Source organism: Ostrea edulis, chromosome 2 (assembly GCF_947568905.1).
Source record: "Ostrea edulis chromosome 2, xbOstEdul1.1, whole genome shotgun sequence".
NCBI lineage: Eukaryota > Metazoa > Mollusca > Bivalvia > Ostreida > Ostreidae > Ostrea > Ostrea edulis.
Window position 1 is genome coordinate 86,189,254 of NC_079165.1, and position 72,089 is coordinate 86,261,342.

The window sequence follows — 72,089 nt, forward strand, 5'->3', positions numbered from 1 at the left end:
TTGATCAGGTAAACGGAGTTATCCGTTGTCAAAATTAGTGTGCCAAGAACGGCCAAACAATCGGCATGAAACACGTCAGACAGCATTTGACCAAATGATAGATTGTATTGGCAATTGCAAACTAAATCGTTAAAACGACCATAGAATTTGCGAAATGTTGATTTTAAACGAGACTGTTGGAACCCCTGCATCATCAACTTGTTTGTCAGTAGCCTACTTCGATTTAAAAACTGACCATACGCAGAACAAGCTCTTTCGTATCGAAACAGTTGAGATATGTAAACACCATATGCAGGTGATACTGGAATATTGCTACATAAATAAGGGAAAATAACACGATATGACAGTGTGTCACGTGCCATTTTTGATAATCTATGACGTTGACCTTTTATGTAAAGGTGAAATAATAGAATCTTGGGCTAGACTTTTGATATTTGGTGTACCATGATAAGCTTGAGAGTTTCGTGTGCCATTTTTATGACATCTGGCCTTGACCTTTTATGCAAAGGTCAAATAAAAGAATTTTTTGGACATTTTTGTTGTCCAGATCTTTACGTTTTTGCCTTTTGACATAAGGGAATGCCTTTGATGTTTGGTATGTGGGTACACCATGATAAGAAAGTGTGTCATGTGCTATTTTTTAAAATTACCTTTGACCTTGATCTTTTATGTAAAGGTCAAAAATAGAATTTCTGAAGAATGTTTTTGTCCGGACCATAATTGTTTTTGCACTTTTGACATAGGCCTTTGATATTTGGTATGTTGGCAAGTTCAATATACTATCATATGTTCACAACACCGTTCCTTTTTTAAAGCTCATATTTATATAGGCGAATGTTATGTACCGCAAGTCCTAATTTTTCACTTTAAAGATGATCCCTAAAAATGTTTTTAAAAACCATGGAAAATGGAAGGGGAGACGTCAATTATAGTGTGCTTAAACAGTTCTTTCTAGTTTTGACTAATTCTCTCTAGACTAAGTTCATGTTTTACCTTTAGCGCTTGCTATAATTTTTTTAGGCCTGGATTCCCAAACTTGTTTTTGCTATTTAAAGTAGTAATGAAGGTAATATTCGCTCAGTTTTAAAATTGCCCATATATAGGATTAAAGTGAAAATAGACGAAAATACAACTGGTGCTCAATATACTCTATAAACGTCCCTCAGAATCACAAGGGTAGGCTTATGCATACCTTGCACGCTGTCCGGTACTATATTAAAGTAAGTATATTTCGAAAGTTGTATTTCCCCCCAAATTAGTCAAGTATATTTTAGGTATTAGATAATATCCATCTTCAATGTTAATGAACTCTATCAATCAGTACACAATATTTGCATGTTTCAGTAAAAGGTATTTTGTTGTTGCCAATGCAATTTATGGTGAAAAAAATATTAGCAGTGGCATGTAAAGTTGGTAAATATGTATTAAAACGAGCCGATAAAAAGTTTCCTTTGAAATTTTCAATATCTTTTTTTTTTATATCGAATGACCTAATTTGTGACTTAATGAAGGTGATGACGTGATATTTAGGGTCCTTTGATAAAATCGAAGTCTGTAGAAATCTAATTATCACCACTAACGAAGTTCATCAGTGATAATTACTTTATAAATCAATTAAAGCTCGGCTTCATTTATTCTCTTCTCAATATCAGATACCATTAATATCCATTGTATGGAACATTTGATGTGAGAATAAGAAATAGCCCGGGTCAATAACACATTGTCAAGCGTGAGAATAAGAAATAGCCCGGGTCAATAACACATTGTCAAGCTATCTTTCCCTTTGAATATAATTTCTGAAGTATTTGCCAATGTTTAGGACAAATATTGAACCCAAGAAACAAAGATTTTAAAGACAAAGAATAATAATCATTGTGTTACACTCAGAATTGGTCAACTACATTGATGTTATCAAAGGAAAGTAGAAGAACGCTAATTAGCTCAATACGTCATGATGAGAAGCTTCTTTGCTGGGACAATTGGTAATGAACATGGTACAGAAAATCAAGTTTTGCAATTTCTAACATTCTTAGGAAAATCTTAAATCACCTATGTACAATGAAACCAAAAAAAAAAAATTGATTCTTTCTACGTGACAAAAATTATGACAATTGTTTAATCTTTTTGACATGCAAAATAAAGAACAGACAAACACAAGAGCGGTTTAAAAGTAATCCCTTTCTCTTCCTTTAAGAGGATAAGTACCTAAAGTATACATTCATTTTTAAATCACACAGAAAGCGAACACAAGGCACCTACCCTCTGTGGAAGATTTCAAAATCCCATTTAGTCTGAGTTCGAGGATGAATAGTCTGGTAGTTTTTCTTCTGTGCTGTGTGCCTGTAGCTTTGTGTTACAGCATAGCTCAGGAAACCCAGCTTCACACGGATTTATTTACGGGCTATCAGAAGGCGATACGCCCAGGGGCAGACCGAACGAAAGCGTTGTCAATCACAGTGGACTTTTTGTTAATTAGCTTAAAGGAATTTAGTGAAGAAGATAGCAAACTTGCCGTTATTGGAGCTTTTAAGTTCTCATGGGAAGATAATCGCTTGATATGGGATAAAACATTGTATGGCGGTGATCTGCAAGATACATCGGTTCTACAGGAGACTCTTTGGGTTCCGAACATCATCAATCTGAACTGTTTTGACAACATGAGGCCATTGGGCTCTAACTCAATGAGTGTCAGAGTTTATGACAGTGGTTTTGTCTCGTGGCTTCCTCCTGTTCTCGTTGAGAGTACCTGTGACGCCGACGTGACGTATTATCCGTTTGATTCTCAAACCTGCGTCATCCGGTACTATATTCCAGGGTACTACCCACCGGATCTGAATCTCTCCCCCGGGTCCTCTGAGGTTGACCTCATGCAATATGAGCAGAATAATCTTTGGGACATTACAAGCACCAGCCTTTCCACTATGGTTAACTCCTATGGTTTTCAAGAACTCCATATACAGCTCCAAATGAAAAGACGTTCCAGTTACTACATCGCCGGCCTTATTTTGCCGATTTGTCTGATGAGTTTTCTGCAGGTCATGGTCTACATCCTCCCTGAAGAATCTGGAGAACGAATCGGTTTCTCTGTCACCGTGCTGTTGGCAGTAGCGGTTTTCCTTACTATTATCCAGGAAAATCTCCCGGAAGCTTCTGAACCAAGCGTCTCTCTTTTAGCATATAAACTTTTAGGTGACGTCCTTACAGGAGCTTTAATTACAACATCAGCTATTTTTGGTTCCGCTGTCTATCATAAAGATGATTCAGAACCGGTACCAACAATCGTGAAACGACTTTTCTGCACTAGACGGAAATCCTGCTGCAAGAAATCCCCGAAAGTAACCACCATAAACGTAACCGAAAAATCACCACCAGAGGACGCTGTGAATGACTCCGATGATGACGTCATTTCCTGGAGTGATGTAGGAAAGTGTTATGATAAATGCTGTCTTTTCTTCTTTACGTTATGTCTTGCTATGAATAACATTGTCCTCATGATAATAATCAGTATACGTTAAAACAATTGGACACGTGAGAAATTATATCTAAACGATTTGATTGAAAATTTAAACACATGAGAAAAGGCGATAAACGAAAAATTATAAGGCTCATTCAATTCATTTTTGCTTACAATGTTAATAATTTCCGAAACGTTTTCTTACGTATTAAATCAAATAACACAAGTTTTACCTTGGAAACTGCGATCTACTAGAGGCAGATATTCGTTTTACAAGAACTAATTTATATTTTTGCTATATAAATCTGTGCCACCACAAATCAGTATATGCAATTGATACATAAAAGTATATTCGTAATCAGAATCAAACGCAATATTTGATATCATAACCCTATCAAGTATGATAATTTCAGACAAATCTGAGATGTATACTGGACAGCATCCAGTTTTCTATCTGATGACAAGAAAATAACCTTTGTGCAAATCTCCAATCGGTGGCGGATTTAAAGAGGTGACTGTACATGTAACCCTAACCCTCATAGATTGAATTTGTAAAAACAGAAATGGTCTTGTTTGTCATTTTGGGTCATTCATCCCCCATTTTTGAGCGGAAAAGGCACATAGTTGGATCCGGAACCACTAGGTATTCCTTCTAGAGAATTCCTGATTTTTAATTTGTTGGTAATGATGGATAACACTGAGGATTTTAATTAGTATCTCAGATTTATATTTCATTACATGCAAGGTGAAGATAACGAACAGTGATCAATCTCATAACTCCTACAAGCAATACAAAATAGATAGTTGGGCAAACACGGACCCCTGGACACACCAGAGGTTTTCCGCAGAGTTAATTGGGGAAAAAAAAGTGAAGCATGGTTTTCTAATGATTTGTTCGCTTAATGATATGTAAGGGAGTCTTTTAATATCCTTCCTTATAATAATATTAATACTTTGAATCATGTTTACGCTAGTCATTACATTTTATGATTATCAGTATGTTTTATGTTAAACAGATAATTTTTATGTTAATTATCATGTTTTATGTCTATCACGGTTTTATATTTATCATGTTTCATTAATTAATTCTCAATTTTTTAATTAATTATAAAAATCATGATGTTTTTGTAATTGTGATGAGTTAGTACTCACATTAGTAAGCAATTGATACATGTATGATACCTCAAAATATGACTTTTACAAGCAGCATCATTGAGTTAAAGTTGATGAATTGTTCAAAATACGACAGCAAGGGAGTTGTCTCTTCAATAAAAATGCTTACATTTTTGTAATCAAAGAGGAGGCTGAATTTTGTTTTTGTTGAATGAACAATTGCATGAAGGAATTCGTGTTGAACATTGTCGATAGAGGGGAATCTGGGAGTAATGCAAATGAATTGAACCCAAGGCGAAAAGTTTATCATAACAGCAGTCAATATACATGTAATTTGTCTGGATCAGTAAGCATTTCTTTATTACAAATGTTTACATTGCATACTATTCAGAAATTAAAGAAACCCAACAGTTTATGATTTCTCAGGTCAACGATAACTGTTTCCTTTGTGAAAGAGGTTTTTAACTAGAGTTTGTCTATTCAATTAAGGACATGGATTCGTGACTACCTCCTGTTGCTTTTGGAGTTTCATTCTTTGTAATAATTTGTGAGTGTCTTTTATATTCGTTTTTTATTTGTACTTCACTTATAGTCGGTTACTTAGAGTTCTTATAAGGGTAAAGTTAATATTTGAACTTTGGTTAAATGTTCGGCATTGTTAGCCAAGTAAAGTTAAAGTTAGGATTAATATCATCAATACAACAAGTGGCTGTATTGTCATTTTCGTTGAGTTTGTATTCAAATTTTTATTCGGCGTTTGGTGTAAACAATGTTGTGCATGACAGATATCGTACAATTATTGTATTTTGTTCACAAGTTTAGTAAACTGATATTAATCATTTTTATACTTCCATGGTGACATACTCGAATCTCATCTGCTGAGAAACGTTTGAAATGATAATGATTTGTTTTCCTGCGGTGGTAAAATCCACATCTTTTGGGGAGATAGTACATGTATCTTGCAATGGGAAACTTAACTTGTCGATGGGTGATACATGTATAACTCGCGAACGCGAAGAGCTCGCCTTAATGGTTACACATGGGAGGCTCGTGATTTGATCTTCATAAGCTGGAAAAAAAAATGATGAGGATTGCCCACAGTGCTCTGGAAAAATGTCGCCGTCACTGCAGACCTATCGTGTTTTCCTCACCTAATTTTCTTAGCACGCCATGACAATTTACTTGTTAATTTAACTCATTTTAATAATGATTCGATAAGTTCACATGTATTTGGAAATGATTTGACAAAAACTTGATGTATCATAACGTGAAATATTTCGAAGCGTATACATGTATAATAGGTAGTGGTCAGAGCTCAAGTGATACTGCAATACGTCGGGTTTTTTTTCCAAAGTAGGAGAAACTTGCATAATTTATGGAGTGTCCTAAAACGAATTTTAGGTGAAGGAAACACTATAGTTCGACAGTGATGGCGACATTTTTCCAGAGCACGTGCACTTTGGGTAATCTTCATCATTTTTCAGCTGACGAAGTGTAAATCATATGACTCACATGTGTAATCATTTGAACGAGCTCTTCGTTCGCCATGAATGTATGACATTTAGCATAATCAAACAAATAGTTGAGGGTAACATTGAAAATTTTCACCCCGAGAAAAACATTCTCAACGTTGAATGCAACTTGATTGAAGTAAAGGTTTTCAATTTTACCCTCAATATGCACTGTATTTACTAGCCTCCCCATGCAGCATGCAAGCAAATGGTGAGAAAGAAACTTTACAGCATTAAATAGCATGAAATTCACCGATAAGAATTAGTATTTTCAGGAACATAAATTGGAATTCCCTGTGCAAATACTTATAAATACGTATTACAGATTTAAAATCGTCAGGGTCAATAAATTCTTTTACAGGGTTATGAACAACACCAAAATATAATCGGTCATTAAATGCAGTGTCAAACTGAAATTGAAATTCATCGTTAACAAAACAGGAGGCTTTTAAAATTTTCAATACACTGTCCATGGGTTACTCTTTCTGATATTAGATATCTGCGTAGAGGCATGTTTTCAAGTCCCGCGTCAATACATCGTCGCAAACCACCCCTATTGTCTTCGCTCACACTACGTCATTAAACAAACAACGCCTATTGTCTCCGTTTACACTACGTCATTAAACAAACCACACCTACTGTCTTCTTTCACACTACGTCATTAAACAAACCACACTTATTGTCTTCGTTCACACTACGTCATTAAACAAACAACGCCTATTGTTTCCGTTTACACTACGTCATTAAACAAACCACGCCTATTGTCTCCGTTTACACTACGTCATTAAACAAACCACGCCTATAGCTGTTTAATGTAGGTGTAGGTACTCCTACACTCAGTAAGTGTGGCTAGCGACGATGGTGTCCATACATCCAACGACGCAATGAAAAACAGAATACAGTAAGTATTGGAGATATGCCGAATACAGTGCTGCTTGGCTGATGCCGAATACAGTGCTGCTTGGCTGATATTTTGCTTTTATACAGAAATGTATGGTGCATATCGTACTTAAAACATCATCTTTAAATTTTCATTTGTTAATGTACCTGAGATAGTCTGGTTTTGAATGATATCAGTACTGATACAGTCTGCTATTGCAATTAATATCAGACTGCTCACTAATATCGGACGGTCAAAGACATATTTTTAAACTGAATGAACAAAGAAGTGACGTCACAGCGATGAATTAATTACAATAGCAATGCACCTAGTATACGAGTAGATGTAAGAATTTCGAATGGATACAAAATAAACTTTTCATTCTGTTTTAGGTCACCTGACTCACTCAGGTGACCTATAACAATTGCATCCAACGTCCGTCGCGCCTTAACAACTGAACATTTTTAACTTATTCTTGATAACTGCTATTCAAATTTTGTATAACGCATCAGAGTGACAACGGGGATTGTATATATTGTAGATTTCAGGACTCTTGCACCCCTGTGGCCTTAGAGGTTAGACAAAAACTGCCAAAAGCTGACTATTTTTTTTAAATTCTTCTTCTATACAACCCCATATCTGTAAGAAAATTCTTAAAGTTATTACCTGTAGTTGTGATCTCTCACATTTATCAATTGAAATTCTGAGTAATCTTGTAATTACAGAAATTGAGTTTTTCAGAGTTAGATTGTGTATTTAGATAATAGAATAAGATGATTAAATAATATACGTGTTTCATTGTTCTTTGATAAGTCATTTTTACAAGGAAGTTATTCAACGGAAGTTCAGGGGGCTCCGTGGTCGAGTGGTTAGAGCATCCCGCTCAAAATCACACTGGCTCTCACCTTTGTAGGCGCTGGTTCGAATCCCGCTCGCGCCAGTAAGTGAAAAAGTTTCCCAGTTTACTTTCGGAAGGTCGGTGGTTTCTTCACAGGTATCTGGGGTTCTTTCTTCCACCAATAAAAACTGGGTGCCACCAGATAACTGAAAAATTGTTGAGTGTGGCGGAAAACATCAATCAATCAATTAATTGAAGCTCATGACGATAACAAGTTATTTTGCTTTCGAGAAAAATAGTAAATAAGTACCGAGATATATTAATTAGTAAATAAGTATCAGTTTTGCTGACGAGTAAAAGGAAAGATCTGCTATTGTACACTATTTTGGGGTGCAAGTTATTTGACTTCCCTTACAGTTAGCTCTGACACTGCTTGCCTGCATACCAGGGGTTGGAGTTGGGGTGGTGATTGATTGAATAGCATTTCCACACACAATAAATAATCACTGAATATGGGCCTTGTGACTGTATGTCATGCAGCGATAAGAATTTTACAAAAGATCCTAATTTAGAGAAGGGGAAACTAATGGTTAGAGGTATCGATATATCTTTTTGTGAAAAGAGAGAGAAAAAAGAAGAAGAAATTCTACTCCTGTCCATTCAAGGTTAAACTCGTTTACTTTCTGACGCATTCAAAAACATAAGAAACAACTATTGTTGATTTAAACTGACGATAACGAGTTATTTTGCTTTCAATGTACTGCTGGTACAAACAAATGTAGCTCTCCTGAACACAAAAGTTCTGTCTATGCTTTATGAATACAAGGTGACGAAATGCAGCAATATACCAATCGTCCAAGACCAGAACAATTACAGGGTCGCCTCCTGTTTCTGATTCAGTGTTTTGTCTGGTGATTTAAAAAAGCGAAACTATTGCATTGTAATCTGGTACATACAAAGGGTGAATTATAACGATTTCAACTTTCACACGATACGTAAATTTCAATTTCAAATCAGTAAGTCTCAGGGGATTCAATTTTTGTTGATAGAGAATTGTGCATTACCGACCGACCGACGGAGCCTTAATTTTTTTTTTACTCAAAACGTTTATTCAAACTGCTTGAATAATTGAATTTTTTTTTACTATTTTGATTTTTTTTTTTCAATATTAGTGAACATTTATCTAAGGATACCCTTGAAAATATAAATCGATTACATGTAAACTCTTAGCTCTCAGCTCATGTTTATTGTTTACCTGTATATAGTTCCGACTTTAAATAAAAATTACTTACTTACTTATGTAATACAAAAATCATGTCTGAATGTAAGAATAGGAACCATTCTAGACCAAAGTTTTCAACGTGTTTGTTTGAACTGAGAAAATATAGAGCAAATCATAAGAACTTAATGCAACAAATGTTTGGATAGATCAGTTAACAACCCTGAACACCTCTTTAACTCCTTTGCCTCAATCAGATTAATATCTTAAGTACACCACACCAAAGAGAATGAACTTGCGATATTTTCACAGTTCTTGATAATCCGACACATTTTAGTGCAATCCTTATCTTTAGAACATCACTGAATTTTTCTAAGCGTTTGTTAAAAGTTTCACATTTCTGGTAATAACACCTGGGGCCAGTGACCTGTTTTACAGAAAAATTAAAGACCAAGTTCAAAATTTAGAAATATTATAATTATTTTGAAATTCGTCTCTTCCAGATTTTGTATAAACACCAAACGCATATTCATGGTAATATATTTACATTTGCCAATGCACTTTCTTATATGACAGTACTAAAGAAATTGAGATTCAATTTCGTGTAACATGAAGTTGGTCATGTGGTGGTTAGTTCTTTCTTGCGTATGAATACAATCACCGCTTCAAAAGTCTGTTCCTGTACTTTCACCTGGCTTCTTCCTTATGTAATGCAGTGGGGATTTAGACCCCCCTTTCGCCACAAATTTAAATAATAGAAATAGTGTGAGTAAAATTCCAGACTGGCACCCAAAATGGCTGAGTATTTTGGTTAATACTTGACTTTCACACACACCCTTTCGTAAACCCTAGATCCGTCACTGCAATGACATCATAACAGAAACAAACGCAGCAGGATATTTATACAGAGTTTATTTTGTAAACAAACACGAATTTCATCAATTTATTAAGGAGAAACATTAAAAATACCGTTCTTTTGTTTCATTTTAAACACTTTTAAATACCGTCTGCAACTATGCCTAAATTGCATCTTCTGCATGACAAATTTATAAAATAAATTTCTGTGATATAGGAAGCGAACAAATGTAGGCAGAATTATAAGCCTATTTACTTTATGATGATAAGTTAACTTGCTGTTTCCTGGCAACTGCCATTACGGCTATGACTCGGCATGATCATAAGCGAGGCTGGTTTCGAGGCTCGAAAAATTATGTTCATGTCAGGGTACCGGTGCGAGTCTTCATTAAAATCCTACAACAGAAATCTCTCAAGTAAACAAAAACTCTGTCAGTTCGTTTTTATTTTCTCTTACACACACGGAAGGTAAATAAAAGAAGCAACCTACCTGCACTTTGTCTAAATATGTCCTACTGTCTCGAATCGTCTCCTACATGGCTACAACAGCGAGTCCTAACGATGTACATGCCGTTGTTTCTTTCCAAAAACCTGACTAAGAGCTTAGTATTAACTTGACCGATCATATCCTCCATCAATTCTCTCAGATCCTTTGAATTTCTGTCGAAATCTGTGTTCAACAATTGCATTTTCAACTTAGTAGGCTAGACCAACGCCAGTTTCTCCATCGCTGATCGCGACCTGTAAATTACATTAAAAAAATCTAGATAGTCATAAAACTATGAAATATTCAGAATTTAAAGAATGAAAGTTCCTAACCATTTCAAGTACAGGAGGATTAATGAACTTTCACTACATTTGATTTTCATCCAAGTTGAACAAGTTAGAACAAAATCTGATTATTATACCTCAGTATGAGAATTCTATGCAACGTGTAATCTGATTGGTTTAGACGGTCACATGCCAGGGATAACAAAACTTCATATCTCCCTCTCAAACATCATATTTACCCCTTGGGCAGCCTCGTGCATTTTCCATAATTTTAACGTTAAAGACGACGAAATGTATTGTCACGTCACAATAAGTCCGAGTCATTCTACTTCCATAATTCGTAAGGCACAAAATATGCGGGTCTCTGATACACAGTTAAATCGCCTGGTTTTGGTTAATACAAAAACAAACAAGTAAATCAGCATTGAAGGAGAATGGTAAAACAAAAACTGGTTATCATATCACTGTATTTCGCTGTTTGTACCTTCTGATTCGTTGAGGCGCGGTGTTACCGTTAGGGCAATCTCAGGTACATACATGTACAATGTATAGATGAGCGGACTCCAATCTCAAATGCAATTTTGTGGTCTTGCTTTGTTTCGGTATAATGAACAATTTATTGCATGAATGTTCGGGAGATATGAAGATTTATTCACCCAAGAAAAATCATATTCCCCTCGGGCGTTGCCCTCGGGGAATATGATTTTTCTTGGGTGAATAAATCTTCATATCTCCCTCACTATCATGCAATAAATGTATATTATTTTACGAAATTTTGAAATCAAAATTAGGTCGTGTTGTGTTGATAAAATATCTTGATATTTCTCATTATACTTGCTCATTATGATGAAAAGTCCAGAGAATATTCTCTAATATACATGTACATGTGTGCATGCACTTATCTCCATTTATATTACCTTTAATCACGCACAGGGTCCCAACTCCGTAAAAACTAATACCACTCCATACCTTAACCAATAACCCGTCGTTAATGATCGGGGAGAAGAGGGAATACAATGAAGCAGATGTTATACAAGCATAACAAGGTGGTTTCCCGTAAAACAGTGGTTTTCCCGTAACACGGTGATTTTCTCTAACAAGGTGATTTCCCGTAAAGCGGTGGTTCTACCGTACCATGGTAGTTTTCTCTAACAAGGTGGTTTCCCGTAAAACGGTGGTTTTCCCGTAACACGGTGATTTTCTCTAACAAGGTGATTTCCCGTAAAGCGGTGGTTCTACCGTACCATGGTGGTTTTCTCTAACAAGGTGGTTTCCCGTAAAACGGTGGTTTTCCCGTAACACGGTGATTTTCTCTAACAAAGTGATTTCCCGTAAAGCGGTGGTTCTACCATACCATGGTGGTTTTCTCTAACAAGGTGATTTCCCGTAAAATGGTGGTTTTCCCGTAACACGGTGATTTTCTCTAACAAGGTGATTTCCCGTAAAACGGTGATTATACCGTACCAATGTGGTTTGCTCTAACAAGGTGTTTTCCCGTAACACGGTGGGTTCCCCTAACTTTGTAGTTTTCCCGTAAAACGATAGTTTTTCCCTAACACAGTGGTTTTCCTGTAACACGGTGGTTTCCCCTAACAAGGTGGTTTTCCCGTAAAACGATAGTTTTTCCCTAACACAGTGGTTTTCCTGTAACACGGTGATTTCCCCTAACAAGGTGGTTTTCCCGTAAAACGATAGGTTTTCCCTAACACAGTGGTTTTCCTGTAACACGGTGGTTTCCCCTAACAAGGTGGTTTTCCCGTAAAACAGTGGTTTCCCCTAACAAAGTGGTTTTCCCATAAAACGATAGTTTTTCCTTAACACAGGTCTTTTCCCGTAACACGGTGGGTTCCCCTAACATGGCGGTTTTCCCGTAAAACAGTGGATTGTCCCTAACAAAGTGGTTTTCCCTAACACGGTAGTTTTCCCGTAACACAGTGGTTTCCTCTAACAAGGTGCTTTTCCCGTTAAATGGTGGTTTTTCCCTCACATGGTGGTTTCCCCTAACACGGTGGTTATTCTCTAACACATTGGTTTTCACGATGAATGATTCAAACCATACCAATATACCAGAGATTGTTGACTGTTAATCAACCTTCTTTTCTGTAGACACCACGAAACACGTCTCTCCCAATGACTTCTGAAACAGCCATCTTCTTTTCTGAAGACACCACGCAACACGTCTCCCCCAATGACTTCTGAAACAGTCATCTTCTTTTCTGTAGACACCACACAACACGTCTCTCCTAAGGACTTCTGAAACAGTCATCTTCTTTTCTGTAGACACCACGCAACACGTCTCTCCTACTGGCTTCTGAAACAACCATCTTCTTTTTGCAGGTGGTTTGGACGATCATATCTTCCAACATTATCCATTTCCCCACTCGACAGACATCTAGTCCAAAGATATCTTATGAGCAAGTCAGATTTTCTTCTACGTTTGACGCCAATTTGCCAGCTGATTTTAAGCCGAAATACAAGATGCTCACACCATACAATAATACTTTTAATTTGCGTTCCATGCTACAGTGTATTTGTCTATGTTTTGACGACTGAAATTTATGCATGCGAGAATAAAATTTGCACTACGAGTTATCGCCCTTTTCTCAAGCTGAAGTGTATTAAGGAAGTATTCATGACATTTATACAAAAGCCCGGAATTCGAATGTCTAATGAGCCTTCTGGGCTTTCGTACATTCTTATAAATTCCGCATCTGTCAATACTTTCCAAAGTAGATGTCGAGGACAGGATTTATAAAATTCTACTATGATGAAACTTGATATATGAAACGCTTGATTGACTTATAATTGACCAATGATTAATATATAATTGACTCATGATTAATCTATAATTGACTTATGTTTGACCTTTAATTTTCTTATCACTAACCTGTGGTGTATACTTGACCTACCGTTGAGTTACAATTACATCATGGTCATGACCTACAATTGATTTATGAATATCCTTTGATTAATCAATGACGTGCCTATGGGTAACATATGATTGACCTATGATTGACGTATGTTGACCTATCATTGACCTTTGATTGACGTATAATTAAACTACTTTAATATCAACCTATTGGTTATTCTACATATACATGTATATACATATGGATCAAATATACAGTTTCATGTGATCTAAAAATACATTTTACAATGATAGAATCGGGTACAATCAGAATAGCCCCATGCATGATATTAAGAGCTTTAAATATTTATTTCTTATATTTACATCCTACTTTCATTTCTCTCGCAATTCCCAGTCGTTGAAATAGGCGTACTATATTTATCAAGTAGATTTGTATGTTTACAACTGCACAGCGCGTTCATGAGGAAATAATGCCTAGCATTGCAATTTGTAGAGATAAGCTATATGAACAATGGAAATTCAGATATTTAGAATAAAACTTTTCTCACTCATTAGAAGCTATAGGCTCTGTCTCCCTACGATGTCTAGACATTTCTAGATAAAACACCTGCATAGACGGAGCGCTTTAGATACTTTGATCAGATGGTGATATAATTCACCTAGCATGATTTAAATTTCTTGGACCAATTCCAGTTGTAAGTAACTGTAGATAAATCCAAGAATGGGTAGACTCACACTAGCTTTGCGTGTGGTGATCGCTTTTAATCAACAGGATTTCTGATATAAATATTTACATCCCAACACTACACAGCGGGCATTACTAGCATCTGAAAACATTCAGTGTACATATAATGCAAATAAGTATTATCATGTTCAAACGTCTCATGTATGAACATTGCTCATACTAATAGTGCAGATTTTACTCTTGTTTTGTTTTTCTTTTTATCGTCATTGCACATTGAAATGTTAACAATCATGTATGCTGTATGCCCTAATTTGGAAATAAATCATATTCTATTCTATTCAGTGTAGACAAGTATGTTCAAGACAAAAACAATATATTATTGAGAAACGTCCCCTATGTCCTTTGAAATCGTTTGTAGAATATCAGAAAGTTCAGCAAAAACCCGACAAGTGAATGTGCTACTTTCTACGTAAACTTAATACAACTTGGATCTGGCCATTAATCTTGAACACTTCTCTTCAAAAAAAATCCGAAACAGCTTTGGGAAGAATTGAAATTTCTTGGTCCTAAGAGAATAAAAAAAATACAGTGTTACACAATTCAGAGAAATATCTAGTGAATCTATTTATGTGCAAAATGTTTGGACTTTTCTAACCTATACAATTATCTCACAGTAGACGACAATTTCGACGAAACCTTTCTTCAACACACTAAAGAATCGTGGAACACAAGATACTGGACCCCCTAAAAGAACACAACCCTTACCTCAACAGACCCGGAACTTCGTGAAGTTAAAGAGTTAGTTATGAAAGTTAGAAATAGAAAATCTACTGGTGTTGGTGAAATTCCGTATGAAGTGCTGAAATACGCTTGTGTTATAAAAGTTATATTCATCGTTTATTCATGTTAAGTTTTGAGTCTAACATTATTCCTTCTGACTGGCATCAAGCCATAATATGTCCTATCTTGAAGATTCTGATAGAGATCCAACAATACTATTGAATCCAGATTAGAATAGGTCCTCAGTACCCCTTGCTTGTCGTAAGAGGCGACTAAATGGGGCGTTCCTTCGGATGAGACCACAAAAAAAACGAGACCCCGTGTCACAGCGGGTGTGACACGATAAAGATACCTACCTGCTCAAGGGCCGTAAGCGCCGAGCAAAGGCCTAAATTTTGCAGTCCTTCACCGGCAATGGTGACGTCTCCATATGAGTGAAAAATTCTCGAGCAGATTCTCGATTCTTAAGAAATATACAACCAACCATTGAATTATCGAGGAAGCACTAAAGGCAAACTAACAACTCAACTGTATGACAAACGGGATGATTTCAGCTTCTCCATCGTCAACTTCCCATATTTACGTAGCAACAGTCCATTCTCAACTGCACATATGGTGTTTATATCTCGCAACTAATTCGATACGCAAGAGATTGTTTTGCTTATGGTCAGTTTTTAAATCGAAGCAGGCTACTGACAAACAAGTTGATGGTGCAGGGGTTCCAACAGTCTCGTTTAGAGTCAGCATTTCGCAAATTCTATGGTCGTTATAATGATCTCGTTTGCCAATACAGCCCATCATTGGGTCAAATGCTCTCTGGTGTGTTTCATACCGATTGTTAGGCCGTTCTTGGCACACTGATTTTGACTACGGATAATTTCGTTTACCTGATCAAGATATAGGGCTTACAGCGGGTGTGAACGGTCGACAGGGGATGCTTACTCCTCCTAGAAACCCGATACCACCTCTGGTATATCCAGGGATCCGTGTTTGCCCAACTCTTTATTTTGTATTGCTTATAGGAGTTATGAGATTGATCACTGTTCGTTGTCTTCACATTTCACTTTTCATCAACTAAATATAAATTGTATAGTTCAGATTTTTGTTGTTACAAGAGGCCAGTAGGTTTCCTAGAAGATAACAACCTGTTAGTTGATGAACAAGACAGATATCGCCGCGAACACTCTTATGTAGACTATATATTTACTCTCAATTGTATCACGCAGAATAGAAGAGAAACATTTGTACACTCACTTATTTACAAACAAAAACAAGAACAAACTTTTGACACCGTTAAACGTGATCTTTGAAAGCTATCATCCTTGCATAACGAAATTGACTGAGATTTCTACAACACAAATAAAGTCTATTGAAACACTGCCATTTGTAACATTGGTTTTTAAGTACAGGGAGACACCTTATCACCAATCCTAATTTTGCTCTTTTCACTAATGACCTGGCCACAAGGGCTAAGCCCGTTTGGGCCCGAACTCTGTGCTACCATAAATGTAGCCCCTGTGGACCTGCAAAAGAAGTTTAAGCTATTGATAAAGGGCATGCATATAGGAGACATGCATATATACATTCTATTGTACGCTGGTGATACATTTTCGATACTGAATCCCAATGATGTACGAAATGACATTTATCTATTAATATGGAAAAGTCAGTAGAGGTATATTTTCGTAACAAGTAAACCGTAGTGATGTTCAAATTAGACTCAACGAGAAGACTCTTCAGTACAGTCAGGGATAGAGATGCCTTGGTGCAATATATCATGAAAAACTTCATTTCCAATACAATGTTGATACTTTATCGAAAGTTTGTTGACGTGCATTGGGGGGGGGGGGGGGGGGGGGGGGTGATCTCGAAAATCCGTTCTTACAAAGACATACATATAGGAATCTCAACTCTTAAAAAAAAACTTTATCAAATTGTGTAGCTCCAGTTTTGGACTATTGTACAACAGTATGGGGTCTCAATAACTACCACAGCATTGAGATGGTTTGAATGGTGTACTTCATTATTATCTAGGTGTCCATAGATTTGTTACATGGTGAATTCGGGTGGAAGCTTCCTTCCCACAGACACTATTTAAATGTTATACGATTTTGGAAGCGTCTACGCTCAATGAAAACGACAGAATGACTAAACATGATTGCATGGGACATAAATCAGTTTCATAAGTCTAACTGGATGTCACAAATTATGCCATTATTTGAATCATTATATATAATAGGTTACTATTGTGTGACACTGGTTCATTCATTCATTTTTTATTTCCTCCATGTGGAAATATTGCAATATAAGTTAATATACAATTACATATGCATGAATATTACATTTTGAACAGACATATATATATACAAACAAAAAGAATATAGAAGAATGAACATATATACACTACCCTTAAAGTATGTGTTGGATAGGGGGCTGGGCCCTTATTCACAAAAGATCTACGACTAAGATGAAAAAAATAACTCTGTCTGATAATCAAATACGATCACAATGTCATAAGTGTGTATTAAAGTTTTATAAACCATGAATGTACTTTACATATTAAGAAAGTCTACAAGAGATGAAAAATAAGGAAATTACAGTGTTTGTAAATTTTGATCTTAGTCGTAAGATAGTTTGTGAATAGGTGCCCAGATTACGGCATGGTGTCTGACAGCTAGGGAGGCGATACCTGTAACTGAGCCAGAGCTCTCTGGTAATGCGCAGCTGCGCTTGGAACAAAATTGAAGTTCAGTAAGCGGAAGGTTTGATTATTGGTTTCGTGTATTGTATACCGCCCCAGAAGAACAAGAAACATTTCATTTTCTGTCAATCCGCATAACTCTGCACATAGGCGTATGTCGGCACAGTTTGTGATCACGTTCCACCAATTGTTCCTAATAATTGCAGTTGCAGGACATGCGGAAGAGGAATGTTGAAACACATTAGAGAAAGTTGTTTCAATATTATGAGAATGAGTGGTTAGTAAAAGTAAATCAGCTTCCTAGATTACGTTTATATCAAGATATTAAAACTTTCAGAACTGAAAATTATCTTTTTATGAGCATTCCAAAACATCGAAGATCGCTACTAGCACAATAAATCCTACCAATTAGAATAGATTGGGGCGATATTAGATGACAGAATATATACTACCGGTAGGTGTTCTCTAGATTGCGTAGAAGATGGGAGTCACTTTTAACTATACCCGGCATATTGTACTGTATACTTAAATCTCAGGAGAGAAATACTAGCATTGGTTGTGTTAACTACATTGTGCTGCACACTTAAATCTCATAATGTCTATACATTCCGCCGATATAAAAGTCTTTGATGTACAGTAATCACAACAACAAATAAGTACAATGGGCCGGTTATTTTGAATTCGCATTTAATTATACATTGTACTAAATATTGTATGCATGGAAACGCCTGTCACTGTAGTTAATCATTTACTTAAACCTAAGACCTGTAGCGGTAACTCAGTGGTCGGTAGTTAGAAGTGAGAGTCATGGGTCTTTCGGATATGACCTTAAAAACGGAGGTCGCGACAGGCGTTGGCACGATAAAGAACCCTCGCTGCTACGGCTCTGAGCACTAAGTATAATTTTAGATTTATAGTACTTTATCTACAGTTCTCAATGCTAAATATGATTGAAAACTTCTCGACGGGACGTAAAACAAACAAACAACTAAAATGAAGAGGAGTTTAAATTCACATGTATTAGGAGAATGATCACTGTTCGTTATCTTCACATTTCCGTGGAAATGACAGACACTCGAGCAGTTATAGAAAAACAAAAGTAATTTTTCCAACACACAGCAAAACGATTTAACCCTTCCTGTTCAATACGCATTTAACCAGGGAGTTGAACTTTAACAATCCGGGTAGAGCTTTAAATCAATTTAATTTTAATTTGAGTTTTAAACAGAAGTTCGTGCGATATTGAAAATACATGTAAGTTGTAAGTAGTAAGGTAGTTCTCCATAACATCGTGCAGGTGCACATGATTGATAACTTTCATAAGGCTGTCCTTGAATGAAATGTCTATTTGCTGTGACGTGACTTGTCATTTTAGAAGTCATTAAATATAAGTTTAATTTTGGTCCAGCCCCAAGAAGAAAATAAAACGCATTGAATAGATTGTTCATAATCAGTCATGGATATAGCAATGATAATGCATTCCAATTGGTGCTATTAAAGTATGTGGATAAAGATATAGATAGACAAATGGATAGATATATAGACTATAAAAGTACAGTTGAATTATAAGAAAAAATCATTTGAAAGAAAAACACGTCATCTTGATGAAATTAATAATCATCAAATGTTCCGCAAGCTCTTTCAAAATTTAAACGGAATACTGTACAAAACATTTGATGATTATTTATTGAAAATGCTAATGGTTGATAGATATATGATATACACAGTACCTGGCCATAGGTGAGTCATCATTTTATTTTTTTACTATATCACTATATAATTATAATTCATTGAAAAATGCCCTTTGAAATTTTTTTGAAGCATTACTTGTAGATCATTTTTTATGGATATGATATCATTAAAAAAACCACAGAATTATTTTCAGTTTCTTTACATAATTTCAAAAATAATTCTATCTGAAGGTGTTGCGGTGAAATCGTACGTCAAGTGCAAAATTGAAATTTTACGGCACAAGTTAAGAAATTATAGTATTTTAAGGATTGATGATTTCATAAACTATTCTCAATGATCATGGTACATGTATCACAATTTCCTTAGCATCATAGGAAAAGAAAATCTGTACAATTTTGAATTTTGCATAAGTGGGGGGGGGGGGGGTGTCATGATTTTCAAGTTGGGACAAATTGATCCCACAATAATTTTTATAAATATTGTTTTTTCAATGAAAAATATAGTGAAACTACGACACATTTATGGCCAAGTACTATATATATATATACATGTATATGTGTAGTGTGTGTGTGTGTAGAGAGAGAGAGAGAACAGACATACACAACTTTACATGCTCTATTTTGAGCAACTATCTAATATTCGGATGTAACCCCATCCCACCAAGAAATTTTTTTTAATAAAAAATGATAAAAGTAAAACTAAAATAATGAATTACTAGAACAAAAGAAGAACGCTATCAAAAAAAAAAACAGATCGAAAGAAATATTTCAGTTAGATGTACATGTATTTGAATGCGTTGCAGTAAATCGAAAAGCCGGCTAAATCGACAAGATGACTTAATGCCATAGGAATCGTGGCATGAGGCGGCTTGACAAGACACGAGGATACTTTATAAAAATCCTCCTACAGCCGACTGATATTGATTCCGGGGTTCTAGCCGGTACCAGACAGTAAATTATCTAGCTTATAAATCCCAGCTAATCTTCACGAAAAGCTCTAACTCCGGGTTGCTCATCAACTCCGAATTATGTTGGGTGTCTTCGGGTGTCTTTATGGATATAAGCTAGATACATTGACGAGATCGCGAGGAACCTTGATATTAACACGGGACTGAAATAACACGACCAAGAGGTGTTATAGCACGTCCCGGCGAACACGGGGCCCAAACACAATTGAAATTTAATCAAAAATATTTCACACCACAAAAAGACATCGCGCATTTATAGATAAAAGAGGGAATGACTTGATTTGGGTGATAGAATCAATTTTATTTTGTCGGTTGGAGGTTTGTGAGTCTCAGAGGGGTATTTTCGCTTGAGGAATACATCTTCAATTTATCAGGTAAGTTTCATTAAAACGGTTCAACTTCATTAATCGCAGACGAAGTTTTTTAAGAATTGACCAAACAAAAAGTGTTGCATACCAACTGTATATTTAAACTTATTGAATTATATTTTTAGCTTACTAATTCGGTGCATTTGATACAATACTTCTATATAAATCCACATCATTATCATTAACAAGTGTATAGATTTTCAGGCAGATCGTGACGGCGCATTTCGCGGGATTAATGTTGAACAAGGGACACCTTGAAGAAGGAAACCATTCTACAAGACATTAAGTTTTTATGTATGTCTGCTTTTATAATTGGTTTTTCGCTGAGATTTTAAATCAATACATAACTTTTTTTAATAATGCCTACACGGGGCTTTCTATTCACGCTACAGACCGTTTATCATGGATGACTTAGAAGCAGTTACAAAATTGAAAGATATAATGCATTCAGGAATTGATTTCTGTCCAAAAGACTGCGAATCTTTTAAAATAATTTAGTTTATAGGGCGCTTATTGTCAGATATTGTCTGAATGTGGATTCAGAGGAGCTGGACACTATCTCTAAACAGTGGGATAAAAACCTTTTCTTGAGAAATCTAACTTTAAAAACTTTTCAAGATAAATAAGGTCACTCCAAGGTAGTTTTAATACAGATGAATTATTTCTTTTCTTCCATAAAATCTTTTGGAGATTAATCGCGAACACCGTCATGAGGCATCGGGGCTCTTAAAAAAGTCGTCGGAATTTAACATTAATGGAATGTTTCTAGTGGACACAAAATTCATTCGTTCACCTCAAAGTAATATTCTAACGATCGAATAGACAGTTTCTGTATAAATACATTTACAATATAAATAGACTATTTAAGAAATTGAAAATAAAAACTTCATAAAATGTAGAGCATAAACTGAAAATATATTGAAGTTTGTTGTACTCCAATTAAAACTATATACATTGTATTGATAAATATTCTGAATTACAAAATGAAACATTTTGCCGGGTACGTGTTTATTCTGTGAATTTGTAAGCAGTTTGTCTAACAAATTAAACAAATGTTCGGGGGAAAACAACGCACTTGAGAAACATAAGTATTTTATTTATACCTACAAAAGACACGCACGAATATATTGACAGGTGTGTAGACAAACTTTACATTCTGTGTCAATGCATACAATTTTCTGATTCTATATACTTAAATCTACGTAAGAAGAGAACCAAAAAGGAGAAAAACAGGAGCTGACACTATTTACAGTTCAATATAAGAAGTTTTTGATCGTTTAAATGCCATTTATGGTTTGTATTTTTTGGCTATGAATGGGAAACAGATAATTTATGTGTTATTAAAATATCAAATTCACACAAAATTCCGAGATCGCCGGGCAATAATCCTTTTATTTGATGAGAAATCCTTAACTTATTGTAGCAGAAACTTAAATACATGCTTCAACGTGTTTTGTCATTTTAAGGTTGGAAAAAGAATTCGAGATGCATTAGTTGTTTTTATTTTCGTGTCAACAACGCATTACAAGCCCCTGCTCTGGTTCATTAGACGGGTAATTATACGGGTGGCAGTTGGTTGATTTGATCCACCGTTATTTACAAAGCGCTTTTCCTTGTTACATTTATACACGTGGAACTACTTTCTGTAAATTTGGTAAGTGAAATAAGACTGTAATTATTCATTAACGATAAAATTAAATTCGAGACAATCAATGTAATATCTCATTATTCTCAAAATGTGTAAAAACTATTGAGAAGAAATTAAAGCTTATGGGTTGTTTTCACACTCAAATGTTTTAAAAAGAGTAGTTATACCATTAATGATTGAATATTGTTTAACGTCCCTCTCGAGAATATTTCCCTCATATGGATACGTTACAATTGCCGTTGAAGGACTGCAAAAAGTTAGACCTATGCTCGGCGCTTATGGCCTTTGAGCAGGGAGGGATCTTTATCATGCCACACCTGCTGTGACACGGCTCTTCGGTTTTTGCAGTCTCATCCGAAGGACCGCCCCATTTAGTCGTCTCTTACGACAAGCAAGGAGTACTGAGGACCTATTCTAACCCGGATCCCCACCGGTCTACACCATTAATGAAACTATATGTATTTTTAACTTCTTGCATGAATATACCTGTTATAAATATTAACAAGAAAATTGGTCAGAAATATATTTCAGGAGTGATATTGATTTCATTAATTTTAATTTTAAAATGACCAGGCAATAGTTAGTATCACAAAAGAATGAAATAACATCATTTATATCATGATGAAGTTAATTATCAATGAGAGGTAAGTTTAGCGATATATCGATACAATACAAAACATCATATTCTATACCTAAGTTCAATCACTCCCAAGGACATTGTTTTATAATTATTACATTGATTATTTAGCACGCTATGCCCTTCAGATGCCCGAAGGACTTAATTACAAAGCAATTGGTGGGGACATCCGACTATAGTTAATCTTCTGACGTAATGTTAAGAACACTAATTCTTAATTTGCGAAAATATGAGTAAACAACTGCTGGGTATTTAAATCCGCCTGGTAAACAAAATTAAAGCGGCACCTTTCTGTTAATTACAGGTACTCATAGTGCTGAGGAACTTACATCTTTTAATTAACATCCATACCACACGTATCATTACTCACTGACTGAAAAAAAACCCACCCCGATGGATACCGGACGGCTAGGAGAAGTCCGGCGTCATGAAAACAGCAACAGGAAATTTATGTGTATTCTGAATCACATGGTGAAATCGAGATGGGAGACCATGAACGATAGTTTGTCGAGGGAAAGGAACGAGATGGACGTCAAGTTGGAAAAAGCCGGAACTCTATGGCGCCGGAAATACGTCCAACAACGAGTTTTGCAGCAGTGCTTAAAAATGAGAAAAACGACTTTGGCGAATAGCAGCACCGCCCGGCTGTACGGTTCATATGGTGGAAAACCATTGTACGCATATTCTAGAGACATTGAAAGGTTTATTACAGACAATCATCCGAAGAAACGGCGACAACGGAAGGTGAAGAGGGCGCTTTTGGAAAGTATAGAGCGCGGTAAAATCATAGATCCAAAGGAACTTCCGGGTAGAGTGGATAAATACTTCAGCGTTTGGAAGGAGAAGGAAGAATCTTCAAAACCCTCCAGTAAATTATTGGACTTTGAAACTGGAGGTAAGACTTTCAAAAATACTGTGATTCCTCCAATTAGGGGACTTGTCAACAACTTCCACAAATTCACTCTGGATGATTCTGAAGAGGACAGTGCTCAAAAGCAAGAGAATAAGGGAGATAATTCAGATGTGATCTTAATCAAAACAGACAACAACGACTCAAACAATTCAGAAGACAACAGAACCGACAGCCGGAGAGTACTGAAACTGCCGCCCGTTCAAACGTCCAAAGCCATGGTGGCAATGTCTCGGGCGTAGAGAACGGAAGTAATCTGTAGTGTGATGTCGCGGAAAGTGGAAGCAATCTGAAAGGTGAAGACGTAGAGAGCGGAAGTAATCTGTGGTGTGATAACGTAGAGAGCGGAAGTAAGATGTGATAACATTTAGATTGACTTCAGAAATTCTCAGACGTTGTACTAGGAAGTAATCGATGATGGCATGACATTAAATGAATACAGTATAAAAGTTTATATGTTTGTTTACGTTATGTCTTATATCAAAGCGGTTTACATTAATTGATCTATAAAACTCAATGCATGATTAAGTTCTCAGACGTCAATAAAATAACCAAAATTCATTTATTCGTGGTAAAAGCAATGTTGGCTACTATACCTGCAATTAAAATATAATACACAGTGACAACAACTAGAGGGGTATTCCATAAAAATGAATTCATCGATAGGCTTGAACAGGATTTTCATATTATTTGCTCTGTGTTATCACAGATACAAAGTTAGCATAATTATGAAAACATGTGTACAAAAACAACAAAGGAGAGAGCATCACGGGTGTGTATATAATTACATGTGACAGACATGGACAGCTACCTTTGAAAGACATTAATTAATTAACAACGCATCTAAGTTTCAATATGGCTCTGAATAACGATCCTGTTGTAGTTTCTTGCACGAGGAACACGGTGTCGCCGATTTTACTCCGCTAGAGGAGGACCTTGCTGACCGGCGACTGGCGAGTCTCAGCGTCAACATACTGTTAAAAGTCATGAGGGCAGTCCCGCTGTATAAAGGATGATATCGTTTTGACATGGGCATTCCAAATCTCTCACAAGAACAACTAATCTCAGGAAGTCGAAATGCAGACTTCCGGTTCCGTCTCATTGATTTCCGGATGCTGCTAGATACTGTGGGTTGTAAAAGTCTCATGTCGATCTCTTGAACGTTCATGTGTTTACGTGAAACTGTCAGGTCATCAAATATATCACTTATTTTGCGTGCACATCCTTTCCTTTTGAATCGGGTGTCATCAAGGACACGGGAGACAACTCTGTCTACTTTATCATTTGAAAACTCCCTGAAGGCTGGAGCGGCTGGAAGTTTGGCCGTACGGTTTTTGGAATATTCCAAAAAGTCTACAATTGTACCAGGATTTTGTGCACGATGAAATTCCGTTTTTCTTCCCTCTCCATTCCCAGGTCCGCTGTATAGATATTTGACATCGTTACCCCTGATGTAGTGCGGGGTAGTATGGAAAGCCATCACACACCAAGGGATACTTACTCTTCTGCTGAATTATCCGAATATCTCTCTCGAACAGGTGCGCGTTAACTGCCTGCCTCACAATACAACAGAGACACAAAAGCATCAGGTCATTTCTGTAGGTACCTGGACGACATACTTTACGCTTGGCCGAGGAACGATATGTTACCCCGAAAGACAATGAATACATGATTAAACTCTAAAGACTAGATCACACGTTACATACATTTAACCTCCCCGATTGATTTAATCTATCTCTCGGGATATCTTAATTAAAATTTTGACAGCTCAGATGAAGACGTAGCCTATGTTTGGCAAGGCTTGTCATTGAACACTGTTACACAATAGATTTGCACATTCTTCTACATGTAGTTACGCGAGAATTGTGTCATGTTTAGTTGGTAAAACAGATCCTCTTGGTATTTAGTCCTAGGCATCGTCGGTGGAATCTGGTCCAAGATAATGACACAGGAAACGGATCACTGGAGATCTCAGTAATCCGAGACTCTAAACTAATATGTCATATGTTTGCATTCCTTGATAAAGATATTTCAAAGGTGAAGGGATGTTATACATGTAATAATAATTATACTTGCTGCACAGCGCGATACAGATGACGTCACAATGACCGATATCAACGACAGTATCACGGGTCAGACCGGCGTGCAAAAATGCAGATCAATCCGGAAATCACGTATTCGATCGTAAAAATCAACGTATCAAGGATTTTACCATGGTAAATCAATGTTTATATCAAGGTTTTTAGCTGAGTTTCGTAGCAAATCTCGGCTTTTAAATTGGCGAAGGATGGGCGGTTAGTCGGGAGGGCGGGTGACGTCCACAATTAGCTTGTCTGGTCTCTAACTTTCATACTTTTCGGTGAATCCTTGTGAGACTTACATATCATGATCACATCCAAAAGAGGAAGGTTCCTATTGATTTTGAGGTCAAAAGGTCAAGGTCACTTTGTCACTAAATGCCAGAAATTTGAGCTTGTCCGGTCTCTAACATTCATACTACTTGGTGCGTCTTTGTCAGACTTGCATATTTTAATCACATCCAAAAGAGGATGGTTGCTATTATTTTATTGTGAGGTCCAAAGGTCAAGGTCTCTTTTTCACTATATACTGTAGATTCGAGCTTGTATCTAACTTTTATACATGTACTTGTTGGTGCATGTTTATCAGACTTCAAATCCTCATGGCATTCAAGATTCATGTTGCTTTTGAAATCCAAAGGTCAAGGTCATTATCACACTAAATACCTATTGCGGCCATTCAAAGCTTCATACTTATAAAATATATTAAATACGTGCATGTTTTTACTTCGTGAATGCAAGCGTGCATAATGTTTCAAACTGCAACTCGGCCATACGCATCTTTGATGCATTTTAGCGATTTTTACTGGTAGTAAATCAATGTATGAGAGTTTTACTATAGTCAATAACAATTAATGCATCAAATGTTTACCATAGTTAACCAATGTATCAAACATCTACCGTTCCAGTTAATCAATGTAACAAAGTGTTTACCAGAGTTAATCAGTGTATCAATTTTTTACTAGAGTAATGTATCAAATATTCCTTGGTGTACCTTTAGAAGGCAATACGTAACCGGGTGTGATAAAAATTGTTGCACATACTAAATAAATATATCAAAATCGTATAAATCACATATAAAGAATTAGTGCCCAATGAATGAAACTACTTTACCGTATGAATCAGCTCTCGGAATATTACATCCCAAAACCCATACCATATGTCATACCGTCCCAATTTTTAAAAAAGTGCTTTACTCTTATGATCTAGCCAAACTATCATTTAACATATATGCTGGGTTTTTTTTAATGTAAACTTGACTTACAACTCTCTTCGTGTATGTCCATCCTCTAATATTCACTCCACTTTTCATATTGTACACATCTTTTTTGTTTTTACTCTGTAATTTAATATATATTATGCTGATGAGCCGTAAGGCTTAAAGCCAATAAACTATACAATACCAACCCAAGGACCCCATATCAAACCTCGGGATGATATGGGACCACTCGGGCTGATATGGGACCACTCGGGCTGATCTGACATGTGATATGGAATTTGACATGTAATATTCTCTATGTAATGATAGAAAAAGAGGAGTTATACTATTATGATATATCTTCTAAAGAACATCTAGAATTCCAAGTCCAAATTTAGAATAGATACTTGGCTTTCTAACTGCCTGTCATTTATACATACACTATAACCCATAAAAACCTAAACTGAAACGCATTAGACACTGTGCACAATATACAAATGTATATATACTCATATTGAATATCCTTTGCAGTTTTGAAGAAGAGAACAATTGTCTTCATTAAAGGATATTTTTAGTGTACAATTCCAGTGTACCTACCATTAATTCTATATACTGCACACACAAACACTCTAATCTTAAATCATTCAATTTGCACTGCTTGGTCAAAGCTTTATTGTTTCATTTATTTACATTATGTTCGGCCATTCTTGTAAAAGGTACAAACCTATCTTTAGTCTGAGATCATATATGTTGATATAAGGTGTTGAACGACAAATTGGCTTTTTAAATTCAGTAAATGACATTCAAAGCAAACTACCGTGTGCATTATTTTCCCTGTGAAGTTGACTCACAGCCACGCTTCCTTTTTTACCTTCGTCAGCCTTCCATGGTTTTATCCGGATGTAGTAAACATGGCAGCTTTTTCCTTGACGTACAGTAACATCCTTGACAGCAGTCTGAAGCACATCTACAGCGGAAACCCCACCACGGGAACCATAACGCGGACTGTGTCAGGGGAACTCCCTCAAGTGAAGAAGGACGAACACCACATCCACCCCCAGGAGCGCTTCATGCTCCGCCAGTCCCAGTTCTGGCCCCGGTGGAATTCTAGCCTGCCTCGCGCACCTGCTTTCCGGGCCCTACCAAAAAAAGACATAAACCACCTTGTGGACAGACTGTCGACACCTATACAGCGGAACACGGAGTTCAAATCCGAGGGACTGCCAACTCAACACGTCAACAGATCCAAGTATGCCTATGCTTTGGAACACACCACGGTGACGTCACATCTCCCCACTGTGTCCAGTAATATCAGGCAAAAGATGCAGGAAGGACGAAAGAGGGGGACTTTTCCTGATATCAGAAATTGCTGTGATAGATTCAGAACCAAACCCTCTCAGCGTTACGCTGCTTCTAGATATTCCTTGTCCACGGGTTCTGTGAGGTCCATATCTCCCTAAATCATTCCGCCACTACCCTCCGACACGTGCGTAATTCATTCCGAATGTAGTGAAGGGAACTGGAAATCGTCTTTTAATGCATTTTCTACGATTTAATGGACAAGGTTTTTGCAACAAATCATGGTATGAACTAGGAACCAAGTAATTGTTAGCACGGTCTGAATGGTTAAGATTATGTGAATGATAAATGTTGAAATGGAAAATGATGAATTCGAACATATGAAATATTGGATGGAATTTGGAATTATGCTTTGTGTGTTAATCGAAAATTTGATTCTTGATACATAAAGTACTCCCCGTGTTACACGTGACTGTTACCAGGGTGCCATTTGTATCCAATACTTGTTGAGAATTGGGATATTTTACACCATATGTGACAGCTCGAACACTGGGCGGTTGACATTAACCCACCCGCTTAAATCTTCACTTTGCTCTGTCAGCCTTGACATGACTCGGTAAACGTTAAAATCTCGTCTTTTGTGTTTATCAATACTTATGGATTTAAATTTGGTGATTTAACAGAAACATGTTTATGTTGTTTGTCGTGAATGAAATATTTGAATTTTACCTTTCTGATGCAAATATGAAATTTCTGTCTTTTGTATTGATATATGTCATAAAATCCTATAAAAAGGAACAGCGATCAATCTTATGAAAAATTCTAAATTGAGAACAGGGTACACACGGACGCCTTGAAACACCAGAGGTGGGGTCCATACATCTGAATTTTAGAAATAATTATGTTACTCGTCAAAATGGAAATGATGACAATCCTATTCTTCCATCACCTTATCTTTCAGAATCAGCACAACTATGGATATCTTGAAATACTATTATTCTGAATAGTTTAACAACGAAAGGATTTTACATCAGACGAAGTGATTAAAGCACATGCATTTTGAATTCATAATCAATGATTTACATAGATATAAAACAGTATTTTCTGAGTTTTATCAGTGCAAGCTGATAAAAACTTCCGGCTGACAGTGCGGTACATTGCACGTTCCTGCGTCTCTAGGGCCGCACGAAAGGTAAGCACATATTTTCGCCACCAGGCGTCGCTCCGACAAGATGGAACGGTGTGTGACATGGTTCCTCCTCAGCTTGGTACCCTGGGTCCTGGAAGCCAAACTTACCTACATAGCTATACGGCTCCCTCTACAGGTAATTACTTATCAATGGTTGTTTGTATTGACGTAAGAATCAATATGGCGGCATGCGTCAAACCTTCACTGATTTCGTTGTCAATCTTCCCATCGTCTACCTAGTGAAGTTATACTTTTATACGACAGAGAGAATCTCTTATTCAATGATCAAGCAACAACTTTCCTATATGCCACATTTCCAACTTCGGCACTGTGACATAGATTTTTAAAAGTTCAGCAGGAAATAATGACGAATAGATAACATTTTATGAAATTTGCTCATGGGGCCCGTAAGTAAACACGTATGTGGAGAGAAGTTACGAAACTATCAGTATGAATTGTTTGACAGGGTGACAGGGCGGTTCCCGGAGCACCTTGGCCTTTACCAAAAACATGGGTAAACGACAGCGAGCGATTTAATCTGGATTTGACAAGCTTCCAGTTTACATCATCCATGAAGTCATGTGATATAATATTGTCAGCCTTTGATCGCTATCACAAAATATTCAATTTGGAGCGAAAATCCTATTCCTCGGGACCGGAAGAGATTGTGACGTCACTGCATGTTGTTGTTGAAGATACTTCCTGTCCAGGATACCCTAGTCCGGATATGGATGAATCATGTATGTAGCTGATTTTCATGCTCCAAGGCCTAGGGGGTAGTGACGTACGTTTACTCTAATTTTTCGCTTAGTGTGATACTTAAACCTTTGAGCTATATACGAATTACAGTGACACGACCCACGTTTCTACCTTTTCCACCAGAGAGAGAGAGAGAGAGAGAGAGAGAGAGAGAGAGATTTAAAAAATGGCAAAATAATTAAATAATTCAACCTAAATGGAGGATTATTGCAACCCCCTTTCCCCCTTCAGCTTCGCCATTGTATTACTCTTTGAACCGAGGTTAAGTATGACAGTCATGTTGCTGATACAATCATGTTAAGGCCAGCTCTCAAAGTCAAAATTGTCATGCTTAAAGTCACGATCTGGTAAATAGCGTCATCTTGTATACTCTGTCAATGCCGACATCAATTGGAAATGAAAGCACATATCAAACTACTGTATATCAACTTTTTCAGATAATTTGACGGTGTCCACGAGTCCACGTCTCACATGTGCGACAGTTTGGGGTGCTCTCCGAGGTAAATATCAATTAAAATGCAATTACTGTTCGTGTACCTGAAGGTAAACATTAAATATACCTGTATTGTTCATGAACCTGGAATTAAACATTAAATATACCTGTACTGTTCATGAACGTGAAGGTAAACATTACATATACCTGTACTGTTCATGTACCATGAGGTAAATATTAAATACACTTATAATTATTTTCACCATGAAGACTGTTTATTTAACAAGAAGTGGAACCATTTGCGATAGCTCAGAGATAAAGCATTCGATTCGTAACCGGGAGGTCGTGAGTTCCAGCTCCGCTCGTGCCATGGCTGCGTCAAACCTAAGACGTTAAAATAGTTAGCGATTGCTCCTTCGCCAAACTCTCGGTATTTAGAAGTGATAATCACGGGTTTTTCGGATATGTCCTTAAAAACGGGTACCTGTAAAGTGCGAAACGAAACGAAATCTACCGAAACGAAATGAAACCCATCGAAATGAAACGAAACCCACCGAAACGAAACGAAACGAAACATATTGTATAACCGAACTCTTTTAATTATAATAATTAAAAATGGTATCTAAGGCCCCTGTGAAAGTTACAACAAAATAAAATTCGCCTCCCCTTTGATGTAGGCTTTCGACTTGACTAAAGTTGGAAGAGGGGGGGGGGGGGGTGGGGGGGGTGAGTAAGCACAAAATATCCGAAGCTGATTAAATACCATGTGCAATTATTTTCGGATCCATAAATTTCAGAACGGATGGTTACAATCTCAGAGGTCTGGGGAAGCACACTAAATGAGGGGTGGAGTCGCTGGCGTTGGATCCGCCTTTGGGCATAGATACATTGTTTAAAGAAGCTGGGGTTTGAGAAAGTTGAAAGCAGGAAGAGCTCGTAACCTCTTATTTTCTCTCTAACTGCTGAGGTGCGAGTACTTTCAATAATGGAAAAACTTAAATAGTATACTATATTATATGAATGCAATTCGGTAAGAGATATATATATACATGTGTTATTAAAAATTATTATTGATATGTAGTGAGTCTAAAGATAACTCTATACATTTGAGGGGTTGCTACGACGGGAAATTAAAAACTGGACGGAAAACGGATTTTTTTAATGCAATAATATCAGGAGGAGGTCAGCATTTTGTAAATCAAAAGGCTTATGAACAAGGGAAGCAGAAATTACAAAAAGAACGGGAGGACATACTCAGAATCCACCGTTTGATATACTACATACAAACACACAATAGATTTGTCTTTAGAGCAAAAAATACTGAAACATATATTTATGCCCAAATGCGGATCCAACGTCGGCTACCCCACTTCTCGTTTAGCGTGTTTCCCCAGACCTCTGAGAGTGTAACCCTCCGTTCTGAAATTTATGGATCCGAAACATGGTATTTAATCAACTTCGGATATATTGTGCTTACTCACCGGCCCCTTCCAACTTTTAAAACTTTGTATCAGTCAAGCCGGAAGCCTACATCAAAGGGGAGGCGAATTTTGTTTATATGTGGTAACTTTCACAGGGTTCTAAGATATCATTCTAAATTATTATAATTAAAAGAGTTCGTTCAAACAATCTGTTTCGTTTCGGTAGGTTTCGTTTCGTTTCGCTGGGTTGTGTTTCGTTTCGGTAGATTTCGTTTCGTTTCGCACTTTACAGGTACCCCTTAAAAACGGAGGTTCCGTGTTGCGACAGACGTTGGCACATTAAAAACTCTCACTGCTAAAAACACCTGAGCATTAGGTAGGTCTAAATTTGTGGTATTTCACATACAGCTGGTGAAGTCTCAATATGAGTGAAAAATTCTCAACAGGACGTAAAACAAACAAACCAAGGCGTGCAACTGGTTTAAACTGACTGGCCATAATATATCACACAGACCGGGCCCTCCATAATATATCACACAGACCGGGCCCTCCATAATATATCACACAGACCGGTCCCTCCGTTTTATGAACGATTAATATTCTATTTCTGTAGGTTTATATAGGATTATTCTATTTCTGTAGGTTTATATTGGATTATTCTATTTCTGTAGGTTTATGTAGGATTATTCTATTTCTGTAGGTTTATATTGGATTATTCTATTTCTGTAGGTTTATGTAGGATTATTCTATTTCTGTAGGTTTATATACAAGTATTTTATTTCTGTAGGTTTATATTGGATTATTCTATTTCTGTAGGTTTATATAGGATTATTCTATTTCTGTAGGTTTATATTGGATTATTCTATTTCTGTAGGTTTATGTAGGATTATTCTATTTCTGTAGGTTTATATTGGATTATTCTATTTCTGTAGGTTTATGTAGGATTATTCTATTTCTGTAGGTTTATATTGGATTATTCTATTTCTGTAGGTTTATGTAGGATTATTCTATTTCTGTAGGTTTATATTGGATTATTCTATTTCTGTAGGTTTATATAGGATTATTCTATTTCTGTAGGTTTATATACAAGTATTTTATTTCTGTAGGTTTATGTAGGATTATTCTATTTCTGTAGGTTTATGTGGGATTATCCTATTTCTGTAGGTTTATGTAGGATTATCCTATTTCTGTAGGTTTATGTACAATTATTCTATTTTCATAGGTTTAGAAACGTTCAGTCAGCTGATATATAATGAGGGAGAGGAAAGTTCAGTAAGTATAGATGATATACAAGAATTATTTATTATGAATTTGATTTCCTTTATGTCTGTAAAATACAAGTAGTCTAAACCTAAAGTGCATAGATATTACAGCATGCATGGGGACATCTAAAAACGATATACATGATCAGCATTTTATCAAATCATTGGATGAGAAATACACTTCAGTTTTGCCAATAATTGTACCTGCCCTTTTAACTAGGATGTAATAAGGACGCAGTTTACACCACTCCATTAATTTTGCCGATATGTTTTTATCAAAATCATTCACCTTTGACATGAACCTGCTCCCTTAAAGTACACTTCTCAGAAGTTATACTTTCACACCATGAAGTACTGTTCTTATGTGCATTTTCATACCTAAAATACTTACCCATTTATCAAGGCGTGAGAGTTTGTTTACATTGAAATCAGGCACCTGCTAAATCAGCTGGTAAAAAGCCAAAAAACATCACATCTACAACAAAAATAAACAAGAGGCCCGTGGGTCACATCGCTCATCTGAGTCACCTTGGCCCATATAGCTAAAGATTTTCCATATATATTTGCATGTAATACTGTGGTCCCTATTGCGCCCAACGTAACCCCGGTGACCACATCTTCACAAGTCAAGGGTTATTGATTCGTTACCTCGCACTAACCCTTGACATCAGTCGCTATATAAAAGTTGAGCTCATTAGACCATTACGCAATCCACCATAAATCAAACATCCAATGAAATCACTGCATTTTGTTATGGTGTACATGGATACAAATGACGCCATTTGTATTGATAAACATGCGCAATTGTAATATTTACACCACTAATTACGTTTATTGATAGTAGATCAAGTTTGGAAACCTTTCTGCTTAAGACAACATTGCATAAACGATTGAAATAGCCATAACTGTCACAGGTGCTTGTGGACAGGACTTCCGGTACCCCCCTTCTTGTATTTTTAAATGTTCAATTCCTTGCAATTTCGGACGTATTTTTGATAAAATATGTAACTTCAGAGTTTATATATTTCAATGGAATACACAAATCTTGCATAGAAACCGTTTTTAAAAATGTCATATCACCGATCATAATATATGAACAAGGTGTGCAACTCAGCCAGCGACATGTTGAAAAAATCTTCACCTCGCTGAGAAATCCTATCGAAAAAACACCAATAATGCACATATCAGCTGAAAAGAACGGTCATTCTAAATCTACTGATGATTCGTGGATTAAATGCATCGCTATTTGGTGCACAATAATTACTTCACATTGCTCAATTTCATCGTTTTAACCTCGACACTTCTCATTTCTGACTATAACGAACGGAAGTTGTGATGCTGAAATATTTCTGTCGCAGCCAACTATTTTTAGAACTATGATATTGAGCGATGTGAAGTAATTATTGTGCACCAAATAGCGATGCATTTAATCCACGAATCATCAGTAGATTTAGAATGACCGTTCTTTTCAGTTGGTACATGTATGTGCATTATTGGTGTTTTTTCGATAGGATTTCTCAGCGAGGTGAAGATTTTTTCAACATGTCGCTGGCTGAGTTGCACACCTTGTTCATATATTATGATCGGTGATATGACATTTTTAAAAACGGTTTCTATGCGAGATTTGTGTATTCCATTGAAATATAAAAACTCTGAAGTTACATATTTTATCAAAAATACGTCCGAAATTGCAAGGAATTGAACATTTAATAAATGGTGCTTGTGGACAGGACTTCCGGTACCCCCTTCTTGTATTATAATAATACAAGAAAGGGGGTACCGGAAGTCCTGTCCACAAGCACCTGTGATAACTGTAGGCATCAATACACGTGTTTTTATTTGAATCTCTCGCTTCGCATTGTTAGAAATAAAACCGCATCCTCATTGGTTCCTATTTTTTTGTGGGAGCCAATCAGAGCTAGCCCAACGTTTTGATAGTCACTGATGTCAAGGGTTAGTGCAAGGTAACCAATCAATAACCCTTGACTTGTGAAGATGCGGAGACCATGATTTTTACAAACTTGAATCTGCACTATGTCAGAAAGCTTTCATGTAAATGTCAACTTCTTTGGCTTAATGATTCTTGAGAAGATATTTAAAGATTTTCTCTGTATATTAGTATGTAAAATTTTGATCCCCTATTGTGACCCTATTCTACCCCTGGGCCATAGTTTGAACAAATTTGAATCTGTACTATGTCAGGAAGCTTTCATGTAATGACCCAGTGATTCTTCATCAGAATTTTTTTTAATAATTTCCCCTATATATTTGTATGTAAAACTTTGATCCCCTATTGTGGCCCCACCTTACTCCCGGAAGCCATGATTTTAACAAACGTGAATCTGCACTATGTCAGGAAGCTTTCATGTAAACTTGTATTTTCCTAGTTTTGAGAAGAAGGTTTTTAAACATTTTCTCCTAGATATTTGTTTGGAAAAGGGTTGGACCCCCGGGGGCCGTAATTTGAATTTGCACTATGTCAGGAAGCTTTCATGTAAATGTCAGCTCTTCTGGTCCATTGGCTCTTGAGAAGACGATTTTTAAAGATTTTCTCTATTTATTCCCATGTAAAACTTTGATCCCCTATTGTGACCCCAACCTACCACGGGGGGCCATGGTTTGAACAAACTTGAATCTGCACTACATCAGGAAGCTTTCATGTAAATTTTAGCTCTTCAGGCCCGGTGGTTCTTAAGATTTTTAAATGACCACAACCTATTTTTGCATTTTTGTGATTATCTCCCCTTTGAAAGGGGCATGACCCTTTATTTGAACAAACTTGAAATCCCTTCACCCAAGAATGCTTTGTGCCAAATTTGGTTGAAATTGGCACAATTGTTTTGGAGAAGATAAAAATGTGAAAAGTTTACAACGCTGACGACAGACAACGGACGAATTTTGATCAGTAAAGCTCACTTGAGCCTTCGGCTCAGGTGAGCTAAAATATCTAAATCCTTCTTTGGTGTTTTTACTCACAAAATACTGAACATTATGCTTGAATTTACACCTCACAAATATTTGAGATCATACTACAACGAAAGTTCCATGAATTATTTTCTTTCGACCATGATTCATGAACCTCCTGATAAATAGATTGATGTAACCTACAAGAAAAATATGATTTCTTTAAATTGTAATAAACTTTAGAAAAAAGAAGTTGAATTAAATGTGTGGTCGACTGGTTTTTAACCGATTTCTGATCTTTATCAAGTGAAACAGACCTTGGGTAAATGAGGTGTGTTTGTATGAAATTGAGTCCATTTTGAGCATTTCTGATAGAAAGTGTATTTGTTTGGAATTTGTTTTTCTTACCTATTTGTTTGTAATTGATGACAACGATTTTTTATATTGAAGGCCTTGACTTGTACATAAGAAAGTTTCTTGGGAGTTTATGTGGTATACCTATATTTTATCGAGAATTGATGTGTAAAATTGGAATTGAAATGTGTTGATGTTCTCCAGAAATGAGATGGCGTTTCTATAAAACTAATCAAACTTAATTAATTGTTGTTCAATTCCTTTGATATATTGTTGGTGTCATGAACGGTGAAGATAACGAACTGTGATCAATCTCAATGATGACACGTAGAGTTATTTTTAATTGTAATGTGAAAATAAAGAACTTTAGTCACTGCGCCCAGCAAGGCATTCTGATTTTCCTGGACATGGTCAAGTTGAGCTGTCAAGGGGGGTCCTGTAGAAACAAGATAATACATATTGTTAGTTAGGGAGATGTTAAGCATCCAAGCATCAAACTCAATCATTAGACTTCAGATAACAGAAAGAGAAAGACAAAGGTATCGTTACAGTCATCCATTGGTAAAATGAAGGGGAAAAGTAAGGCAAACCGTGGATATTTCGAGTAAAAGATGGCTGCAGCAGAAGTCAGCCCATGGAGAATGGGAAAGAAGGGGAAGAGAGATAAAGTGCATTAGAAACTATAGTAGATCAGTGGTGCGCGTTTTGGGTGATTAATCGCTTGCGTGCATGACTTCAATATAAATTGCATCGGTATCGATGTGGCGCTTCATTTATGGATTTGCTCAATTATGAGAGGATGCTCAGGTTTATGATGCGCTCATTTTAACAATTTCTCTATACTTGTAAATTAAAAGTGGGCGTAATTTGAAACTTTTCTCAATTATTCAATATTTTGTAGCTCTTCATCAACAAGACAACCATAATTGATGAGCCTCGTTTTCGCTACAGGGGTATTATGTTGGACACTGCAAGACATTTCCTTCCGATGCCTATTCTTCTAAAAAATCTAGTGAGTCTTTTTTCTAGCATTGTGTCTGTATTAATTACACTTTGATTTTCGAATTTTCCTCTGCATTCACTCTGTGCATCCTAAAGATGCGTATAATCATGCCTTTCATTTCAGGATGCGATGGCTTACAACAAATTTAATGTGTTTCACTGGCACATCGTGGATGACCAGTCATTTCCGTATGAAAGCGTAGTATTTCCAAGCTTGTCAGAAAAGGTCAGCAAAGAATCTTATTAGATTATTATTTCAAAACGTTTCTATTTTCGTTGACTTATCGCAGTGGCTCACGGTTAGACCGCTTGCGTCATGACCGGAAGATTGTGGGTTCAAAACACGCTTGTGAATTGGCCGCATCAAAGCTCATTCGGCAGATTCCAGTACCATACATCTAACTTCGGATGTATGACGTGAATACGCCGGTTTCGAGATACGCCCGAGTTATTTCCCTTTGGAGAACTCTCGTACATAGTAAGGCGCGAAAGAATTTGTTTACTCCCGGGAGTGGGACAGATATTCATCACAGTGTAAGTGAATGTACTCAGTAAGTTTCTCATACGCTGTTTGATAACCCGAATTCGACTGATACACAAACTAAGTAAGTGATACATGTAAGTATTTAGGGAGTAATTAAATACATAGAATTCTTATCCTATCACGTTATTTCGCTGGTCATAAGTACCATATCCAAGATATTTCTTGCAAATATGACATTGTTTGTATGTTTCCTCTTCGGTAAAACATTTTTTTCGATAGTATTTAGTATTTCCCACATTTACATATTTAAAGAGAAGCCGCTTTTAATACATTTCATCGTCTTCCTCGTTGGGTGCATATCCACTCTGTCCCACTTAGGCATTCAAAGTTCCACTAAATGCATCTCCTATACAGAAGAGTTCGTATCTCGAAACTGGCGTATTGTTATGTAGCTACGCTTAACATTTGCAATGCGGTCATCTATTAACTCTCCCGGAAAAACTTTCGTTTTCAGAAAATAGTGATCAAAATGGCTTTTTTAAAAAAATGAATTTATCGAGTTTGCTTTAGAAAACCGTCTTCTATTTCGAAAAAACCCATAATTCTCAAAGAGAAACAGTTGCAAACATTGGGAGTGTTATACATGCAAGGTGAAGATAACGAACAGTGATCAATCTCATAACTCCTACAAGCAATACAAAATAGATAGTTGGGCAAACACGGACCCCTGGACACACCAGAGGTGGGATCAGGGCCCATATTCACAAAATATCTTACGACTAAGATGAAAAACACAATTCTGTCTGATAATCAAATACCGATCCCAAAGTCACAAGTATGTATTCAACTTTTATAAACCATGGATGTACTTTACATATTAATTAAGAAAGGCTACAAGCAATGAAAAATAAGGAAATTACCGTGTTTGTAAAATTTGATCTTAGTCGTAAGCTATTTTGTGAATAGGTGCCCAGGTGCCTACATGTATAATGAAAATGACTGTATTTCGCGGGAGCTGTCAGTAGTTCCAGTTGATCAGTGACGTTAAACATGTTGTTATACGTCACTGGTATACATACTATGACGGAAAACATCATACAATCGAAGTTAGATGGAATCGGTTGAGGTGATTTCAGTGCATCAAACCTAACATGTAGAAATAGGAGAAGGCTGTTTCTTAGTCAAACGGTCAGCATTTATAAGTGAGAGTCACAGGTCTTCAAGGTGAGACCTTGAAAACGAAGCCACGTGTCACGACAAGCGTTGGTACAATAATGCACACTCACTGCTTGGACATAGAGTGTCATACATAAGTATAGATTTGTGACTTTTCACATATAGTCTGGTTTACCCCAAATTTTTATTGCAATCTCCCTAAACGTCTGCATGCTTTCTCCTGGGAAAAAAACTTTTTCCCGTTAAAAGTCGCTGAATAAGAATAAATAAGAGGTTATGGAAACAATCTTTGCTTTCGATGTTAGCTGATAAATTCGTTTGTTCCTCGTATGAAATCAAAATAGCAATTTTATATCGGAGGTATATGAAAATATTTTATTTTGAACCAAGGACATTCTAGGCGTCACACTTATCTACATTTTCCCGCAGGGATCCGATTTAGAATAGGTTCTTAGTATCCATTGCTTGTCGTAAGAGGCGAATAAATGGGGTGGTCCTTCGGATAAAACCGTAAAAACCGAGGTACCGTGTCACAGCAGGTGTGGCATGATAAAGATCCCTCCCTGCTTAAAGGCCGTAAGGACCGAGCATAGGCTTAAATTTTGCAGCCCTTCACCGGCAGTGGTGACGTCTCTGTATGAGTGAGAAATTCCCAAGAGGTGCGTTAAACAATATAAAATCAATTGTTAATCAATCTTACATTACAGTGATGCTGAAAAGAGTTTGAAGTATCTTTTCCGGTGGAAAGATGTCCTAAATACTAAATCTGTTTTTCTTCAGTGCAACATAAAAATATTCTTTTAAATGCTTAAATTTTCTAAAATTCGACCTAACGTCGCATTCATTGGCAAGGCATTATTCTATGGATTAACAACCAGCCTCTTCAATAGAATTTCCAAAAGTTTCGCTTTGAATTCAGGAAAAAGATATTTGAACAAAACGTCCAGACGATTGTAGTATATACAAAACATTGGTTTGATCGAGATTACATCATCCACAGCTGGTCACGTGTCGATATGAGTGACACAATTCTCGATTGGGACGTCATGCAAGCAAACAAAACTTGAAGACTTATACAGACAACTGACCACAAAACGTATCTGTGACTGTTCATCCTTCTGCCTTCTTACTGTAAATTGAAACCTAACACATTTTTGGTTAACTGTTTCAGGGAGCGTATTCTGGAAAACTGATTTACACACAGGAAGACATTAGACACGTCATTCAGTATGCCAGATTACGGGGAATCCGAGTCGTTCCGGAGTTTGACACACCTGGACATACGCAATCATGGGGGGAAGCGTTCAAATGTACATGATTTTCAGTCGGTATACAGATGTATTTAGTTGCCCCACAGGCTGACTATTTATATTGAGAATTTACTTATGCTGGGTATGTTCAGGGAAGGAAAGGTAACAGAGGATAGTTTCGCACTATAGACCCGTTCAACTTCTTAACAATGGAAATATTCCAAATTTGAAGTGATATTACCTGTGTAAAAATGTGTAAACAATTATATGATGCATGTCAAGTGTAACCGAGTGCTAAATGAAAACGTTGATATGCAACATTTAGTTGTCACCCAATCGGAACTCCTCGAATGTCTCGCGCACTCGACATATGTCGAGTGCGCGAGACATTCGAGGAATTCCGATTGAGGTGTCACCATGAATCCTAGCGAATGGATGGATCAAATACGAAACTAAGACACGTGTCCAGTTGCTGAAGAAAATCCGGTGAAAACATGTATGGTTTAGCAAAAGGTCTGTAGCTGAGAGGGAAGGTGGATTTCCCAATATGAAAGGTAGATTTTTAAGAAGGTCAGACAGGGTTCTTGATTGTGCACAGCGTCTAAATCCCCTTGCTTGGTACTGTGATGGTGTGGGGGTGGTGCGGATTAGCCCAAATGAGAGAAAATTATAGCAAGAAAGGGTCACCTGCTCAGAGCATGTTTTGTGCACCAGCACCAGTATGTATGGATTACATGTAATTTAGGGTCATAATTCATTAACTACACCAATATTGACATAGAAGGGAAATATGATTTTTCATTAGTCTGTCATAATCTGACTTTGATATATACCTGTTCCTTATCTTTACCTTTCATACCCCATACCCACGTGTTTCAGAACCAAAAAAAAAACCTCCTTCTACCAAAGAGGAATTCTAGAAAATCAAACCTATCCATGATACTTGTGCCATCTCCAGCAAGTGAAATTGAAAACAAACAGGGATTGAAAGTAATCTTGTTTTTTAATGGAGACGTGGAGATGCTGTGACAGCTATTTATAGCTCCTCTGATAAACCCTTTATCAAAGTCTCGAACTTAAGTTGACGTAACCTCATATGTATCAGAGTAAGGGTTTTAATCATGGATCGTCTTAATGCTCATCATCATCTGCCAGCATTTAAAAAAAAGACATTGAAAGTAATTTGTTCTTGAGGGCAAATCATGGTTTGGTTTTAGAGTTATTGTATGGAATTTGAAAGATATGATTTTGGAGTTATTGTATGGAATTTGAAAGAAATTTCCCATTGTTATATTTATTAGATAGAAAATAAGCCTTTAAGATACGATAGTATTTCAAATTCAATACTATACAAAATTTATCTCCATCATTTAAATGAAGATTTTAAACGATTCGACCACAATATGCATATGCTTTTTATGATATTACATCATAATTTGATTCTAGGGATCAGAATTTTATAAATACAGATATAGAACGCTTATGGACGGCGGAAAGGGTAAAAATAGATGTTAATGCAAAACGAATAATTAATTTTCAAAAATATACTGAAATACAAAACAAACCAGCTTAAAATAAAAGACTCCGATGCAAAACCAACGATCACCGATACAAAACTAACTGTTGTTGACTGAATTGATGCTAAATGGCTGGTTTGTTTTGTATTTCAGTATGTTTTTAAAAATCAATTGTTCGTTAACATCTTTTTACACTCTCCGCCGTCCACAAATGCTTCTTTCCATTAAAAATTCAATCCGTATTTCCCCCTGCTATACAAAACAAAGGTCCGTACCTAATGGAGTTTGAGCATTGATAGGATCTATGTCAGTGAACCAGTTTTGAAGTCGCTTATGAGAGAAATACTTGCTTTTTCTCTTTCTCAATATGAGTGAAAAAATTCTTGACTGTACGTAAAACAAACAGTCAACCAGTCTTTTTCTTTTTCTTCCAATGGCCATCAACGTAGAGTGCAACTCTGGTTTCATGGTTAAATCAATATACAGATAAATTATTTTCTAACTATATCATTCTATGTTAAGTTATTAAAAACAAATATATTATTTTCGAGCTCTATCATTCTATGTTAGGTTATTAAACAGATAAATTTGTTTTCTAGCTCTCCTGACTCCCTGTTGGGTGGATGGAAAAGAAGGAGTTGCTAAACCATTGTTCCACGGCGCGTACGAAATATTTGATCCCTCCAGAGAATCGACGTTTGATTTTCTGCAGAAATTTATCGGCGAGGTTGTGGAGGTGTTTCCTGATCAGTACCTCCATCTCGGAATGGATGAATCCTACCCTTCCTGCTGGTTAGTCTCGTGCAACCAAACGCTCGGCTGTCTCCGTAAATCTCCGCTGAACTTGTAGGAGATTTACGGAGATAGCCGATCGTCTGGTTGAACGAGACTTCCTGCTGGTAAACATCAAAGTTCTACAAGGAATCATTATATCAGTGCATCATTGTATTATTGTATCACTGTATTGCATATTCTCCTAGGCATCTGATCCCAACTCTAGTATATCCGGGGGTCGATGTTTGCCCAATTCACTATTTTGTATTGCTTAAAAAAGTTAAGAGATTGACCATTGCTCGTTATTTTCATTTTCACCTTTCATATCATTATATCACTGTATCATTACATGTATATCACCGTATCATTGTATGGCATGTTATGGGTCAGAAATACCAGCAAAAATGAATTATAAAATAATTCAAATGATCAACACTTTATTAACAGTGAAAGTTTCAATGACAAAATACAATTTGTATTATTTTAATAATCAAAACATTGGTCAATTTCTAGAGTTTCATCAGTCAGTTTTTAATTTTTTTTAAAACAAGAACAGTAACTACACATGTATTTACAATTTAGACAAAACGGTGCCTTTTTCACTCCATTAGAAACGTTTTTACAGATTGAAGCACCTCGGATATTACAATTTAATCAAATATAAAACTGATACAATATTTCTATTTATTGTCAATAACAAATGAATTTCTACGCGAAGCAGCTTGATTTCCTTCAGGCGTGTGCGCACTGAGTCACACACGTACTATTTCAGGAAGTCCAGTCCGAACATCACTGCCTTCATGAAGGAAAATAACATCACCACATATGTCCAGCTGATGCAGTATTACGTGACCAGAGTTCTGGACATTGTCCAGAGCACCAACAAGAGTTACGTCATCTGGCAGGATCCCATAGAGGAGGGCACCAAGGTATGTCCCTCCGTCCCTCTATCTGTTTGTCCATCTGTCTGTATGTTTTTATGTATGTATACAGAGAAAAAGACACGCAAAACCAGTTAAACTTTATTTGGTGAGTATTTGCCGTGGCATAAGGACAGAAATTGTGGGAGGCCATTCAATAACAACTCATATGGGCAAACCCACACAAAATGCAACATCAATCAACAAGTTCAGAAATGACCACCCCGGGTCAACCGCGGATGGTTACTTAATTAGAGTATGTTAAATTAACCCAATGTTTAGCTCAATTATGCAATGCGTTATGATAAAAGCACTCATTTTTATAACAGCAAGTTGCATCAAATCGCAGTCACAAATCACAAAACAGTTTCAAATTCACTGGCAACACAATAGATATGGGTCAATTGGGAGTTGATTTAGAGTTATGGAATCAGTTGGGAGTTGTGATAATAGCAATCATTTGACAACAGTTACAGTTTCACAAATTCAGTCGCAGTTCAATTGCACAGAACAGTTCAAATTCACTGACAACACACCAATACATATAGAATCAGTTGACTTGGTGTGCGCCACATTGCTGCAAACAGGTTAGCCTTGTTTGCAGTCACCCCACCAAGGGAGGGGGGGGGCACCAAATCAACTGACCCACGACCAACCTCGTCTAATTTCCTTAAATTTAAGAATACATTGAACATTCCAAGTTTCAACACATAAAAACCAAGTCCTCAGTAAATTGCTGAGGTACGCATCATAAAACACCGCCATCCATCATACCCCTTACCTGCAGCATGGGCTTACCTACTACACTGTTGACTTGGGAACAGTATTTCTCCGGTGCATCATCATGTTGGAATACATCCTCCACATTGTTAGTGGAAGTATTAGGAAACAAAAATAGTTGTGGAGGAATCACTTTTTAATCAATTGCAGACATTTCAAATAATTAACAAAAATGTATGCAGAAGAATGTTTCACTCCAAGATCATACCCACACTGTGGATCTAATTTCCTATTCATCAAGATATAAACGCTGCCTCCGTGGCCGAGTGGTTAGAGCATCGCGTCCAAAATCACACGGCCTCTCACCTCTGTCGGTGCGGGTTCGAATCCCGCTCGCGCCGGTAAGTGAGAAAGTTTCCCAGTTTACTGTCGGTGGTCTCTTCCCAGGTACATTGTATCTGGGTTTTGAAAAATTGTTGAGTGTGGCAGAAAACATCAATCAATCAATCTTTATAAATCATTTCAAACCAGGATATCTCAGCCACCAGATCCACATTCACAACTCCCTTAACTCGACTAAGAAGCTGTGAAAGCTAGCTCAACGATGGTTGACTCAATACAACATCTTCTAACATGACCTGTTTCTGCAATATTCTTGGCATGGTTGAAACAAGTAACGAAACAATACGTAAATTGATGCTGTAGCGATTAATAAACCACAATATTCCCAAAGTGGGTATGTATGTACACGTATGTATGCATGTGCATGCATGTACGTCTGTCTGTCCGTCTGTATAATTGATTGATTGAATATTGTTTAACGGCCCTCTCGAGAATAGTTCACTCAAATGGAGACGTCACCAATGTCGGTGAAGGGTTGCAAACTTTAGGCCTATGCTCGGCGCTTATGCTTATGGCCATTGAGCAGGTAGGGATCTTTATCGTGCCACACCTGCTGTGACACGGGACCTCGGTTTTTACGGTCTCATCCGAAGGACCGCCCCATTTAGTCGCCTCTGAAGACAAGCAAGGGGTACTGAGGACCTATTCTAACCTGGATCCCCACGGGGTTCCGTCTGTCTGTCTGTATGTATGTATGTGGATTGTCTGTATTTGTATCTGTGTCTATATTTGAGTGCCTGTCTGCCAGTATCTGCAATTCATGTCTCAGCAACGCATAATCCGTATGTAGACGGTAAATCATACATAATTCTACACATGAATGAATTCATTTTCAAAATATGGCGCCTGCTCTAGCATGAATCATGAGTTCAGAACTTTTAACCCCTAAATAGTCATATACTATTGAAATGAATGCTGTTCCATAAACATACTTTCCATTTTACATACAATTTTTATAGATAGGGAATATTCTGACTACATGTACCACCTAACGATTGAGACAATAGAAAAAAAAACATAACAGCTGCTATATGTGCATCCACAGGCTAGCCCTGACACCATTGTGGAAGTATGGCGGGGAAATTCTACTGTCCCCTGGCAGAACTACATGAGTGAGGTCTCTAAACATGGCTATAAGACTATCCTCGCGTCATGTTGGTATTTAAATTACATCAGTTACGGTCAGGACTGGAAAAAGTACTATCAGTGTGAACCGCTCAATTTCACAGGTAGGTGACGCTCTGTATAAATATGGATGACAGGCATTTGACATAGTCAGTGGAATAGCAAAGCATTGTAATATGCGCTTTCCTCATGCATTTTAACAACTGTATTGAAATTTACGCACTACACGATGCACGAGTTTGGTCGTGGTTTATAGTTCGAGATTATCTCTCGTGGTTTTATAGCTGCGGCTATCTCCCGTGGTTTTATAGCTTGGGTTAACCCCCGTGGTTTTATAACTGACGTTAACTCTCGTGATTTTATAGCTGGGGTTATCCCTCATGGTTTATAGTTGAAGATTATCTCTCGTGGTTCTATAGCTGGGATTATCTCTCGTGGTTCTATAGCTGGGGTTATCTCCCGTGGTTTTATAGCTTGGGATTATCTCTCGTGGTTTCATAGTTGGGGTTAACTCTCGTGGCTTTTAAGCTGAGGGTTATATCCCTTGGTTTTATAGCTGAGGTTATCTCTCGTGGTTCTATAGCTGGGGTTATCTCTCGCGGTTCTATAGCTGGGGTTATCTCTCGTGGTTTTATAGCTGGGGTTATCTCTCGTGGTTTTATAGCTGGGGTTATCTCTCGTGGCTCTATAGCTGGGGTTATCTCTCGTGGTTTATAGCTGGGGTTATCTCTCGTGGCTCTATAGCTGGGGTTATCTCTCGTGGTTTTATAGCTGGGGTTATCTCCCGTGGTTTTATAGCTGGGGTTATCTCTCGTGGTTTATAGCTGGGGTTATCTCTCGTGGCTCTATAGCTGGGGTTATCTCTCGTGGTTTTATAGCTGGGGTTATCTCTCGTGGTTTTAAAGTTTGGGGTTTTCTCTCGTGGTGTTATAGCTGGGGTTATCTCCCTTGGTTTCATAGTTGGGGTTAATTCTCGTGGTTTTATAGTTGGGGTTAACTCCCGTGGTTTTATAGTTTGGGGTTATCTCTCGTGGTTTTATAGCTGGGGTTATCTCTCGTTGTTTTACAGCTGGGGTTAACTCCCGTGGTTTTATAGCTGGGGTTATCTCCCGTGGTTTTATAGCTGGGGTTATCTCTCGTGGTATATAGCTGGGGTTATCTCTCGTGGTTTTATAGCTGGGGTTATCTCTCGTTGTTTTACAGCTGGGGTTAACTCCCGTGGTTTTATAGCTAGGGTTAATTCTCGTGGTTTTATAGTTGGGGTTAACTCCCGTGGTTTTATAGTTTGGGGTTATCTCTCGTGGTTTTATAGCTGGGGTTATCTCTCGTTGTTTTACAGCTGGGGTTAACTCCCGTGGTTTTATAGCTGGGGTTATCTCTCGTTGTTTATAGTTGGGGTTATCTCTCGTGGTTTTATAGCTAGGGTTATCTCTCGTGGTTTTATAGCTGAGGTTAATTCTCGTTGTATTTTAAGCTGAGGGCTATCTCCACGTGTTCCCTTTTAGATAGACTATGTTGTAGTGTAGTTCCGGTGTAATCCCCATATTTCCCAATTAATGTGGTAGTCCCACTTCAGTTCAATGGATAAAAAATTTCAGAGCAGAAAATACAATAATAAAAGCTTGATTAATGTTGTAGGCAGATTCATACAGTTGATTAGATTGTTTCCACGTAGTAATGTTACTATGTAGAAGACATCATGTTTGAACCTATGACTGTTACGTATCAATTTGTAAATGACTGACGATTTTGTTTGAAGGGACCGCGGAGCAATATGACAATGTCATCGGAGGAGAGGTCTGTATGTTTGCGGAGTATATCGACGGAACCAACCTTCTGTCCAGACTTTGGTAGTATACATAATAAATAAACTTCATTTCTGACAATGCATTAGCGCATCATCAACATTATGCCAGCGTGAAGTGTTGCAGTTCATGCTGTTATATATTTTCAAAAACTAAAATTTATTTCTTATATTTACATTGTACTTTCATTCTGTGGGAAAAAATAAAAGTACTTTAGTCTATATGTATCGTGTTCAATGTATAAACAAGGAAATGCCCATCATTATAATTCCTAGAGACATGAAAGGTACAACATTGGAAATGCAAATAGTCCTATTTAGTGACATCATAAAATGTTGACCATGGCAATACTAAGTACATATATGATAAAGGGGGAATACAACTTTTGGTTTTGTTTTTTCATAGGCCGCGAGCCTCTGCTGTAGCAGAACGTCTATGGAGCAGACGTGACGTCAAAGACGTAGAAAGTGCAAAGTTCAGACTGGATCAACAAAGATGCCGAATGTTAAAGTAGAACATTTACGTTACGTTTATCAAATATTTCAAATTAACAACATTGGTGTAAAAAGACTCCAATCATCAGGTTAAGCTTTTCTACAAAATTGTTATTTTTTCTTTACGTTTATGAGGTGTTTCAAGATCTTTTAAATATTCCGTCTTTATAGTAGTGGTACGTTTTAGTTTTCATTTAGAATAACGAACTCACCTCTTGCTCTCTCTCTCTCTCTCTCTCTCTCTCTCTCTCTCTCTCTCTCTCTCTCTCTCTCTCACACACACACACACACACACATACTCTGCCTTGGTCAAATATTCCGTTGTCTTCACAAGTTTGTGTTATTTACTTCGCCAATATGTGTTATTGCCTCACTAAATTGTGTTATTCGCTTTAGGCGAGGCATTCCAGCCCAGCCGATCTTGGACGGTTACTGTGGGGATTATGAGTTTGGATTTCCGGGCAGCAATGGTATATACGAGACATCGGAGAAAAGACCACGGACTCCCCCCGCGGCGTCCTCGGCAGCAGGCGTCTTCCTCTCACTGTTGTCCGTGACCTTCATTTCCTGTTTCTGCTTCATGGTATAATGCCGACATTTTTCTGTCCACATACATTATCAGATTACGAAGGATTTTAATTCCTACACCAGTTTGATCAGTACAATCACATTTTGGATTACATCAATGAGGATACCGTATATAGGAGGATTTTTCGAGGCGAAATCACAAAAATTTGCCGGATATGAAAGAGAACCAGATTATATTGAGTCGTGAATAATCATGTTAACATTGCTCCTGAATTAACAAATGTACACAGTATACATGTGAACCGTTTGCACTTATAGAATACATTTTAAAAAATTAACATTTGATCGTCTAATCGTCACTCTCGATATCGACTCGTGACCACTGGACTATATAAAGACCTCAGTTTTCACCTAAATCTTAATGTTCCTCTATGGATCAAAAGTGAGCTCGTCTAAACTGAATGGCACCAGAGCCACATGAGTGTTAACTTTCTGAAAATAAAGACATGGTCACCGCAGGATTTTGTCTTCGTGTTTAGCTGTGCAGAGACTGTCTATGTATGTTACTAGTCCTCTCCTATAACAATAGAAAACAAACAGTGATATATGTGAATCAAGCTGGAATATACTGTATGGCCCTCTCTATGATGTCAGAAAATAGACCAATCTATTTTAAATTCTGTCCAAAGCTTTCAATATTATCCATATTTTGCTTTAGAAGTGATAGTGCGCGGGCGTAATTAAACAGTATTTTTAAATTCACAAACTTCATTGATGATATCATTTTACACGGTACGTCAGTAATGATACATTGTATGTGATCACGCATGCGCTATATGTTTCCCAACCCAAAATTTGCCGCGAAACGCTATTTTGCTGCAAATTGTAATATCTGGAATATAAGCATTTGTGTTATTCTTTGATATATTAACATGCCAAAACAAATTAGAGTATCTTCACAATATATAAAATCAATCCATCTTCAATATCCTGTAACTTTATTGGGAGGTCAAAAGTCATAAACGCGGATTCCAAGCATGCAAAGAATTTGATCATGAAAAGAACAAGAATGTATCAGCAGCTCGGAAATGAAGGCTTGCGCAGTTTCATATCACGCTTATTTTGTTTTGTTGAAACACTAATCTGTATCCCTTTTGATATCTATCAAATCATTCAACTTATATTAAGCCCTCCTTCAGCTTCGTTTCGACCGGTCATCTTGAAATTTGCGAAATCTCTCTTTCAGAATGATGCCATTAATCTCCGTCAATAGATACACTTACAGTACAGATACAGTATCTCAATGATATAGTGAACTATCATTCTGTTTCTGGGTCATGTACTGAAACAAAGGGCTATTTCTGCGTTTTATATAGTAATTATATAGTTCTATCATAGAATGTAAATTAGAGGGCAGAAATCATTCATTATCGAACTTGGTTCTTTCTCTTATGTCTGTATATATGTATTTAGAATTCAGTCAGTTCAATTTAGAGAACCACATTACGTTTCTAATTATTCTAAATCATATTGTTTGCATAGGGGCTAAGCCTGTTTTGGGTCCGAACTCTGTGCAAACAATTTGATCATATTCTATATTCATGGTATCACCAGAGTTCGGACCCAAAACGGGCTTATCCCCCGTGGTTGTTTGGATGACAAAAAAGACAAAGCGAAATATTGTTTATAATTCTTGCCAAAGGACAAGGGACAGGTCGTCCCAAAAATTGAACAATCTGGTTGTTCGTGTCGTTGGTCATTTTAATGCTTTGTATATATATGTGTGTGTGTATGTGTGTATATATGTGTGTATTAAATGCATGTATGTATGTGTGTATTATTAAAATGATACGTGAAATAAACAATCAAACGAAAAATATAACTTCAATGCCGGTAGAAAGCACTGCAGAACTTCTTGCCATATTAACACAATGTGTCAAATATCTGTACATATTTTAAATCCTTGCATTCAAACCAGTCCCGACCAAATATTAATTATAAATCATGTACAAGCTGTCACGCATGGACGCTAATTACGTACATACAATCAATTAATTTATACATAAAATTCGGGTTCGGTACCATTACCGCCTTATTCATTATACGTCGACTTCCGGTAAGTTATCGTCCCTGATTTAGATTTTTTGGTAGGTATGATGACAATTCCTGACTGAGTTTACACCTGGACGTGTTTAAAAATCTAAGACAGGTGAACGATTGATAACACGGACAATAAAACCATAAAGATGGCATATTTCTTTTTAATAGGAAACCATCTCAGGCTGTAACCATCGTGTTTGGGGATATTTTTTCGTTGTCATATTCATTAAACTTATTTCATAATTACTAGCAATAAAAAGTTAATGGTAATGTGAGCATATTTCTTGTTATACACTCTCAGACGCTAACAGGACAATATTTTTATACAGAGCAGACAGACCGATTATGTTATGACTGTCTTGTAAGAAATGCAGGTTATTATTGCTGATAAAATGTCTAATTGAAAATTGATGGTTTATCTGATGTTAATCATTGTATTAGTAGAGTTTTATTATTACGGGCCCAAACCTACACGCCTGCTCAGACACAATAAAACCACACAGTCCGGTCCTTACCTGCAATACGTGCACTTTATCATGTGAGTTACGAGGGTTTTATTTCAGAATTTGGACTATATTTAACACAGAAGATTAAGAAACGATCAATTTATTATATTTGGTATACCAGAAAAATGATAACGAAATAAAGAGGTGACAGCGTGCTATTCACACATGGGATTATGTACATCGACTATGACCCGTGGTGAACTATAATTGTCACATCAGTGTGTGTGCAAGGAGTTTTAATGATCTTAAGGGCGAGATCTAAAGATCGATGTCGAATAAAAATCTTAATTCAAATATGTAGTCAGAGGGAAGGGGTGTGTGTGTGTTAAACCTTCCTCAACTTTCTAGTGTCCGACATCGATTTCACGATTTCTTTCTTTGGAAAGATGGGTACTTTATTTTCCTAGACTATAGTTACAGTACTCTTGTGTAAATAAACACAGCGTTATTAGTACATGTACTTAATTGTACTTTATTATCGATTTGGATCTAAATTTATCATATTTATTTTGATGAAAATGATGTGAATTCAGTTTTTGTTAGACATACAACCTACCATTGGGTCAAATGCTGTTTGTCATGCTTCATACCAATTGGTAGGCAGTTCCTGTCACACTTATTTTGACTACGGATTACTAGTACTCCGTTTACCCGATCAAGTTATAGGGCTCACAGAGGGTGTGACCGGTCGACAGTGGATGCTTATTCCTCTTGGGCACCCGATTCCACCTCTGATATGTCCAGGGGTCCGTATTTGCCCAACTCTCTATTTTATATCGCTTATAGGAGTTTTGAGATTGATCACTGTTCGTTTTCTTCACATTTCACGCAGAACTTGCCCCTTAGTTTTATCTAGATCCATAAAATTGAAACAAACCTTAAAGCAATATCAGCTGCCAATTTGGCGTTGAATTTTTTTTTTAAATTGTGATTTACGATTTCAATGACAGAAAACGTAAGATATAGAATCTTTTGTTATTAATATCTGTGTTAGAAAGTCTATTCAGAGGCTCTATATAAAGCAAAATTATAGTACAAAATATCTATATAATGCTGTACAAAATATCTATATAATGCTGTACAAAATATCTATATAATGCTGCATAATAAAAACCCCGATAGTACAAAATATCTATATAATGCTGCATAATAAAAACCCCGATAGTACAAAATATCTATATAATGCTGCATAATAAAAACCCCGAGATCTTTATTTTGATAAAATCTTCAACTTAGGTTTAATCTATCAATAATCATGGTTAAAGTTCCATACAAAACTATCATTATAGCACATTTTTACAACCAAATAACTCCCGTAGGGACCCGTGTTACAGAGAATAGGTCCTCAGTACCCCTTGCTTGTCGTAAGGAGCGACTAAATGGGCGGTCCTTCAGATGAGACCGCAAAAACCGAGGTCCCGTGTCACAGCAGGTGTGAAACGATAAAAATCCCTCCTTGCTTAAAGGCCGTAAGCGCTGAAAATAGAGCTACATCTTGCAGCCCTTCACCGGCAGTGGTGACGTCTCCATATGAGTGAACACCCAACCATCAACAAAATCAAATTTCCAGACTGGGAGCTAATATTGATTTAAAGGAAGGCAATGTAATCTGAAAAAATCTGTATATTCACACGATAAGTACATGTACGTATTTATTATATTGAAGTCAACGAATCTTTTAACACGGTTGGAACTAATATCATTCCTAGACTGACGTTTTTTACTTTCATAAAACAATTTAATCTAATTCAAACATTTTCTTTTATAAAGTGAATACAAATTTAGCTTGTTCTAAACAATATTTATTTCATGATAATCAACATATGCATGTAATGGAGAGTAGAAAAAGAGACCAAAAGGGTTACATGTATATTAATCTCTCTCTCAATGATTAGAAATTTTCAATCGTGATCTTTAGACATTATTCTGAAATGAAACGAGGAGCAATGTTTCAGTGGATGTTTCTGACACAATAAGATGTTAATATTTTCCTCGATGAATGTGTAATCAATATCAACACCTTCAATGAACAGCGAATGAAGCCAATTGTAAAATTTCATAAATTGGGACCGGCCCGGAACAGTACAGGTCTAGTCCTAGTATTAGTTCTTCTAGAATTGTCAGTTGGCTGGTTCTCCATAAACACAGGGATTCCAGATGGAGCCTGCTCATTGAATATGTTGGCTCCTACATCCGGTCTGCGATTACGGAGAATGGGGAGTCTCGGATTAGGCCTACGGAATGGAACTATTTGTCTGTTTGTTTGTGGCGTTATCACGTTACTGGTTTGCACGGTTGTGAATTGATCCGGAATTCTAGATTCCACGGTGTTCAGCACGTTGATGCCAGTACCGACAACGCCAGGGGGCTCTGAAAACACAGAGAAGCCTGAATTGATGTCCTGTTGGGACTCCCGGAAGGCGCTAATCAGACGATTGTTGGGTGGACTCTGAACATTACGGTTTCTAAGTAGATCGTTGTTGTCCTGTCCCCTTGCTCTGTTGATAACCCTGTCGTTGCCTAGCTGACGGTCTCTGAATATAAACACCGTGTTATCATTACCGTTTGTTTCCGGCCGTCGTTCTTGAAAAACAGGCAAGTTACCAATAAAGCGTGGTTCCGGCGGGAAAAAATCGCCGCCATCATCCCGTGGAGTTAACTCAATTGTTCCGTTCTCCCGAATTCTTTGTACACTTCTGTTAGTAAATCGCGGAATCAAGGATCGAACAGTTTGTCGGGATCTTGGAAACCAACAGTAACTTCCGGTGAAGCTATGGCAACAGATCTGAGGGGCGTCACATCCGGCGTCATCAAAACAATCCACAGAAAATTGCTGAATCATGTTTAATCTTGGATCGGGGCAAGTTCCTTCTCGAGGCAAGTCAAAGACTGGAGAAAAAAACCATGAAATACAAAAACATTTGTGGAATACCGATTAGATCAACTAGAACTTTAGAAACAAGTAGTAAATAACTCAACATTTTCATGTATAAAAAGACCGTCTCAAGATCTCCCATAATATGTTATGCACAAAAGCAAACGGTGTAAATGTGGTAGGGGTGGAGGTTGTGAAAAGCACCTATAAGATCAAGTGTTAGACCCCCTCCTTCACAAATTCCTGGATCCTCCTATGATGCATCACACAATTCATATTATGGATCCGCTCCAAAGATATGGGCAAGATAATGACTCGCTCTAAAGATGGGGGTGTTAATGTTTGTAATACATGTATCTTTAGTATTATATGTATAGGTGTAAATGTATGTATGCATATATATATATATATATATATATATATATAAAATTTAATTCTTATTGTATCCTTGTCTCTGATTGGTCAAATTCCAATTGAGGAACGCAAGTTATTTTTGTATAACCTGGTGTGGTATGGGGACACACCCTCTTGACAACCAGATATATATATATATATATATATTACACAATATTGAGGTATATGACGTAGTAAAGAGGTACATGTATGTATATCACACACTGCATATTGTTTTCTCTTAAGCAACTAGAGTTTATAATGCAAAAAAGTAAATTAAAATAAAAGGAAAACGTTTGTGGATGAAGTCGTTAGTTGAAATTTTGTGTCAGGTATAGGGTTTGATCGGGACGTTTTCTACGGCATTTCTCCTTACAAACGTTCGGCGATTGACTGGGTTTCCACAGAAAGTTACGGGACCACAACAACAACCAAAAAACAAAACAAAACAATCTTACAAGACATTGTACATAACTGTTTGTCATCGATACATTCCTGTTTATTACAGCTTTGTGGGTTGCGTGACTTTTATGCTACGTGTAATATTTCGTGGTTTTGGTTTGATATTGTATTTCTCTTTCAATCAACAAATGCACTTACAACTGTGGTGCGATTTGATGAGATTACGAACAAATAAAAAAAACCTCACTAAATTGTGAGAATTTGGTTGATTCAATCAACAAATTGTATTCAATATCATAAAATTAAAGTATCGCAAAATCCCTAGACACACAGTTAAGGTGGAGCCTTACCGTTAACACAGGAGGGTTCCTTTAGAAAACACGGTCCCGACTCACGACAATTTTGATAGGATAAATCACACGTTTCCCCAATGTTGCACTCTATCATCTACAATCAGAAAAATTTATATCACTTTACGAAGAAACAACATGGGACCCCCCCCCCCCCCCCCACACACACACTTTGATCACTTCTTGTTATACATCCCATTCGAGATATTTCACTCATATAGAGACCTCACTAGCGGATGATCGAACCCGGAACCACATGGATGTGATGTGAGCGTTCTTACCACTTGGGACGACTTTGTTTAGTACTCGGGTTTGGACTCGGGCTACCCGAGTTGCAATCAAACGGAAAGACTTTGAACACTTATGACGTATTGTGACATTTACACTCTACCCAACATTAACCCTGACTTTTGCCATGATTAGTGTGGTACACTGTAGTTGTATGACACTGCACATGTGTCAGATTTCAAACGATGAATGTGATTTGCTGAAGTATGATACAAGGGAGTAAGAAATTTCTGACTTGGTACGTACTCGTGTACAAACCGAAGTCGTCCTTGGTAATTCTGACCGGTAGACCAATATGTAATGGTAACACACGTGACTTCTCTGGTTCTGCTTTTCATTCACTTCATCATCTATTTTACATACTGTATTAAGGACACTTAATACGAAAATGAATAAATGGAAAAATATAAATGAAATGGATGCATGGGTCATATATACATTGTATATATATATATATATATATATATATATATATATATATATATATATATATATATAGGTTTAGTTTGGTTGTAGTAAGTGTATATTTTAAAAAATCCTACAAAAGAAAAGGGATTTGTTAATTTTATCTGATGTTCAAAATTGACAGCGATGTTCAAAATTGAAAGCGATTTAGAATTTAAATGTATTACCCACAGGGTCGCAGCCCGTTTGGGCTCGAACTCTGTGATACCATAAATATAGATAAATACATATGAATAAATATATTTATGGTATCACAGAGTTTGGGCCCAAACGGGCTTAGTCCCTGTGGTATTACCCTTCTCTATACAACTGTATACAAATTACATTACAAAGTTTCCCCACTAGTTTGGACTTGCAATGTAATGAGAAATCATGGCGATAAATCATATATTGTATGCGGTGAACTGTATTCATTTTACTTGTAAAAACGTAAACTTCGTTTTCACTTTTTAGAAAGTTTAATTTTTATAAGGAGAGCATGTATTTGTTGAACTTACACTAAAGAGAAGGTATAGCGGCCAGATAGCTAACTGCTTGACCCTAGACCCACAGTTAAGATGGAGTCGATATCCAGCGCGATGATTGTAGGGGGTTTTCCGGGTTTGTCGCCAGGTAGTATGATGTTTGCGCTAGTCAAGAATTTCATCTTTTTTTTTTACTTAAAAGCTAGGTAACTCTACATTTCCAACAAAATACATACATAAAGCAATAGAAATTTTAGATCAATTATCTTTGATGCGCGAGCAGTTATCTAAATGTATTGTATTACAGAATATATAGACCGATTGAGGATAAATATGGCTGATGAAATTATCAAGGCGATGAAAAAATACTTATACCCATACCTCACCAACGAATTAATCGATGTTCATTATATAGTTCTATAAAAGCATTGTGTAAAACAGATTATGATACAATAAATAAATAACCATATACGAGTTAAAACTAACAAACGTTTTTAAGATCATATTCTAAAATAAAATGATAATTCTGTCGAGAAAAATAGACATTGAAATGTAAATCCGTTTCCTTACCGTGCAGGAGTGACGACGAACCACATTAATCCAGGGATTCCGAAATCTGATCTGTGCAGCTAATGGCTCAAGTATTCCGAGAATCTGGTGTAAAACAATATGTAATATTCCATCACTTATTTAGAACTTTTTCTTCTACAAATATATACATCATTTACAATATAATTAGTTTTACTAAATAGTAATATATTCACTTACCCACAGGAAACGATAAAAGATTGAAAATCTCATTTTAGTGTAGTCAGAATTCTCTCATGGACATATTGGACTGTTGGACGGGCCCGTGTGAACGTCGAACCCGAGGTCTATAAATGTTCCTGCAATGACCATAACCATAAACGATGTCGGAGTCGATATATAGCGAGGTGATTGTAGGGGGTTCTCCAGGTTTGTCTGGGTCGGGCGGTTTCTTCCTGATTGTAGACCACAGGAAGCAGTCGGGGATCTTTGTTTTATTTAAGGTTCCTGTTAATTGGGATGAATCAGTTTCACCGTTTTACTCTGTATCAACAGTCTTTTTATTGAATCATTCTTTGATAATAATTCCTGTGATATTTTATAAGTAATGGATACACTTCTGATATTAGTGCTGTGATATATCGAACTATCATAATGCAGTTAATCAATTTACAACTTATTTGTATTCTTCTGAAATACAGTATAATTATGTATAATATACTTTGACGTGAACCATCGTGTTAAACGGCTAAAAGGTCAATATCTTAAATGAATAAAACCATAAAAACGATAATGACTTACCTTACACTGATCATGAATTATGTTACACAGACGCATGTCATAATTAGTTAGGAGGGCCCGGAGTCATCAAACGACACCTGACCGTGCTACAGGTAGTTACATCGTAATTAACGAAATAATTCATTTGTTTTATACTGGACGAAACTTTTATTGGGCCCTGGAAATAAAATTGTAAATGCCTTGTAAAATGCATATCTGTTTACAATCTATTTGTGAAAATACCAATAACCCATGGATAGGATGAACAGTATCCAAAATATTTTAAATACGTGTGGATTACAACGAGTAAGGAACCAACAGAGGTCTTTTAATGTAAAATACACGTACATGCATGACACAGGCGTCGTAAAAACAAAGATGGAAGGACCAATTGATGCAAAAATGGTTCAGTGAAAATTTTGATTCATCAAAGGGCAAAATATATAAAAAATTTAAAAGCAACTTTTGTTATCAAAAAATATTTGAATCTGCCATTGAAATTTAAACAAGAGGCCAATGTGCACATCGCTAACCTCAGTAGATGTTCTGCTGTTGTTTAGCTGTTGGAATTTTAAAAAGATTTGTTTTCAATCTTTATTTCCATGATAAATTTCAAAGGGTTCCAACGTAATTAAACATAAATTCATACAACATGGGGATGCCTCAACACCAGTATGCCTAACATTCATGACCTTACTGTTATGGTAGAAGGTCAAGGTCACATAAATCATGGTATGAAATGAAAGGTCTTGCCATAAGAAATCTATTTACCAAAGTTCTACCTTAAAAAGTTCAGGATATATTAAATAGGTAAGAGTTTTCAAATGTAGGTCACACTCCAAGGTTAAAGAGGTCTGGTCATAAGGATTCTATATACAAAATATGAAAACTCTTCCTTAACTAGTTCAGGGGATATTGAATAGGTAAGGGTTTTTAAAAGTAAGTCATACTGCAAGATCAAGGTCACAAGATCAAAGACCGTGGATTCACAAGGTCTTGCCATGAATACTATATGAAAACTCTTCCTTAAATAGTAATGGGGGGGGGGTTAAGAAAAAAAAGGATCCTAGTATTGAGCTAAAGAAGTTGATGGTCTGTATACGATACCTACAGGGAATTTCTTACAGTTTGTGTGAATTTCGGATCATGTGATGTCTACGTCAGGTAAAAATGAATCATCACGTACATCATAGTTACACCCCCCCCCCCCCCAATACGAATTGGGATATGGAAACCCGAAATATGTATTGCCTCATTGTTGTATTATCTAAGTGGGTTTCACTTATCATAACAATATCATATTCAGACAGTTCATCAGCAAAAATATAAATAACAGGTAAATGGCTTTCAGACAAAGGTTACTTAATGTCAATTTGTAAAGGTTAAGGTCACTCAGAACATATACCTTGTGCATGAAAAAACTTTCATTTCAATAATATTTCAACAGTTATTGATCTTTTGGACCATGGTCTTTCAAGGTCATTTTAGAAAAGTCTATGTCACTCAGAACACATACCTTATATAAGAAAAAAGAACCTTATTTCAACAGATTTTGTCATTCGTCATATTCAGTAGTTCGTTGGTTAGATGGGGTCTGTGGAACATCCATTAGTTCTCCTGATACATGTATTCTTGTTATAGATTTTCTTTATCCAGCCACATATAAAACTTTGATCCCCAATTGTGGCCCCACCCTAAACAAGGGAATCAACTTGAATCTAATCTATATCAGGGAGCTTTCATGGATTTCGTTTTACTTTAGATGGCATTGATAGAAATAAGAATATATTGGCAATTTTATTATGAAAATTCACAATAGGATTGGAGAGCAGGCACTGCCTATACAAGTCCTCTCCGAGTTACATATATTGGCAATGAACAAATGCATACAAATTTTATTATAGGATTAAACATTCTTTTTGAAGAATTTATCGATGTGTAAACTCTGGACATTTTACTCACAAACTGAATAAAAGTGCGAAGCACTTTTATGTTAAGTTTGTGAGTAAAATGTCCAGAGTTTACACATCGATAAATTCTTCAAAAAGAATGTTTGATTCTTATAATTCCAATTCGTTCCCTGCATTATCAACTTCAATAATTTGAATACTTTCCCCGCACTATGTTGTTTGTTTTCAAGCGCGTATGTATACATAGCGTTTTTGGATTTATTGATGTGTAAATTCTCGTTTAGATTGATCTTTGTCCAATCAAAACAATTGTAATAAATAACATTGGAATTATGAACTAATGAGGTATTCCAACATGAAAACACTGACGGGTTTATGTATGATTAGACATGTCATAACCTGTCCTCCTCAACGATCGGTCTACATGTATATCTAACTGAACCTCATGCATTTTGTATATCTTTTTCTTCTTGCACATTGTTTTAATCTCTCTCTCTCTCTCTCTCTCTCTCTCTCTCTCTCTCTCTCTCTCTCTCTCTCTCTCTACCCCACCTACCATTAAATGTCTGATAGGAGACACTTGTAAAAGTAATAATTGAGTATTTAACTGGACACATACATTAATAACAATGGAAATAGGGAAGTGGCATGCATGCACACATAATAATTAATTGTACATGTATATCAAATAAATAACTTTATAAAGAATAAATAAACAGACAAATGAATGGTTGAATAAATCTAGATAAATACACAAACCTGAGATTTTATTTTCCTTCTGACTTCCTGAATCGCATACCTTCAAGAAATATAACTGTATCACGGTAATTGACATCGACCTGTTATATAAGAGTACATGGGTTGTCCCTCTTAACCAGTGCAGGCAGCTCTGCAAGAAAATATTGGGACGGGTCATAAGTCCTTTTCACAAAATCTTTGGATTTATTTTATTTCTATCTTACGATTAAATTTACAACATTCTTTTTTTTTTTTACACATACGTTTATTACACAAAAGAAAGCTTCCACACTCTGGTAAAATTACGACGAATTTTACTCTTAGAAATCTCGTAAGAAAACGAAGCAAAGTCGTAAGATTACACTTACGCGGGAAAAGGTTTGTAAGATTATTTGGAAAAAGAGAGCTACAGATCCACTTATTCAGATTGCAGATCCACCTATTCAGATTGCAGATCCACCTATTCAGATTGCAGACCCACCCCTTTTAAAAACCTTTGATTTACGGCACAGAGAGAAATGTGCATATTTGAGGCCTTATATTGTCGTATTCTTGCATTGCTGTCTCAAAAATCAAATATAAAAACCTCCTAACTTATTTCCCTACTATATCGTCGACTGCCCTATTTCGGTGACTGACCAGAATCGGTGATCTTTTGTTTACGTGAGCGCGTTGTCGTGTCCGGGTGTAGATTGTGTCATCAATTTCGCCGTAGTGTTTGCAAACATATATAGAGTGCGTCTTCAATTTTTTCTTCTTCCGAAAATGAACTACTAGATGGAGAGTATGCAAAAAACGACACGAGCACCCCAAAAATAAGCCCATTTACTTATGACTTTTTCAAGCAAACATTCAAATTGATATAAAGTATACCAAAGTCTACACTGTTATTTTATTCATTGACGTCTAGTTGCACATTCCTCCTGTACATACGTTTTAACAATTACAAACTTTTGGCAAACCCAGGGCTCGAAATTAGCGAGAAATACTCGCAAATTGCGAGTAGATTTGAAAAATAGCGAGTAAAAATAGTGGACACTCGCAAATCTTAGCGAGTGGGGATTTACAAACCATGATCGTATCGTATCCGTTTTAAGCCGCGATGCGCCATTCGCTTTTCTTAAACTTGCACTCAAAATCATACAAACGCTTACATGAACGAATGATTTCAACAACCATTTCTATCCGGATTTTCTTTTATGATTTTTTAAGAAACTCGGCGTCAAACAAATGCTTTATAGGTCGGACATCGCATTATATAATGAAAAATATAGACCTGTTTACTTATAGGGGTGATTAAATTGACTTGGTAAAACATAAATTCCGATTTCTTGTTAGATAAATGAATAACAAAAAAGCCCATACTTGGAATTCAAGTCTTCCGGTAGTTAATTTAATCAGAATTTTCTATCTACATCAATTCATTTTCATACTGAGGTCGGGTTGTAGTCGCGGCACGAGTGCACTGCTCATCGTGTAGGCGATTACCAAAAACAAAAAACAAAAAAATCATGGGACTCGTGATCGTGCTCCTTATAAACCACGAGTCTGGGATTCACTTTGAAAAATTACTCGTGACAACCCTGACGTGGCATAAAATTGGAAGATATTGGATCTATACCTGCAGTAAACAGGTTGTGAATATTTGAGGTGCGATGGTCAAGAGACCTAAACATTGCATCATATGACTTACGTAAATTAGTGTTTTGTCCAAATGATGCCTGTTGACCCACTAGGCTCAGTAATGGTGGGGAAAATCATTGATTTAAAAAACAATATGAAAAAAAGAGCACTGCTTCATTATTTTTATTTTAGCTTGTAGGTTTTCATTTTAGCCTGTGGATCTTTTACCCACAGGCTAAAATTAGCCTGTGGAAGAAAAAGTTAATTTCGACCCCTGAAACCTATATTAACAATGGTCACCGAAATAGGTGATGTCACCGTTTTAGGACTACAAAGTGACATGTTTTTTGTTACGAAAATATATTCAATTAACGTACCAATGAATTTGTAATTTTTGGATGAAATTACGTATGGGTTCAATTCATCGGTTCTAGCTTACTTTTCAACTACAATTCACTACTACTATAAACAGTGGGGGGTGCTTTGAACCAGTCGTGGTGGATCGAATTTTGCATGTAAAAAAAAATAATGGAAAAAGTACATTGTCAAAAATATAATATAGAGTTCCCCCACGTTACCTGTAACGCATATTCTCTCAAATGTTATTCTCTCATTGTTAAACAAAATTTCTTTTAAAAACTTATTTGCATAATCATATAGTGAGCACACAGATCACCAAACTATCAATTCTATCAAGGAGTTTTGTGTCCTGCTGTGGGGTGGTTTTTCTGATGTTTTTTGTTCGTTAAAAAATTCAAGCTGGTACAAGTTGAAGGAAATTGACAAATACCGGAATCTTTCGAAATACCTTCAGACTTGCATAACCCACTTTTAAAAAAAAAAAAAATGTCGATAACAATCTTCACATTTTAATACATTTATAAATATGTTTTACTAAACAACTCTTTTGTTATGTCGTTAACAACTTTTATATTTGAATATATCTAAACACACGTTGTTACTAAGCAAATTTTTTATGTAGTTAACAATCTTTATATTTCAATAAATTTATAAATACGTACTTTTTATTAGATAACACATTTTTCGATGTCATTTAGCAATCTTTACGTTTTAATACATTTACAAATACGTTTTACTGAATAACACTTTTTATAATGTCTTTAACAATCTTTACATTTTGATACATTACTGAATAACACTTTTTATAATGTCTTTAAAGATATTTACGTTTTGATACATTTACAATTTTTTTTTTATACTAAATAAATGATTAAACCTTAATTAACTTTAGTCTTCCCCATCAGTGGTGGATCTAAATGGGGTTATTGGGGTTGGGGCAACCTTCTTTAGTTGAACATTTAAAAATAAAAAAGGTAATCTAGCCATTTTGAATTTTGGGGTCAACTCCCTCTTTGGATGATAAAGGTATAAAAGGTACAAACCTGAGTCGCATCATCACCCGTTCTTTGAATTTTTTTTCTGAATCCGCCTCTTGCTCAGATTCTATGAATTTATGATGTAAAACACTCTCATCTTATTCATCAGATGAGTTTATTCATTAGTTAATTTACATGCGGAGCATACAGATTTCTGATCGATTTCAGAGTTTATTTTACTAAACTGTTTAATTTACTAGACTATTAATGAGTTTGATTTACTAAACTGTTAATGAGTTTAATGTACTAAACTGTTAATGAGTTTAATGTACTAAACTGTTAATGAGTTTAATGTACTAAACTGTTAATGAGTTTAATGTACTAAACTGTTAATGAGCTTAATTTATTGAACTGTTAATGAGTTTAATGTTCTAAACTGTTAATGAGCTTAATGTACTAAACTGTTAATGAGTTTAATGTACTAAACTGTTAATGAGTTTAATTTACTAAACTGTTAATGAGTTTCAAGTACTAAATTGTTAATGAGTTTAATTTATTGAACTGTTTTATTACACTGTTAATGAGTTTAATTCATCAAACTGTTAATGAGTTTAATTTACTAAACTGTTAATGAGTTTCATGTACTAAATTGTTAATGAGTTTAATTTATTGAACTGTTTTATTACACTGTTAATGAGTTTAATTCATCAAACTGTTCATGGGTTTAATATACTAAACTGTTAATGAGTTTAATGTACTAAACTGTTCATGGGTTTAATGTACTAAACTGTTAATGAGCTTAATTTATTGAACTGTTAATGAGTTTAATGTTCTAAACTGTTAATGAGCTTAATGTACTAAACTGTTAATGAGTTTAATGTACTAAACTGTTAATGAGTTTAATTTACTAAACTGTTAATGAGTTTCAAGTACTAAATTGTTAATGAGTTTAATTTATTGAACTGTTTTATTACACTGTTAATGAGTTTAATTCATCAAACTGTTAATGAGTTTAATTTACTAAACTGTTAATGAGTTTCATGTACTAAATTGTTAATGAGTTTAATTTATTGAACTGTTTTATTTCACTGTTAATGAGTTTAATTCATCAAACTGTTCATGGGTTTAATATACTAAACTGTTAATGAGTTTAATGTACTAAACTGTTCATGGGTTTAATATACTAAACTGTTAATGAGTTTAATTCATTAAACTGTTAATGAGTTTAATTCATTAAACTGTTAATGAATATAATCAAGCTGTTAAGCAGGTAACGTGATGTCTTTTCCCTGGAGTTTATCATTCGTTTGAAATCATGCAGACTGGTGGCGATCTCTGGTCCTATCACATCACATGAGGATCGATCAACCTTAAACGACATTGAACACTATAAGGGATCTTTGGAAATCTTACCAGGCTTGCAAAATCTCAACAACCCCTTAATATTCACAATTCCATTTTACAATTCTTTTGTACAAATAGAGGGTTGATGTCAGAACTGGAGTGAAAAACATATAGCAATGAACTAATGTAATGTGAATGGAGATATTGTTAAGGTATTCAATGTATAATGACCATATTTCATATCTAATAAATGGATGGTGGAATTTTTGTAATCATGGTATCATTTTGAAGGGTTCATCAAATAAAAATAATCCACCATAGGAATTTTCAAAATTTTGTTTACTGCTTGATTTATTTCACATAGAATTTAACATTGAAGTATATGGGAAAAGCATGTTTTATTACAATATTTGAAAAAGAAATTATATTTTCATATAAATCTCTCGGTAGAAAGTTATAAACACTTTCTCTTAGTGAAAATATGAAATAAAATTAATCATTGACCACACACATTTTTAGAAAATTAGATTTTTCTTATTTTTACAAAGGGCAGACAACTCTTCCAAAAAGTCTTAAGTGCAAAAAGGTCAGCTTCTAATCATTTACCATTCATGTGAATTTCATCTGCTTCACTTTCATCATTATTTAACAATAAACATTTATGTTGATCTAAATCCTTCAAAACTGTTCATTATCCTTTCATTATACATGGAATACCTTAAGCTTCAACTGGTTGTAGATAAATGCTCGTTCTATTCACGCTTTTATATTACGTTAAGTACATTTATGTGATGAATAAATGTTTCTTAAACTTAATTATGATGCCTGTGGTTAAAGTTGACGAAATCTATGCGATCGAAAGAATTGAAATCTGACGCTTTTATAGGGTTTAAAAATTGAGTACACAATGGACTTTAACAAACGTGTCTTTTAAACAATAGGAGCTTCCCAATCAATATCTGCCTTTGTGCACCTATTGATTTACCAAATCTAAATAGCTTTTGCTGGAAGACTAAAGAAATGTACACAATACTCTATGCAATCTCTCTTGAATACACCATTTCAATGGATTTCAGGTCAAAAATATTGCATTTCAAAATACGTTTTATTAATTTGTTTGACCCTGTCCTCAATCTGTAAATTTCCGACATAGAATATAGATTTGTAGTCCATTAAATCTAGTCCAGGCCTTTATAATTTCCATATTATTGCGTTATTTTGAGTTCTGCAAATTTGATTTTTTTTTAAAAGTAAGATGACGATTTGTAGAAGCGCTTTAGGATCATTTGTCTTCCCCAATCTGTAGAGTTATACTCAGTTAACAATTTGGGATAATTCTCAAAGAAATTTCGAATAGCATAAAACGTTTCCTTTTTGTTGGACGATTTAGATATACAAGTATTTGTAAGCATAAAATTTATTCATTTTGATTTACTAAAACCTAGACAACGCAGTGGCTATCAATATTAACCTGTCTAAAGATATTTTGTTTGGTTGTAAATATAATAATAATGATACGTGTAATACTGATAAAATTTGGATTTCGTTTTTGAAAGCATGAATCAGAAATTTAATTTTTAGAAATAAAATCGATTTTCTCACACAAATAGGGAATGACGAAACAGTGTTATGCAATTCCTGATAAAAGTCTATCATGCATAAACAAAGCAGGATATAGGATATATAAATACGCAGAACTTAAAACATTGGGATCTGAATAATATTCGATGAAAAAAAAAACCCACCTTAATTTTAATAGGGATGATATAGTATAGATCCCTAATATCATTATTACAGACAAAATTACCGGTTCCTATTGTAACATATAAATTGATATTATGGAAACGCATTTTTTAAAGCATCAAACTTTAACTCATTGTTGTAACAGAAATTTAAATTCCATTTTTTAATTACAGCAGCAAATGACCATCCACCGTAAAGAAGAATTAATTAAGGAAATTATTGAACTGTGTCGTTTATTCTTCTGAAAAATATTGCACATTTCAATAAACTATAATACATGTATGAAGATTCAGCCCCATTGAGTTTCTACTGAGATTTGAATTTATTAAGCTATAGTTATATAAAATGAGATTTTAGAACATGAATAAATGAAATATCAAGCTATAATTATATCTACTTGGGGGTGGGGTGGGGGAGGGGTTAGCCATGTATTTACATCACCTACATTGTTGTTCTCTCTTGTGGCGGATTTAAAGGGGGAGCCCCCCCCCCCCCTTAAAATTTCAAATTTAAGGCAAATCGTGGTCTCTTGCTTAAAAAAATTAAAACGATAAAAGAATCAACTTACACTCTCGGAGAAATAAATGACAAAATCTTTTGATTTATTGAATTACTTTTATTGGGAGAACTTACATTTGTTTCGAAAACCCTTAAAATTTGCGTCATTTTATTAATTTCACCATATCAAAAATTATTACATAGGAGACATATTTCAAGCCCTATAGAATTTGTAAAATCCAGGAGCTTCAGGGGGCTCAAAGCGGCCTCCCAACCTTCTAAAGTTGCCCATTCCCTAACCGCAATTCCTGGATCCGCCCCTGCACTAAACAAAAGGTAGGTCTACATGTATTACATATTTTTTCAGTATGTATATTGCGTGTATAACTTCTATATTTCAACAGTGCATTGCAGGAAAGCATGTATATTTCGTATATTGCTACTGTCGTCTGATTCAGTATTCAAGACAATAATATAATGGCGTCTTCAAATTCACAGAGTAAAATCACAGGTGCTTTCAAATTGGTCATAATATATAAATACACATCTAACCTTGACCATATATGTATAAGGTTAAATGTGTATTCATATATTATGACCAAAGCGCCTGTGGCCAAAATCAGTAAAATAAAACCCAATTGGACGGCTGATGAAATGCACGTGCTATCATAATCAATTCGCGAAAATAAGGATATTCCGTTTGCAAAATTTTCTGGTGATATCACTTTGGAGAAAAAAGGGAATCTGGATCGAAATCACCAAATAGTAAGTAGTTTAGTCTTTCAAGAGTTGAAATATACCAAAAGTTCAGATGAATATCAAAAGGAAAGAATGCTAATACATTTGTTGTTGTTGCTTGGAGGATAAAAGAATTGTAAATTATAGGTCAGTAGATACAATTTCTTTTTTTTAAAACGTGGTTGATTGGAAGGAATACAACATTAATGTTCCTTGATTGTAAAACAAAATAATTCTAAAATATGATTGTAACGCATCACATTCAATGATTTTTGTATAAATGAGTCAAATTAAAAAAAAAAAGAAAGAAAGAAAGCTTCCAATATTATCATCAGATATACATGTACAGTAGTTGCCCATAAGTTTGTTTCCAGAAACATTTTTGACTATATATTTCATACAAAACAGCAATTTCTCAAATAGTAGGTGTGACTTTATCTTTTACAATAAATTAATGAAATGGATTCCACTTTTAAGCAAAATTTTTAAAGTTTATAACGATAGGAATTGTATATTTCTGATATGATTTTTTTTTAAAGAATCATAATTTGATGAACAGTCAATTTGACTGGTCTCTGAAAACCCTTTCCCTTCTTATCTACCGCTGTCTGCGTTGGCTCAAAATGAACACCGTCACCATTATTCGTGTAGTTGTTTACATACTAAGAGTTACACCTAGTCATGAGCAGGCCTAAATTTTAAAAGCCATAAATTTAGTCGGATGCCAACGTAGTCTGTTATATGAAACGCAACTTAGTCCGGGTTTTTGATTTAGTCCTGTTTTTACACCCGACTAAGCTTACACCTGGTCGTAGGCCTTTTTATGAAACGGGCCCCACTGGAGCGGAGCGGATCAGAAACCCTTGACTTGAGAAGATGACAATTCCTATGAAGATTACAAAATCAAAGGTACGACAACCACGGACCCCTGGATACATTAGGCGTAAGATCATATACTTAGGAGTAAGCATCCCCTGTTGACCGGTCACACCCGCCTTTGGGCCCTATATTTTGATCAGGTAAGCGGAGTAATTCGTAGTCAAAATTGTATAGAACGGCCTACATTTAACAGTAGGTAAAAACATGTCAGACAACATTCGACCCAATATCAGGTTGTATTTTCATATTAGATCACCACAACAACCGTAGAATTCGCAATATAATGTATTTAAAGGAAACTGTTACCACTAAAACATGACTTTTTTCTCTCCAGTAGTCTGCTTTGGTTTGAAAATTGTTCATAACACAGAACAGAATATGTCCTTGCGTATTGAATCATGCAGTTGAGAAATGTACAAACCACATGCAGGTGATAATGGAATTTTGTTACAATCCGAATTTCATTCAGATCATCCCAATCAAACTGAATTCCCCGATGATTTATTGACGTAGGAATAATAAAGCAAGTGAGCGGGTGACTAACAATAGGGTACTCAGACCGGCGTTTCAGATGTGCTTCATTGAAGTTCTTAATCGACACTTCTGCATTTAACATATATTGATAGAATGGAGGCCTTTCATCGATATCTGCAGTAAGAACCAGAGTATCCTATTATCACAAGCTCGGTAGTCCGTGGGGATCCGGGTTAGGATAGGTCCTCAGTACCCCCTTGCTTGTCGTAAGAGGTGACTAAATGGGGCGGTCCTTCGGATGAGACCGCAAAACCGAGGTCTCGTGTCACAGCAGGTGTGGCACGATAAAGATCCCTACCTGCTTAATGGCCATAAGCGCCGGGCATAGGCCGAAATTTTGCAACCCTTCACCGGCAGTGGTGACGTCTCCACATGAGTGAAATATTCTCGAGAGGGACGTTAAACAATATTCAATCAATCAATGACAAGCTCGGCTATCACAAATTATTTAGTTCTCTCCAATTTAGTATAAAATACTGGAAACGAACAAATTAGAACCTTATATTCCTATTTGAAATGAAGAACATAATAAGCCGAAATTCCCCTTTCCATTTTGATTTGTATTCTCATCAGGTGTGCTCACCTGGAAATGAACTCTTAAAGGATACGGGCCTCATGTGGCCCCCGTTTGTTAATGAAGGTTCCATTTAAAGATAGATTCTTAATGGAAATATACAATTAAGATCAGGAAATGTTTTAATCTCTCTCTCTCTCTCTCTCTCTCTCTCTCTCTCTCTCTCTCTCTCTCTCTCTCTCTCAAATTTTACGTAAAAGTTTGATATACCGTTTTATTTTAAAAACATTTAGGGAGCGCATAATTTGACATTACTATTGCTGAAACACTTGGATGTCATGTAAACCGAAGGACACAAACTAAAGCGCCGGTAGCTGTCATTTTCCACCTCGACTGCATGAATAGGTGGTACTTAATTTTCAACGAACACGCGATGGGTGAAAATATGGGTCTAAATTTTATTGAATATTGTGTATAAATCATTAATTCGATAATTGCTAGACACAATTCCCCCGATATATAACATTTAAATCATGTTAAACGGAGGGTATACTATCAGGGTAATAATCAATACGAGTACAATGAATTGCATTCTCGGCGGTATATCATTTTCCACCATTTTTTCCCCATCGATTTTTATCGAGGTATGAACGTGACGTTCATTATTTGCCTTTTATGTACAGTTTTTGCCGGAAGTGAGAATTCGATTAATGATGATGTTCACAAATCAGCATGAATATAACAGCCACTTCACCCCAATCACCTATCGCAAACTAATTAAAATCAGAATATCACTGAGCGGATGTACTAATTTAAATATTCGACTTTATTTTCATTCAGTTCTTCGTCTTTTGACAAAAAGAAATACAAGAATGGGATCGCATTCGTATGATTCCAGTATTTGACCATAGAATAAAATACCTCAAACTTCCGGCATGCATTTTTCCTCATTGTCTTTCAAAAAATAGATACAAATAAAATACCTCTAGAAATATTTGGCTGAAGAATAATATTTTATCTAGTTTTATTCATTTAGGTGAAACTGATTTCTGAGAAAAAGTTGTTTCTGGTAAACTTCCAAAAATCACTATCTCAATGATATAAATGCCATACCACACTTGCCTCAAGAAATGTTGCTTTTCTTAGTCAGCAACAGTATGTAATAGATCTGATATAAAACATTTGATAGAAAGCATATGATATGATATAGTTGATAAAATGCATCTCATATGATATAGTTGACAGAATGCATATCATATGATATAGTTGACAGAATACATCTCATATGATATAGTTGACAGAATGCATCTCATATGATATAGTTGACAGAATACATCTCATATGATATAGTTGACAGAATGCATCTCATATGATATAGTTGACAGAATGCATCTCATATGATATAGTTGACAGAATACATCTCATATGATATAGTTGACAGAATGCATCTCATATGATATAGTTGACAGAATGCATCTCATATGATATAGTTGACAGAATGCATATCATATGATATCGTTGACAGAATACATCTCATATGATATAGTTGACAGAATGCATCTCATATGATATAGTTGACAGAATGCATCTCATATGATATAGTTGACAGAATGCATCTCATATGATATAGCAAAGTCAAAAGCAGGACATCTTTAGTGCATTACAGTAACTAGTCATATCTTAAGATGTATATAAACTACCCTTACTAGGATGAACTTAATATAATTTTTAAGAATTGTTCAAAACATTATAGATCTACATGTAGACCATATTTGTATAACAAGTACATTGTAATTGATTATACCAGCGCTTTGACTGATGAATGAATATCAAATAGAAATATGTATGGATATACTTGTCTAATAATGCAAAAAAAAAATTCCTTGATAATACATCTCTATTTAAGAAATATGATAATGGTAAAATGAAATATTATGCATTTTGGAAAGTTAAGCGTGCATATGTCATCTGCATATTAGATAAATACATATCAAATTAGATGATTTAATTTTACATATACGTGTAATGTTTAGCACATGGTTATATTTTTACCTAGAGCAGTTCACCGCAAAATAATTCGTGCTATTT

The 72,089-nt window shown here is 36.0% G+C and overlaps 4 protein-coding genes across 12 annotated transcripts; 3 read left to right on the plus strand and 1 right to left on the minus strand.

Annotated features, from left to right (window-relative positions):
* Positions 1–2,182: 2,182 nt before the first annotated feature.
* On the plus strand, positions 2,183–4,751 carry LOC125681726 (acetylcholine receptor subunit alpha-type acr-16-like). The gene is made up of 2 exons (XM_056155283.1): positions 2,183–4,199; positions 4,290–4,751. Exon 1 carries the CDS (start codon positions 2,304–2,306, stop codon positions 3,513–3,515), a length of 1,212 nt encoding a protein of 403 aa, XP_056011258.1. The 5' UTR covers positions 2,183–2,303; the 3' UTR covers positions 3,516–4,199; positions 4,290–4,751.
* Positions 4,752–19,241: 14,490 nt separating this feature from the next.
* On the plus strand, positions 19,242–24,459 carry LOC125681732 (uncharacterized). Of its 7 annotated transcripts, none has more exons than XM_056155287.1 (4): positions 19,242–19,416; positions 20,654–20,709; positions 20,900–22,357; positions 23,293–24,459. In XM_056155287.1, the coding sequence occupies exon 4, from the start codon at positions 23,382–23,384 to the stop codon at positions 24,138–24,140; it is 759 nt and encodes a 252-aa protein (XP_056011262.1). In that variant the 5' UTR covers positions 19,242–19,416; positions 20,654–20,709; positions 20,900–22,357; positions 23,293–23,381; the 3' UTR covers positions 24,141–24,459. The 7 variants fall into 7 exon arrangements, with proteins under 7 accessions (XP_056011262.1, XP_056011261.1, XP_048777891.1 ...); XM_056155286.1 differs by having other exon boundaries at positions 20,908–22,357; XM_048921933.2 differs by lacking the exon at positions 19,242–19,416 and having other exon boundaries at positions 20,332–20,709; positions 20,900–20,997; positions 22,170–22,357.
* Positions 24,460–29,389: 4,930 nt separating this feature from the next.
* Positions 29,390–50,869, plus strand: LOC125681721 (beta-hexosaminidase subunit beta-like). 2 transcript variants are annotated; one of them, XM_048921924.2, is made up of 13 exons: positions 29,390–29,798; positions 30,129–30,402; positions 30,859–30,921; positions 33,498–33,547; positions 37,697–37,807; positions 37,922–38,023; positions 40,629–40,767; positions 42,824–43,016; positions 43,771–43,927; positions 46,086–46,269; positions 47,925–48,015; positions 48,376–48,480; positions 48,861–50,869. In XM_048921924.2, the coding sequence occupies exons 1-13, from the start codon at positions 29,706–29,708 to the stop codon at positions 49,051–49,053; spliced, it is 1,755 nt and encodes a 584-aa protein (XP_048777881.2). In that variant the 5' UTR covers positions 29,390–29,705; the 3' UTR covers positions 49,054–50,869. The 2 variants fall into 2 exon arrangements, with proteins under 2 accessions (XP_048777881.2, XP_048777882.2); XM_048921925.2 differs by lacking the exon at positions 30,129–30,402 and having other exon boundaries at positions 29,612–29,798.
* A 2,515-nt stretch (positions 50,870–53,384) lies between these two features.
* LOC125680099 (uncharacterized) lies at positions 53,385–60,897 on the minus strand. Of its 2 annotated transcripts, XM_056155284.1 has the most exons (6): positions 60,813–60,897; positions 58,165–58,321; positions 57,604–57,870; positions 57,406–57,489; positions 55,619–55,715; positions 53,385–54,487 (listed from the first exon to the last, which is right to left on the minus strand). In XM_056155284.1, the coding sequence occupies exons 3-6, from the start codon at positions 57,634–57,636 to the stop codon at positions 53,655–53,657; spliced, it is 1,047 nt and encodes a 348-aa protein (XP_056011259.1). In that variant the 5' UTR covers positions 57,637–57,870; positions 58,165–58,321; positions 60,813–60,897; the 3' UTR covers positions 53,385–53,654. The 2 variants fall into 2 exon arrangements, with proteins under 2 accessions (XP_056011259.1, XP_056011260.1); XM_056155285.1 differs by lacking the exons at positions 58,165–58,321; positions 60,813–60,897 and having other exon boundaries at positions 57,604–58,149.
* Positions 60,898–72,089: the final 11,192 nt, after the last annotated feature.

What these genes read in the sequence shown, in the direction of transcription:
- LOC125681732 (XM_056155287.1), top strand. Translation starts at nt 23,382, where the DNA reads ATGGATACCGGACGGCTAGGAGAAGTCCGGCGTCATGAAAACAGCAAC.
- LOC125681721 (XM_048921924.2), top strand. Translation starts at nt 29,706, where the DNA reads ATGGAACGGTGTGTGACATGGTTCCTCCTCAGCTTGGTACCCTGGGTC. An exon ending in TTCCAAGCTTGTCAGAAAAG is followed by an intron (nt 38,024 to 40,628) that starts GTCAGCAAAGAA and finishes TAACTGTTTCAG; the next exon opens with GGAGCGTATTCTGGAAAACT. An exon ending in GAATCCTACCCTTCCTGCTG is followed by an intron (nt 43,017 to 43,770) that starts GTTAGTCTCGTG and finishes GTACTATTTCAG; the next exon opens with GAAGTCCAGTCCGAACATCA.
- LOC125680099 (XM_056155284.1), bottom strand. Translation starts at nt 57,636, where the DNA reads ATGAGATTTTCAATCTTTTATCGTTTCCTGTGG. An exon ending in TCTTTTATCGTTTCCTGTGG is followed by an intron (nt 57,490 to 57,603) that starts GTAAGTGAATAT and finishes GTTTTACACCAG; the next exon opens with ATTCTCGGAATACTTGAGCC. An exon ending in GGAACCCTCCTGTGTTAACG is followed by an intron (nt 54,488 to 55,618) that starts GTAAGGCTCCAC and finishes TTTTTTCTCCAG; the next exon opens with TCTTTGACTTGCCTCGAGAA.
- LOC125681726 (XM_056155283.1), top strand. Translation starts at nt 2,304, where the DNA reads ATGAATAGTCTGGTAGTTTTTCTTCTGTGCTGTGTGCCTGTAGCTTTG.